Source organism: Lutra lutra, chromosome 11 (assembly GCF_902655055.1).
Source record: "Lutra lutra chromosome 11, mLutLut1.2, whole genome shotgun sequence".
Taxonomy (NCBI): Eukaryota; Metazoa; Chordata; class Mammalia; order Carnivora; family Mustelidae; genus Lutra; species Lutra lutra.
In genome coordinates, this window is record NC_062288.1 from 86,605,591 (window position 1) to 86,657,260 (window position 51,670).

Genomic DNA, 51,670 nt, shown 5'->3' on the forward strand with positions numbered 1-51,670 from the left:
ACCTACTGGATCAGAATCGACATTGGACGTGATTCCCAGGTCATTCGTGTACCCAGCAAAGTCTGGGAAGCGCTGAGCTAAACATGAATGCGGCTAATTACACCTCCCCTCATCATCTTTTGGACAGGTGGACTCTACCTGCCCATAGAGAAGAATCACCTGGGAGCTTTTGTGATTATGGATTCTTGGATTCCATCTCAGATCAGTTAAAACAATGTCTGGACTTTGGTTCAGTAACAATCTGCCCAGATACTGCTCACGGACAGCCAAGGCTGAGGACTACTGTTTTAAACCCAATTTCCAGTGCCATGTCCCCAGTGTTTGACACATGAGTTGGGAGACGATTCTCCATGGATCTTTCACGTTTCTGCATGTCCAGGTCATACCAGATGAGAAGAATAGAAATCATTAGAGGTTTCAGGTTCTCTTCACTCAATGTTTCTCTTCTGGAATCCCACTTACTGCCCGTACAGTTGTCATCAGGCCCCCTTTGTGGAAAATGGGGCCCAAGGTACTGGCACAAATATGGATATGGCCATGAATCACAAAGTCCTTTGTCTCTGGGCTGGGATTTTTGTTTCTTCTGCCAGCATCCATGAAATTGTGGCAAGTTCACATATTAGCTTCCAGGTAGGGATGAATCTTTGAGTGGTCACGGTTCTTGACAACATCTTTTATAGTTTTGCTCTTCTCCTGCCCAGATCAATACCTTGTTACCTGGGTGGACCCAGTGAATGTCCAAGTGAGGCTATTTCCTTCCAGAATGTCTACCTCCATCTTTAGCTCAGCCACATCAGGCTTATTTCAATTGTTTGATCACAGGCACTAATAATTTTAGCTTATATTTTGTACTGATTTTTACGAAATATGGGCAAAATGCAAAAAAACTGCTGTTTAGATGAAACCAAATAAGGTGAGAAGCTACATTGGCAAGCAGTTCTCCCACGCCCGCCCACAGTCCTATTGTTGTACAAAAGTCTGCTGTGGTGGAAGAGACTGGATTCGGTATACACAGGGAATGGCGCCGCATAATGGATGTCAGTCAGAGAGAGCATGAAGTTCGGACCCAAGCACTCGTTTTAAAATTCTTGATCCCAACAGCCTGCCAGAGGTAGGCGTTCTGACTCTTGGTGACAAAAAGGAATAGCGAATATTAAAATCCCCACCACTCATCAGGTTCCCAAAAGACAACCTTGATCATTGCAGTGCTTAAAAAATAGCTTCTCCCCCAAATACATTGATTTCAAAGATAGTGAAATTCTTCAATATGTCAACATTGATTTAAATTTTAATTAAAAACTTATGCCATCTGACACAATGTGGGAGGAGAAGCACTTTTTGAAACAAAAGCATGAGATTGTGAGGCTTTTTTCAAAATAAATCAGTCCTTGTGCATTAGGCCAACATTTTTTTTAAAAGATTTTATTTATTTATTTGACAGGCGGAGATCACAAGTAGGCAGAGAGGCAGGCAGAGAGGAGGAAGCAGGTGCCCTACTGAGCAGAGAGCCTGATGCGGGGCTCGATCCCAGGACCCTGGGATCATGACCTGAGCTGAAGGCAGAGGCTTTAACCCACTAAGCCACCCAGGTGCCCCAGGCCAACATCTTTTAGATGTTTTTTCATCCTGCACCCCCATAATGAAAAAATTGTTAATGTGTCACATCCAACATACGTCGTTACTTATTTATAAATTCTGGGCAAATACCTTTGTACTCATTATATATTTTATAAAAAACAAACAAAAATTGAAATAAAAAAAGATGAGATGAAAGTACATGGAAGTCTTAATCATTTCTTCCTTCATCCCCAATGGGAATGAATGCCTCACTTTGGAGACCCTGGATTTAGTTGGAATGCTTCTAACACCTGTGTCTGATTTACCTTGAGCTGTATTTTTATTTTTTAAAAGATTTATTTTAGAAAGAGAGAGAGAGAGTGTGATAGTGTGGGGAGGGACAGAGGGAGAGGGAGAGAGAGAATCCTTACACAGATTTCTTGCTGATCACAGAGCCCTGCATGGGACTTGAACCCATGACCCCGAGATCACCACCTCAGCTGAAATCAAGAGTTGGACACACAACTGACTGAGCCACCCAGGTGCCCCAATGAACTATATTTTTAAATGTAAAAAAAGACAATTCCATGAGAACTCTTGCTCTATCATACCTTGTGGTCCCCCAAACCTATTATGATTTATTTTTGGCCCTTTCCAGAAAGATTTTGCTGTCCCTTGACAGGGAAAGCATGTGGGTCACATTCTCTCTCTTCCACGTGGTTGGGACTTCCTAAGCTCCCCACAGGGCCGAACAGGTGGCTCTCCAGCCCAAGGGGCTGGTCCTGGTTGTAGATGCATCCCTTGACCTGCAGACGCCCTTCCTCCAAAGAGTGAGAAATGGCTTCTTGGGCGGTGGTTGCCAACCCTCCATGTTGCTGGGGACAGGCTCTTGGGCTGTGGTCTTGGGCACCCTATAGTGGTCATTAGCTGGGTTCTAGTGGCCAGCCCCTCAGCCACAGTGTGGTGAGAACTGTGGGCTGAGACCAGAGCATGTCACTGGTCAAACCTTCGGCCTCGTAGAGGCTAGGTGGAAGCAGGTGGGAGCTCGGGGTTCCCTTGGTGGGTGGCTGGCCCAGTGGGGAAGAGAGTGGGTTTAGTGCATCTGGGAGGAGGCCAGCTGGGTGCCCTGTTGAAGGCAGCCATGTAGCAGAGGGTGGCTGACGAAGCTGTCACCAACAGCTTGGCCTAGGTTTGGTGATGGACACCAGTCTGGGGGGAGGGGAAGGCAAGACCCTGGTATTGGAAAGCTCCCCTTGAGGAGGACACCAAGTGAGGTCTTTGGCTGTGGGTGGTGGGAATGGGGTCTAGTAACTAAAAATGGGGAGCAGAACGGAGCAAAGGTTTTGGAGCTCTGAGCGGTGGATACAGAGCTGGTGGTACAGGGAGGGGTGAAGGCCTAGGTGAAGGCCAAGATTCCCGAGCTCCCCACACTCCCCAAGCTTTGGGCAGTCATTAGAATGAGGGAATCAACAATAGGCAATAGGTAGGTAGGTCGTGGGCAGTGACCTGGGGCTCCTGGGTCACATGGGTGAGGATGACACAGCTCTAGCCCACAGGGGGATTGTTTCGTGGTTAGACTGACACTGGCAAACAGGCAGAGTCTACACAGTGGGTGAGAGGGCAGGGAGGCACAAGGCGTGAGCAGCTAAATTGAAAATGTGGTTGGCCGGCTATGGCTTCCCCTGGGGGGTGGCCCCGGTGTCAGATTTGGAATGTTGAAGTGGATTTGGAAACTCCAGAGAAGCCTTAACCACCTTTTGGTGGGTTATTGCTTTCTTGGATTCTCATTACTCCATTTCCTCAGAAAGCACCTGTCTGGCTTATTTCTGGAAGGTGGGATAAGCCTGTTTTGTGTTAATTAAATCACATTTTGAGTGTACCGGGGGAGCTGGCTATGTTAAGAAACTGTGGTAAATCCTCTTGTTAATCAAAGAATCCTTTTGTAATGTGAATGATGACACTCCTGTTTCTCTGTGTTTTCAAATTACATTTGATATATTTATTTCCATTAAACACCCAAAGGGGACTTTTGGAAATCAAACATAATTTAGTTTGGGAATTTTATTTGTAAATATTGGAGTACCTCATGCCATCTCGGGAGACCCTCAGGGAGGTTCCCAACCAAAGTGGGAATTAATACCTTTAATGAAGAGGGATTCAGGGCAAGAATCAGATTCCCTGCAGCCTCCCCACCTTGCTTTGGCTGGTTAACTCCTTCGTGTCGTTACCTAACTCAGCTCAAACAGTACCTTTTTTTGAGCTTCAGTATTTTTGTGTGGTAACATAGGCATCACGTGAAACTGAAATGTACAGTTTAGTAGCGTTAAGTACATTCACATCATTGTGCGACCCGCAGTTCCATCTGCTTCTGGAATTTCTTCATCTTCCTCAATGAAACTGTCCCAGTGAGACGTTAATTCCTCGGTTGCCCCCACTGGCCCCTGGAAGCCACCCTTCTGTTTTTTTGCTCCGTGCATTCGACTACTCTAGGTATCAAATGCTGCTGTTTATTTATTTAGAGAACACGATGCGGGGAGGGGCTGAGAGAAAGGAAGAAAGAGAATTTCAAGTAGGTTCCACTCCCAGCGCGGGGCTCAATCTCATGACCCTGAGAACATGACTCAAGCCGAAATCAGAAGTCGGACGCTTACCTGACTGAGCCACCCCGGATCCCTAAACTTCACTTTTATTTTAATCGGTCATACGGTACAGTGTTTAAGAATCAAATAATTTCAGAAGACTTGTTATAAAAAGCAGCCAAACCTTCATTCTTCCTCCCCACGTCTTGCTCTCCAGCGACAACCATACTGAATTCTTTTAGTCTTGACGTTCACATCCATAGACCGAGGGAAGGTGCTTATGTTGCTCCTTCTTGATTGTTCTGTTTTAGGCATTTTCTATTGATTTCTCACTACAAAAAATAAGAATTTAGGTTCCCCGTAATTCCTTTGAAATATATTTTATTATGAAGCATAGCATACGTACGAGAGTCTTCCATAGCCTGTTAAAAATAAAATAATATTACTTGTTCAGCTTAAGAACAAGATGGGGGAGGGAGGTGGCGCCTGGGTGGCTCAGTGGGGTAAGTCTCTGCCTTCTGCTCAGATCACGATCTCAGGGTCCTGGGATTGAGCCCCACATTGGGCTCTCTCTGCTCAGTGGGGAGCCTGCTTCCCTCCCCTCTCTCTGCCTGCCTCTCTACCTACTTGTGATCTGTCAAATAAATAAATAAAATCTTAAAAAAAAGAAAAGAAAAAGAACAAGACCAGGCACTGTTAAAAGACTGCCTGTGCCCCTCCTTGTGATCCCTTCTCTTTTCCAGATGAAACCACTAATCTGTGCTAATAATTTCCTTTTCCTCATAATTATCCTGTGTGTATATATTCCCAAACAATCTATTGTTGAGTGTTACCTGTTTGTGAATGTAAACATGTAAATGGAAACATATGGTATATTCTGATTTTGCTCCTTTCACTCAGTTTTACGGTTCTGAGGTTTGTCCCCTGGATGGATGTGACTACAGCTCATTCCTTCCCTCTACTCTCTTGTGTTTGGTATGAATATGACTACACCTTCGTTTGTCCGGCTTGTCCTTGTAGCTGGTGCTCATGAGCAAGAGATTCTCCAGGCCCCGTAGGCGGGAGTGGAATTGTTAGGACATAGGGTGTACGGTACCTTTTCAAGTTCACTAGGTAACAACAGCCGGTGGTAATCTTACCAATTTAAACTTCCACCAAGAGTGGTTGAGAGAGATCACTTGTGAGTGCTTTGCTGTGAAATGGCCTTGCATATGTTTGACCCATGAAAAGAAATGAATGCACAGATGTTCTTTCTATAGCATGGATAGCAAGGGCTTACTGGTTTTGTGTATCATAAATATGTCTTCTCAGTTTGAAGTCGGCTTTCTTTTTTTAAAGATTTATTTATTTGACACACAGAGAGAGAGAGAACAAGCAAGGGGAGCAGCAGGCAGAGGGAAAAGCAGACTCCCCACAGAGCAGGGAGCCTGACATGGGGCTTGATCCCAGGACTCTGGGATCATGACCTGAGCTGAAGGCAGACACTTACCGACTGAGTCACCCAGGTGTCCCTGAAGTTGGTTTTCTATTCTCTGTTAAGGATTTTTTAAAAAATATTTTATTTATTTATTTGACAGAGGGAGAGAGATCACAGAAAGGCAGGCATTGAGAGAGGGGAAAGGAGGCTCCCCGCGGAGCAGAGAGCCCGATGCGGGGCTCGATCCCAGGACCCTGAGATCATGACCTGAGCCCAAGGCAGAGGCTTAACCCACTGAGCCACCCAGGCGCCCTCTGTCAAGGATTTTAAGAACAGAAGTTCTTAAAATTTAGTTTAGTTTTGTTGGTTGTATCCATTTTGCCCTTTATGGGAAGGGCCTGTTCTTTTTATGTTCTTTTTTATTTTATGTCTTATTTACAAAAATTATTCCCTATCCCAACGTCAGGAAATATTCTCTATGTTGTCTTCCAAGTGTGTTACAGTTTTGCCTTTTACATGTGAGCATTTTAATCTACCTGAAATTGATTTTTATATCAAAAGCAAAAGGGATTTCATTCCATTTTTTTCTCATCTCCATCTACAGTCGTTCCAGAAACATATACTGAATAGCAGGTCTACTTCACAGTGATCTGCTGGGCCAAAGTCTGCAAAAAATGAAGAGCCCAATATGCTTGGGTTCGTTTCTGCACTCGATTTGTCTATCTGTGCCAATACTATAGTGTCTTTGTTACTATAGCTTTATAATATGTTTTAATGGATTCAGTAGGAAGTCTTTCCAATCTGATCTCAGGATTATTTTGACTCTTAGGATGTATGGTTGTTTGTGTTCTTTTTTTTTTTTTTTTTTTGTATACATGTTTATCAGCTTGTGAAATTTTGTGGAACTGTTAGGCTTTTGAAGGCAGTCACCTTGCATCTCTGCATCTATTTGGGGTAGCCGAAGAGTCAGTACAGGAAGCTAAACCAGGAGAACATCCAAGACAAGAAGATCTTCAAAGCAACCGGGGTTAAGAAAAGATCACCTGCTAAAGAACAGTGAATAGACTAGTTGATTACCTTTGAACAGGACAAATGGAAACTGGAAGACTGTGGGAGAATGTTTCCAATGTGTTGACAGTAAAACAATAACCAACCTGGAATGGATATTCAGTTAAACTCTTTTAAGAATGAAAACAAATTAGGGGTGCCTGGGTGGTGTGGTTGGTTAAGCCTTGGGCTCTCGGTTTTGGCTCAAGTCATGATCTCGGGATCATGAAATCAAGCCCCACTTTGGGCTCCATACTCAGCACGGAATCTGCTTCAGATTCTGTCTCCTTCTTCCTACCCCTACCGCTTGTGCTCTTTCTCTGCTTCCCGCCAAACAAATAAATAAATCTTAAAAAAAAAAAAAATGGCATGAGGGGCACCTGGGTGGCTCCGTCGGTTCAGTGTCTGCCTTTGGCTTAGGTCGAGATCCCAGGGTCGTGATCCCCGGGTCCTGGGATTGAGTCCCGCCTCAAGCTCCCTGCTCATAGGGGAGCCTGCTTCTCCCTCCACCTGCTGCTGCCCCTGCTGTGCTTTCTCTTGTTCTTTCTCTGACAAACAAACAAACAAACAGAATGAAAACAAAAGAAAAACTTGCAAACAAATAAGAACAGAGAACATCACTAAAGGAAAGTTTCAAAAGATCTACTTCAAGCAGAAGGAAAATGACCCTAGATTCTAGGCATATTCTCCTAGTGGGGGGCAGATCAGGAATTGGGCTGGAGAGAACCCCTCAGGGGGTAAAATTTGCTTACCGTTGAGGTGTCTGGCTTTTACTCCTTTTTGGGTTCTGTAGATTTTTACTCTCATGCCAACTCAGTGGTACCTTTTAAAAGTCATTATAGATACGTTCCCAACATTTTCGTTGTTTCACGTGGGCAGGATTGTTTGGGCTTGTAAACCCCTCACCTGCAGGAGATAAAATTCCTCCAACAGATCTTCTTCTAGAAGATTCTCCCTGTCTCCTCAGTCTGTATGGAGGCAGTGGTACCTGTCCTCATGGCACACTGGAACACACACACCTGTGATATTTTTACAATTATTTGCAAAATAATTGTACTTATTTAACTGTACTTATTTAACTTACCCCATTAGAAACCTCAGGGCCAGGTCTGTATTGTTCTGTATTTTATTCCCACACCTTAGCAAGTGCCTGGCACATAGCAGAAATTCGGTAGACATTTACTGAGTAAATGATAGATGAATAATTAATTTTGAGTGAGAAGCCAATATTAGGTATTAAGGCAAGCACAGCTATGTGTCTCTGAGAGGCACTGCTCTAGGCTGGTGAATTCCCACAGAACTGTGCTGTGTAATGTGATAGCCATTAGCCACATGCGGCTATTTAAATTATTGAAATTAATTAAAATTAAATAAAAGAAGACATTCCACCCCTCAGTCACACTGGCCACATTTCAAGTGGCTAGTGGCTATCCCATCGGGCAGTGCAGACATAGAACTTTTCCATTATCATAAAAAGTTCTATTGGAAGGGCTGTCGTAGAGTTCACAAAAGTTCTGAAGAACTCTTCTCTCTTCCTCTCTCTTTCTCTTTTGCTCTTGCTCTCGATCTTTCTCTCTCTCTCTCCCCACCCCTACACAAAAAAGACAGGGATAGTTGTCTTATTATTAGTGCTTAAGTGATGCTTTTGAACAAGAAGATGCTGGGTACTTTTGGTGACTAGTACCATCCCACTTTTTTTCTTCTAAATTCCCAAGCTATTGTTTACTAGACACTCTTTTATACTTGTTTCTACTAAAACTGAATGTTACTTGGGTGGAAAGCCTAATTGCTTTCTTTTCTAGGTCCTGAAACCCTTTGCTAATGTTTCTGTCTGAGAGTTCCTAAAGTCAGGGTTCTAGGAGAGTTTGGCATGTCTGAACAGTTGAACCCCGAAATAATGGAGTAGGTCAGGTGGGGTGTGGGAGCAGGGCATCCTGTCAATGGAAGAGCTCCCTTTTCCACACACATGGCTGGTTAATTAGTCATTCTGGAAAAGGATGGATGGGGAGGGGGGCTTCTGAGAATCGCCAGTGACAGTTAAGTGGCCTTTTGTTGATGTCCTCTGCTGAACAACTTTGTCGGATTTTAGTCTCTGTTTTTCCTCGGCCTCCTGTGGATTTTCTGTTAGATTCATTTACCATTCAGGCATCATCTTTCACTCTCCCCTTCCAATATGACTGCTTTGTGTGCTGGCCTCGGCTTTATTCCCGCTCTTCCCGGACCATAAAGGGGGCTGTGTGGGGCTTCGGCAGGACTGAGAAATTGACTCTGCCGTCTGTCGAGAACCATAATGATTGCAGTGACCTTGGTGTCTAGCAGAAAATGCACTACCTGTGCCGGCCTAGCGGCGACCGGCTGAAGACAGAGGAAAGGGAGTCTTTCCTGAATTCCTTCTCATGCTATGTACCTATTTGCTTGGTTCCCCTCTCCGTTCCCTTCTGTCCCCCTCCTCCCCACTGCCATTGGAGCCCTGACCTAAGGTGCAGCTGTGACTAAGCGTTAATGCTTGGAAATAATGATACATTCTATTTTGCAGGCCTGGCCAAGCCAGTTCACCCAAGCTGTCTCATCTAATACCCCTCCAGACCCCTGTGAGGTAGGGAGGGGAGGTATTATTAACCCCATTTTCCTGATGAGCAAACTGAGATTTAGAGAGATTAGGGCAGTTGCCCTCGGTCTTTTAGACAGGAAATGAGCACGTGGTCTCTGTCTCTAAACCCAGCCTTCTTTCCATGGCATCCACACCCTTATGTGTGAGGAGGACGTGGCCCGGGGGAAGTGTGAGTGGATGGGGAGGGCGAAGGAGAGCCAAAAAGAAAAGAGTTCAACGAGGATGGAGGAAAGGAGTGATTTCCTTGGGCCTCTAGCTGTTCTCATCTTTCCGTGGAGATGGAGGATTTGATGTTCCCCAGAGGCTGGCCCAGCAAACCTCCAGGGAGGAAAGAAAGCCAAGAGCCTTGTCTTCCTCTTCCCCTCTTTCCTCTTCCCAGGAGGGGGTTTGCCTAGCAGTGGGGAGGGGTGGCCCCAGCTCTCCCCAGGCCCTGCGTGTGGGAGTCACATACTGGGTCTCCCCAGAGAGAACCTAATGCCTGTTCTCAGGCCGGGCCTGCCGGCCTTTAGGTGCTGCATTGCCTTGAGGCCTGGGCCATGCCTGCACACGAGGAAGGCCCCTGAAGCTCTCCTGAGGGAAGAAGCATGCAGGGCGCCCCTGGAGGAGGCCCGGGCCCTGGCCCATCCCCTGTGGACAGGTGGACGCTCGTGGTCTTCAGCTTTATTATGGCAACGGTTTTGGGCCAAATGAATTTCACAGGGTGAGTGGTTGCTCCACTGGGTGTGTGTGTGTGTGTGTGTGTGTGTGTGTGGCAGCTGTTGAGAGCTTGGGGACCAGGTGTGTGTGTGTGGGGAGGGAGGTGACTGCCCCACTGGCCAAGGCGGAGGGAGTCGGGACCTCTGTTCCCATTCAGGTCGGTCATCTCCCATGCCTGTGCTCAAGGGTGGGACAAGCGGCTGTATTATTGTCCCTCCCCACACGAGTTCTTCATCTGCGGCCCATGGGGAAGCCTGAACCCCCTGATTCTTGGTTATAGGTGAAGTTGTTGGCATATCTACTTTTTTTTTTTTCTGGGGTGGGGGGGAAGTTTTATAACTTTTCTCTGGTTCTTAAGGAAGTTAGTAACCGCCAGAAGACTATGTCTCCTTACCCTAGGGACGCAGTATTGTCCTCCTGTGAATAAGGAGAAGCGTTAGTGTCTTACACCAGGCCCTCTAGGGACCTGTTTCTCAGCCTCCCAAAGCTCATGCCGGGTGACTACCCCATGGCGTCCCCAGAATGGTGATCAGAGAGGGGGTCAGAGAGGGGCTTCATCCTCCCCACTATCAGAGCCAGCCAGGGAGGGAGAAGGTGCCCTCCCAGATGGCAGACCCCGGGGGCCACAGGCAGGCTGCTGTCATACTGCCTCACAGCCCGTCCAGCGGGATGGGAAGGGGCTCAGCTTCCTCCCATAAGGTAGTGTCAGGCTGACCCCCCCTTCTGTGTCCTCAAGCTCTTGAGAGAAGGCCAGAGAGGGCCCAGGGTTTGGGCAGACCACGGCCCTGGGCCCTTGTGTGAAGAGCCCTTGGGGCCACAGTTGGTCTCCTCTGCCCCCCTGGATCTATTTCTTCCTCCCCTTCGTTCCTTTTGTTCTCCATCCTCCTCCATTCCCCTGTAGTGCCTTTCCCGCTCTTCCTCCCCCTGTCTTGGTGCTCGGTTCATCAGTCGCTCTTCCAGGCTTTATGTAGTCCCTTAGGTGGCCTGTCCTCGGGCTGGAGTGGCCTCTATCCCAGGATGAAGGACTCATGTGCTTCCCAGAGCTATGTATCCTTCTTCTCTGGGTCCTCTAGCCTCCAGCCTTTCCGCCAGGGGCCCTCGGCCTGGTGTCTTCTCACGCAGCCTCCTCTAAGCAGCCCAGCCTTCCAGGAGGCCCTCTCCGCAGCTCCCTCTGTCTTCCCTCTGTCTTTCCAGAGACCAGGTTCTTCGAGTCCTGGCTAAAAATGAGAAGCAGCTTTCAGTTCTCAGGGATCTGGATGGCCTGAAGCCCCAGAAGGTGAGGACTCCTCAGGGCTGAGGAACACGTTCTGCACTCTCTCAGAGTGGCTTTGCCCCTTCAGCCCCCTCTCCTGCTCCCCGCACCCCAAGCCTGCCCGCCAGACAGCTCCGCCAAAGAGCACAACACTGTGGAAAATCAAATTCTCTTCAGGAAAGGTTGGGAACACTCGCCCAGAAGGTTGGGTGGTCCTCCTTGGCTTTCTCCTCTGTCCTAGATGGGGGGCTGTAGGGCAGACCCGTCGGGGGCCACTTTGCAAGGGACTGGAACGTCCTGAAGCCACAGAGGAAGCACATAGGTCCCTGGGTGGGCTGCCATGCCGAGTGTAGCCTGGACACATCTGTTTCCCAACTGAAATGGCTTTAGCTTGGCAAACCTGTGTTTTATTTGGGTTCATCCCTGTCAGGCTGAGCATTTGTTTCCGAGAATATTGTCCTTTGCAAGTACTCCACCATGGAAAACATTTTCTTCAACCATTAGGTTAGAAGGGTTATGTTGGAGGCTTCTTGAAACGACCAGATATTTCTGGGGGTGGCCCGGAGCCCTTGTCCCTATTTGTTTGCGTACCTCTCTCTCCCCCAGGACTTTATAACAGCTCTCTCTGTTTTACAAATTGGGAAAGAGACGTCACATTCAAATGACGTGGGAATCCAGATCGGGTGCTCCCCACCTCTCCGGGACTTAGGGGCAGTGAGGCCTTCCTCTTCTGACCAGGGTTCTTGTCCACGTTCATGTCCCACACAACAAGCTGTCTTACTCTTGGCAACTGTGTTGGGCTCTTGGGGTTCAGGTGAAGTTGCAGTGTGTGGGTGAGGCTGAGAGAGGAGGGGGTGCTGGGAATTACAGAGGGAAGCTCAGTTCGGGAGTTTTGTTTGTTTGCTCCCCTCTTTCCGCTAGGCCTTAGGGTTTTCATTTTGGAACTGGGGCCCTTTTAACCGTGCAAGAGAAGGTGAACTCCTGGCTACTTTAGGTGCCTACCGAATCGTGAATAAGGATGTGTGAGAAACATGTCTGTTCTCCTTTCCTCTCTTTTCCTTTGTGACCAAGGTGGACTTCTGGCGTAGCCCAGCCAAGCCCAGCCTCCCTGTGGATATGAGAGTTCCTTTCTCAGAACTGAAAGACATCAAAGCTTACCTGGAGTCTCACGGCCTTGCCTACAGCATCATGATAAAGGACATCCAGGTGAGGTCCTGCCCCAGGGCTGTGGCTAGGGGCCCACCTTCTACATGGCTTTCTGGTTTGGGCCCGACGAGGAGGAAAACAAGCCGGGGCTAACAGTGGACATCTTGTTTCTAGAGTTCCATCTGCATTCTTGTGAACTGGCTGTGGAAGGAATGAAATCTCACACTTGTCAGAGTATATTTAAATCTAGGACAGAGTCCACGGGACGGGGCGGGGTGGGGGTTTCTCCTGGTGTGGGAATGGCGGTCACTTGCCGGTTAGTCCTCTTGGGGAGGAATTAGCCGCTCGCAGCTGAGGAGGAGAGTGGAAGGGGTCGGGCAGGAAGGAGGAAGTAGCTGAGGTCTTTCCTAGACATGAGGAGAAGGCAGCACTGGATGGCTCCCTTGGCTTTTCTGACCGCCCCTCTTGTTCTGGTGGTGTCTCAGCCATCCAATACCAGAGAGTCCCTTCACTCCAGACAAGAGGGAAGAGGTGAATGAGACTAACTGTGGGCCTGCTGTGGCTTCCCTCTCAACACCCGTACCGCAAGGCTCTCAGTCCTGGACACCTCTCCCAGGCAGGGCGCTCCCAGGGGAGCCGCAGACCTGGCCTCAGGGAAGGCAGAGGGAGCCTTCCTCGGGGCCATGCCAACTCCCCACCCGCACCCCTTTGCACACCTGACAGTGTCTTCTGGACATCATGACATTTTGTTTCCACTGTTCTGTCTTCAAGGCTCTCCCAGGGAGCCTCCTTCCTCAAGCTGATCTTGTGGGTATCACGTGCTGGTTAAGCCTCCCCGGCTGCCCCTCCTGCCGTTGGGTACCTATAGGATCGTTGCCACCTAGATTCTCCCCCCGCCTTGCTGTGCCGCAGCTACTCTCTGAGGGCTCTGAGTGTGGGAACACAGTCTCCCCGGCACACACACTTGACACCAGTGCCGAGGGATAAGCGCATTGGGGGCATTCCTTTCCCATGCGAGCCTGGGGCTGGGTCCCTTAGGTCCGTTCAGAGACCTTGATCCCCCCACATGCTCGCTGCTCAGCGTGCAGGACTGGGCTCTTTCTCTGACTAATTTCCCACGAACCAAAATGGGGACACTCCCACAGACAAGACAGGGTACCACATCGAAAGAAACAGCACTCAATTCTCATTTTTAGCCCAAGCCTGAATTTTGAAGTTTGCATTTCCCTGCTTCTGCTGGGCCCTGGAAACCGCCGCAGCAAGCAGATATGAAGAGGTCTCTCCAAATTTTCTGTTGATTTCTGCACATCAGGAATGGCCCCAGAGGCACTCTGAGCCTGTTCACAGGCTCCTTTGGAGCTGTCGTCCTTGTTCTCCTCAGCCTGTCCTCTCTTGTGCTCCCCTGGTCTGGAATCCCTGGGGGGTGGGGGGTCTGGTCTTAGTGAGATGCCCCGGACTCCCAGCCTTCACCCAGCCAGGCGGGATTTTCACCAACGACTCACTCTGTCTGTGCTGCATCAAGCTCTGATTGTCACACTTAAGATCCCATTTTGGCTTCGAGGGAGCTGGGGGTGGGGGAGGCGGGAGGGCGGGTAGCTTTGGGATGGGGGAGGCTGCTGTGTTGAGTTTGATTTGTGGTGATGAGGGAGAGGGCGTCCAGGAGGAGAAAAGCTCAGAGGCGCTAACGGGAGGGGAAGGCTTTGCACCACTCAGGTTGCTGGCTTCCAGCCTCGTGTTTCAGTGATTGGCTCACAGGCCGAATTTCTTCCAAATCTTCCAGATCTTCTCAGCCGCAGTGTCTGGCCTAGTGTCCCTTGCACGGTGGGCCTTCAACTGTCGCAACAGTTACTCTGTTGGTAGGTTCAGAAAGAGCTATGCCAGACAGAGACCTTGCTATTATGTTGGTCTTTGTCTCCAGAGCCCCCCAACCCCTGAGCCCCTCAAGGTCCAGGATCATGCCCCTTGTCTATCTTTATACCCTAGCGCCTGCTGTTGTACCTGCCGCTTGGCTGGGGCTTAATAAATGTTAGATGAACTAACAGATTCGAGAAAAGGAAAGAAGTACAGTTGTGTTTGCTGGATAGCACCAGGCTGAGAGGGACAGGGAAAAACCTAGGTATGGGCTTTTGCTTTGGCCAACAGCGCTGGAGATTTTTGAAGAAGGGAAGAGGCCCTCCATCCCCCCAACCCACCCCCTGCCTCTGAGCTGTGATCAGGGGGCTGCTTGAGGTAGGAGAGTTGGGTGCATTCATTGCACCCACGGATACAGAGACACCTACCGTGTGCAAGGTGCAGGAAATACAAAGATAAGAGCTCTGGTCCTGTATCGATGGGCGCTGGTGTCATGGGGGTGGGTAGCCGAGGGGAGTAAATCAGTGATTACAATGGAGTGGATGAGTGTGCTGATGGAGTGCAGCAGGTTGCTATGGGAGCAAGGACAAGAGTCTGGGCTCTCAGAAGGCAGTAATTACGGTGGTGCGGGTGCTGTGCAGCTGAAGAGCAGGCAAGGGGGGACCGGCAGGGGAGGGGGACCCCCGATTGGCGATGAGGCCCAACCAGATCACAAAGGGCATCCTCTGCTAGGTGAAGAGGTTGAGATTTTATCCTGAAAATCGAAAATCATGGGGGAGCCATTGGAGGGCTCTGACATGATCAGATTTGCATTTAAGAAAAATCCCTCTGACAGTGACAATGTTGAGTTGGGGACAGGAGCTGGGAGAGACTGACAGGAAGGAGGGCGCTGAGGAAATTGCAGTGGGCCAGGCAAGAAATTATCTGATTCCGAGTGAGCTCTATTTGCATTTAATTTTTCTTCACCTCCCCCTTTTTTTCAGCCCTTTGGTTTGGTGTAGTTTTTTTTTTTTTTTTTCCTCTAGGATGAGTCACCATGGAAAAGCTTCACTTGAGCAATCAGCTCTGTGGATTTTAATGGCTTTTTTCTGATTACAAAATTAATAAATATTCATGTTAGATAATTTGGAAAATAGGGGAAAGCACAAAGGAGAAAACAAAAACCGCCAGTTCTCTGAGCATCTAGAGCAAAACACAATTTAGCGTAAATATTGCTTTGCCAATCGCCCCCCCCCAAACCGGATCATTCTCATTAGCATACAAATATAGAGTTATTTCTTTTGTCCTAAAAAAATCCACTCTTGATCCTTCCTTTCCACCCACCTCCAGCTATCACCCCATTTCTTTGCTTCCCCATACAGCAAAACTCCTGGAAATATGGACTATACTTGCCATCTCCATCCTTCTCTTTGGGTGGACTGTCCACCCCTTACGTTACCAAAACTGTATTGTCACCAAAACGGTGTCCTCACCCACAGCATCTAGGTTCAACTCAGGGGTCAACTTTGAGTGCCCATTGTTCTTTCAACTTTCAACACAACTGGTCACTCTCTCCTCTTTTGAAAATGTCCTGTCTGGGCTTCCAGGGTACTGCACGCTCCTGGATTATCCCGTCTTACTGGCAGCTCCCCTGCACACTGTTTTCCTAGTTTCCAGCTCTGTCCTTTGACCTCTCCTCTATCCCTTCATCCAGGGTCATGGTGTTGAATACCTTCAGCTTCCTGAATATTCCCATACTTACAGCTCCAGCCAGACTCCTACATCCAACCTGAACTCCAGACTCCTATATGCTACCACCTCCTGCCTAATGGCCATCTCGAACTTCACTGTTCCAAAGTGAATACCATCTCCCACCCAACCCACTCCTCCACAGCCTTCTCCATCTCAGGAAATGGCAATACCTTCTGCTCACTCAGACAAGAAGCCTGGAGTCATCCTTGACTCCTTTCTTCTATCCCACTCTCATTTCGTCAGCAAATCCCATCAGCTCTCCCTCTAAAATGTATCTTACCATTCTAGGTTGCCACCCAGGGCCAGCACACCGTTGGCCCCACCCCTGGATTATTCCAAGAGTTTTCTACTTCTCTTCCCAACTCCACCCTTGTCTCCTTGTTGCCTGTCTCAAAACAGGTCCTTTAACTTCATTAGTATTATATATTATATTCAGTTATGTCACTTCTCTGCCTAAAACCCCTAATGACTTCCCAATTCAGAGTAAAAGCCACAGTTATGGTTATAATGTGCCACATGATCTATGCCCCACCCCCACATCACTGACTACTCTCCCCTTGCTCACTCTGCTCCAGATACCTGGACCTCCTTAATGTTCCTTGAACTTGCCTGATCCATTCCTGCCTCAGGGTCCTTGACTAGATTCATACCTCAGGGCCTTTGCACTTCCTAGTTCTTACGACTGACTAGAATGCTGTTTCTGCAGATATCTGCATGACCTCTTCCCTCATTGCTTTAAAAACCTTATTCATAGGTCCCCTTTTCAACTTATTTTAAGTTGTACCCTTCTCCTACATTCTCCAGTTCCCTCCCTTATTCCACTGCACCACTTTTCTCCTCTGCACTCACCACTTTCTAACATCCTATCTAATTTATGTAATTATCCTGTCTCCCCTGCCAGACTGTAAGCTCCATGAAGGCAGGCAGTTTTGTTTCATTGGCTGCCATACCTAGTACCTAGTGTGTGCTCAACAAACACTCGTTCACTGAAAAGAAGAGATTAAAAAGTGGCCATGACTGTGGCTGGGGTGGGGTTGGGAGGCAGCTCTTCAAAGGAGAGGAGGCTGGACAGGAAGGAGCAGGAGAAGGCAAGGGAGGAAAGGAGCAGCCTTGGGCAAGGGACTGATGGAGAGGCAGAGTCCAGCTGCTCCAAGGGGGCAGGGAGAGAAGGCCTGACCCTTCTGTTGGTCCTGGGAGGAAGGTTGTTGCTGACTGACCGTTAACGGCCATCTGTCATCCAAGTCCTCCAGGTACCACTTCTCTTTGGAGGAATCCAGATTTCCCGGTCATGTCTGGTAAATGACTGTTCCATCACAGAGTCCTGGAGTCACCCCAAGAGTGACTATTGCCCTGCCATCCTCCTCTGGCTCTCCTCAGAGCTGCATGCTAGGCAACGTTTCAAGTACTTTACACATATTAACCCTTCTGATCCTCATGAGAACAGCTTAAAGACTGTGCTCAAGTGTGTGATAACATGACCCCCATTTTATGAAGGCACAGAGAGATTAATGCTTTGGTAACCTCAGGCACAGAGCGATGAGCGACCTGCTCATCAGTGATGGCGTCAGGATTCAACCTGAGACAGCCTGGCCGTCCTCTCTCTGCCCTTGTGCCATTTGCTTCCTCAGCAGTTGCCATTGTTGTTGGTGTGGGTGGATTTAACTTTGTCTTTTGGGCAGTGGGGCCACCGTTCAGCCTTGACCTCGGAGGGGGTCCATTCCGAGAACCCCCGATCTGTAGTCACCACCATGGAGATGCGGACTACAGTTGCCCCCACCATGAAGCTGCCTGGAAGAGGCCAGGGGCATATGAGGAGAGGTGACTGCTGTTGTCACAGAACGGGGGTGCCTGGGGGGGTGGGGGGTGAGATGCTCCTCACCCGCTGTTACCCGGAGCCTCGTCCATTTTGTGTCTGTGGTTGGAGTTCGGCTGCCGAGTGCCGGTTCCCTTCAGGCATCAACTTCACCTTTCCGGGGCCTCCCTCAGCCTCTTGCCCTCCTCCATCCTGGAGGTGCTGTTCTCTGCTTGATGTTCCCATCCTTCCTTAACCCTGTCATAAATTAATTCACACCAAGGTATTGCTTTCCTTGTCAGGTTATGGCTTCCAGGGAGGCAAATGGCTTACTTCTGAGCTGTTTCTTTTTTTCTGTGAGAAGCCTGACAGGGCTGTAATTAGGCTTCCCTGAGCCTGTGGCAAGACTGCGTTCTTGGTTCTCCCATATCCTTCCCGCGGCACCGGGAAGGGAGCAAACATCTGTGTAGTTTTCGGGCCAGGGGAGATTAGTGTTCTTGGAATTGGGGCCCAGCTGCGAGGGCTGAGCATTCCCAATTTGTAAGCGGGTGTCGTCTCCATTCACAAGCCTGTGAGGGTATTTGGAAAGTTATTTGCAGTTCGAGGCGATTTCCCATTTGCCCCCAAGCTGTTCTGTGGAACAAAGAACGGCCTCAAGGGAGCTGTGTTCCGGTGGCATCCCTGAGGTCTGTAGGAAGAGCCGGGTCCTCTGCTCCTGTCTTCCCAGTTTCTCCTCCCCGTCCTCCATCTTCACCCACTGCCTCAGGCCCTCCACCAATTCCCTAGGCTGTCGGATGTATGGACCCTTCACTCCACTGGGGCCAGAGGGGGGCGTCCGGGTACACCAAGCCAGCCCGCCTGCCCCCCTGCAGCTGCTCTCCACAGCTGGTCATGCCCGGCCCGGAACGACGGGCACACATCGGTCATGGTGGGCTGCTGAGATTTCCGTTGCTTTCCTGGGAGAAGACAAGTCCCTTTTGTTAGAGCTTCCCAGGGGGGTGCCTGTGCCAGCGAGGACCAAGGCTCGTCCCTCCTTCCTTCACCCCACTAGCAATCCCAGGTTTGCCCCAGTGGGACTGTCCCCAGCCCACCCCATTGCGCCAGAAAATGTTGCAATCGCCATTGCCTAACATGCAGTCGGTGCTCAAAAAGGAAAGAAAACGAGGCCCAGGCCTTGATCCCCAGTCCCACTTTTAAATCTGTGAACTTGAGGGTTGTGAGCAAGCTGGCCAGGGGCAGCGGAGGTGAGGGGGGGCAGGTGGTGGTCACAGGGCGGTGGCCTCTGTCTGCAGCAGGGGTGGTGGTCCTACCTCTCTTCCAACTGCCCCACTGAAGAGTTCATGGCTGTTCCTTTATTTTAGTCACAGGGGGTTTTATTTTTTAGTATTATTTATTCATTTAGAAGATTATACGCATTTTAGTATAAGCACGTTGCCAAAATGTAAAAATGGAGAAAATTTAAAAATGGCTTAAAATAATAATCTTTCTATTCTAACAGGAATTGTTAACATTTTGGTAATTTTTTGACATTTTAGTATCATGTTTTCCTATACTCGGGGTATTGCTTTCTTCATTATTTTAAAACACCTTTTAATTGCAAGAATAGTATGATGGACTTTTTGCCCGTTGTTAACATTTTACACATTTGCTCTCTCTGTATGTACACACACATACCCACACACAGATAAGTATAAAGTTGACCCTTGAACAACATGGACTTGAACTGTGTGGCTATACATGGATTTTTAAAAATAAATACAGTATGATACTGTAAATGTATTTTCTCTTCCTTATGATTTTCTAATTTTTAAAAGATTTTTATTTCTTTATTTTGAGAGAGAGAGAGAGAACGAGAGAGCGAGCTCAAGTGGAGGCAGACACAGTGGGAGAGGGAGAATCTTAAGCAGACTCCATTCTGAGCATGGAGCCCAACAAGGGGCTCAGTCTCACGACCCTGAGATCATGACCTTGAGCTGAAATCAAGAGTTGGATGCTTAATGGACTGAGCTACCCAGGCGCCCCTCCTTATGATTTTCTTAAAACATTTTCTTTTCTCTAACTTGTTTTACTATAAGTGTATAATACATATAACATACAAAATACGTATTAATTGTCTGTTTATATTACTGTTAAGGTTTCTGGCCAACAGTAGGCTATTAGTAGTTAAGATTCTGGGGAGTCAAAGTTACGTGTAGATTTTCAGCTGTGTGGGGATTGATCAACTGTATATTCCTGTAGATATGCATATCTATGTGTGTGCATATATATATGTCTATCACATATGTTATAAATAATATATGTGTTTATGATTCTTATTAGACTTTAGTTTTAGCTAGACAGCCTTAGGGAACCCAAGGCTAGGAATAAGATATCTGGGTTCTTACCTCACCTCTGTCCTTTGTTGGCTTTGCCATTGAGTCCCTTCACTCCCCCAATCTGCTTTATCTCCTTAACACGAATAGTTACTTCTTACCCTGTCATTTGTCATGTACTGGGTCAGCTGAGATAATGAGGATAAGGATGTCTGGTAAACTGAAAGGATGCTCTGGCCTGAAGCAAAGCATCATCGAGACTTATTGGGTCCCAGGGCTCAAACCAGGGTGACTTTGGGGTGAGGTCTTCACCCATCATAGCAGAGGGGCCCAGGCACTTCCCATGCTGCAAATCAGTGCAGAATCCTGGGATGTCTCTCTCCTTGGTTGCCAATGTAAGCGTAGAGCTTGGAGTGAAGGGCAGCTGCCCTCCTCACTGAGTCCCATGCTGGGAAAAGTGTCCCAGAACGATGTGGGAGGGCAACCCAATCCAGCTATGTGCCCTCCCTGTGGTCAGTGGGAAGTACTACATGAGGACTGAGTGCCAACTCCCAGTGATACCCAAGGACATTGCTTTTGGCTCACCCATGCTTGTATTTAAGAGGCAGTTAAGATGGTGAGTAAAAGACTATTGACACATTAAATCTCTAATTATTTGGACCAGCTTAGTCCATAGCTGGATTTCCAAATGGGTTGGACATCAATTAGTTAGGCTACTCCCTGTGGGTAGAGGGGCTGTTGTGGGTCAGGGGAGACGGGGGTCCAGCATACATGGTTCAGCTTAGACCTTGACTCAACAATGCCCCTAGAGGACAAAAACGACGTTGGCAATGGACAAGGAGCACTTTTCTAAAACACTTTCATATCCATGATTACATTTTATCTATGTGATGATGGGCAAGGCAGGTGTTACTGTCCCAAAGTTCATGCTGATGAAACTAAGGCCAAGGCCCCACAGCAAGTTGGTGGCAGACTGCTCACCCTGTGCTCCCTTGGGAAATGGCAGCATGAACACTGGCTGGCCCAGCAGAGTCACCTCATAACTGGCATCTCCTCCCGTTGTGCAGTTCACACTCACAGTGGCTCATTCTCCTGTGTCAGTGCTGTCTTTGCACCCAGCCAGCTGAGGTAGGGCTCTGGGAAGGCAGGCCTGGCCCAGCCCTCCCCTTCCAGCATGTGTGCGTGTCTCCTAGGTGCTGCTGGATAAGGAGAGAGAAGCCATGGCCAAGTCCCGCCGGTTGGAGCGTAGCACGAGCAGCTTCAGCTACTCCTCCTACCACACCCTGGAGGAGGTGGGTCTGCCCAGCCGACTCCGGGCTCCGTTGCCCTTTGGGCTCTCCGGGTCTCCAGACTCGGGCAGGGACTAATGAAGGACTCTGATGTCTGTGGGAGCGTGTGAGCCGACACTTGGGGAGGGCAGCGCAGACACTGGGGGAAGGCCTGTCAGGCAGACAGCTTCAAAGAGGTCCAGAAGCCAGGATTCAGAGAGAACTGGGGCTCAGCGGTACCACCCAGGGCAGCTATGGGGCAGAGTAATGGGTGGAGGAGGCAGGATGCTGAGGTAGAGATGCATCACTGGCCGGTGCAGAGCTGGGGGAAGGGGGGGCCGTCTCAGTAGCCAACACTGTGGCTGGGGATTCAGGGGGGTCTCGACCTCCCCACAAGCATTTCTGATGTCAAGGGGCCCCAGCTGTGGGTACTAGGGTGTAAAGGGGCAGGAGGCCAGGCACGTTGGAGAGCCATTTTGTAGAGTAGAACAGAGAGTTGCCTCAGTTGAAGAAAATTCCTGATCCCAGTGACAGCCAGCTAGGGCAGCATGACCGACTGTGGCTTGTTTATAAAGGAGAACGTAGAGACGCCCAGTCCAGAAAGAAACTCAAGGCACAGGCCCCATTTTCAGTTAAAGGCTGGGATGACAGGGTATTGTCCACCTTGTGATTATCATTTCTTTCCCCGTTTCACGCGGCCTGGAATAGAAGATCCATTTTTCCCACCTATTTGGTAATTCAATTATATACATTGAAAGAGGAAGGGAAGGGATTGATATGGCCTGTCAGTATTTATTGGTATCAGAGATAAATAACCCTGCCTTCGGAGGGCTTAGAATCTAAAAGGGCCGAGAAGGCCCCAACAGCACAGTGGGGTCTGCGGGGTCTGTCAGATGGACTCGGTGGGCCAAGAGAATGGAAGCCAGAGAGAGACTTAGGGGCCGAGCCTGGGGGCTGAGTGGGGAGCACGCGCAAACACTTAGCTCTGTGTGTGGTGTGTGGCCTTCGGGTCCAGGCTGACCGCAGCTCGTTGCCTTAGGCCTAGTGGGTGTCTTTGATTTGTGGAGTTCTCCATCTGCGTTCTCCTAGATCCTCAAGGGAGGTGGGAAAGCGTTCAGGAGGGTGGGATGGGGGTTTGCCCCTCCCTGCCTAAGAGCCCTTCTGATATCTGTCATTCCTTTCAGATATATAACTGGATGGACAACTTTGTAACTGAGTATTCAGATATTGTCTCAAAAATTCAGATTGGCCACAGTTTTGAAAATCGGTCCATTCTTGTCCTGAAGGTAAAAGCTGGCGGTGTTGACCACTAGACTCTACAGTGAGTGCCTCTGGCATAAGATTGAACTCGTGTGGGGTCATGGCGGGGTGGCAACTGTAGGGACAGAGAAGATGTGTGTGCTCTTGCCCGGAGGTGACCCGCAGCGCAGAGGTTGTGGTGTTCAGGGACCCACCCTTATAGGTATGGGCAGGTGACAGTGCAATGACCTGACATGTCCTCAGGAATTAGGTGGGAGGGTTGCTAAAGAGAGGGAACTGCAAGATGGCAGTCGTCATGCTGGTCTTGGGATATGAGTGTGGAGAAGCCGGCTTTCCCCCTATTCCCTTGGTTGCCTCATCTGTTAAATGGGAAAAGAGGTAAATAGAGGCCTCATTTCCAAATGATCGAGGCCATCTGGCTCAGGCAACCCCTCAGATAGGACTGAGTCTGTGGGGAGACCTCCCGACCCTTCCCAGGGGCCACCAGAAACAGAGTTTGAGCAAAGTTGGCAGCATCAATGCCCTTGGTCATGAATGAGGCAGGATAGGTAGGAACACGGAGCCCACCCGAAAACAATTCTTAGTATGTGCCCTAAAGGGCACTCAGGAGTGCGGATCACACAGGGCCCCTGACATCCAGCTCTCGGAGAAGACGAGTGCTGTTGCTCTCAACCTTGCCCTGGGGGACTCTTCCAAAGGACCAGGTGTCCTCCTTTCCCTTAGGACGTGACCTCCTCTGTCCCTGCCTTGATTTCCCTGGGGGCTGTGCGGGTTCTCTCTTTAATGTTGTCTAAGACCTTGCTCCTCAAAGTGTGGTCCTGGTACCTGCCTGCAGCAGCGTCCTCAGGAGCTTGTCAGAAATGCCCACCCCCGGACCCTTCCCCACACCTACCAACCAAGCGTCTGCATGTTAGGGAGATCCTGGGGGATTCAGTGCCCTTGAAAGGACGAGAAACACCAGTCTAAGGTACTTTCAGGCCCGGGAAGCTCTGTGCTTCTGGCTGGATCACCCCGTTCTCCATGTGCATGTGCCCCACGGCGTCATCAGGGCCCACACATGCGTGCCCTTTGTGGACTCAGGCACAAGTACCTGCGCATGGAGTCCCCCTCTTGGGCCCAGAGGGGCCGTCCCAGGTGGTGCGGAGACATCTGGGGCCTCCTTCTGGGAGCCTAGGGACAGCCCTGCAGCTGTCTCAGTTCACGCTTGTTTGGGGCCTGGTGCTTTTTACCCAGTTCAGCACTGGAGGTTCTCAGCGCCGGGCCATCTGGATCGACACTGGAATTCACTCCCGGGAGTGGATCACGCATGCCACTGGCATCTGGACGGCCAAGAAGGTCAGCGTGGAATGGCGGTGGGCAGGGCTGGGTGTCACCCACCCCTGACGGTTTCAGGGTGTCACCAGCTAAAAATTTATACTGGGTTTGTTTAAACTCAGGGGCTCTCTCCCCTCCTGTCCTTTGGAACAGCTGCCGTGTGCTCTGCCCGTCGGCAGCCCAGCACCCACATCCTCCTTTGCCTTCTAGTTGTTTAAAATCCAAGCCTTTACTTCTGCACCAAGAATGCATCTGATGGCTTGAGGCCACCCCTGCCCGCAGCCACTGGCTGGGCCACCTTAGAGGAGAGCCGGCAGCGCCTCCCATCCCTCCCCCGTCCCCACTCTGCCCTTGCTTGCAGATTGTCAGTGAATATGGCAAAGACCGCACCCTGACAAACATACTGAACGCCATGGACATCTTCATGGAGATTGTCACCAACCCTGATGGGTTTGCCTTTACCCACAGCATGGTGAGGGCATTTGGGAAGGAGAGGGACCGGGGTCAGGGTCAGCTCTGGGGCGGATGCAGGAAAGGTTGCTGAGGCTTTGGGAAGGTTCCCCGGGGGCCGGCCCCTTAGGGGCTCATGGCAGAGAGTCTCACAAAGGCAGGCAGGTGACTCAGGAGCTGCAGCTTCAGACCTTGCCATTCCATCCCTGCCCTACTGCCCAGGAAGGCCACTGCTGCCAGCCTGTGCCTCTCCTCTGGCCTCCCCCCGCCACCACAAGGGGATCTGCAGTCCTGCCCCATCCTCGTGCCATCCTGCCCTAGAGATTCCTTCCTTTTGCCCCTCTCTGTCCCCCCAGACCTGCCTTCCTAGGACAGGATGTCAGAGGCTCCCACCCCTGGAAAAGGGGTGAATGTCACCTGCCATGGGCTTTTTCAGAACCGCCTGTGGCGGAAGAACAAGTCCACCAGACCTGGAATATTCTGCATCGGTGTGGATCTTAACAGGAACTGGAAGTCAGGCTTTGGAGGTATGGCAGTCCGCTGGACCTGGGGCTGGGCTGGAGGAGTACTGGGGCCTTGGCATGTCTCCCACACAGTCAGGTTACGTGGATGCATACCATGGAGGCGGTGTAGTTAGCTAATGCAAGTGAGTCATGGCCGGAGACGTGCCTAGGATTGGCAGAGCGGTATGGGGAGACGTTGCACGTCTGTGGACGTACGTGTATGCGCAGGCTCCTTGGGAGACACGGGAAACAGCTCCTTGCATGCAGGACTAACTCTAGGAATTGTACCTTAAGTACAGTGGGGGAAGGTAAGAGAGTCTCCAGGTTGTACCTTCAAGAGGTACAAGATGGTCTTGCTGCTTGCTCAAAACTCAGTTTATATGCCCACCCCCCAATCTCTCTAGCCCGCCCTTGTAGGGAGCCCACCAAAAGAAAAGGTCTTCAAATGCATTTCCTGAGAGCCATGATCTGAAATTTACCCTTTGGGGAGGCCAGAACAATAGTTTTAATGATAGAATAAGTCAATTTCTTATCATCAACTCTGATTTGAGCCTGGTTTTTATTTTTTATTCAGTTGCTTTGTAATCCTGGCCGCGTGGGTTGGTGTACGTCTGCAGGGTCATACTGTTCTAGGCAGAGCTGGGCAGCTTCCTCCCAAGTTCCTTGTTGTTCTTCGCAATGATCTCCCTTACCGTACCAGGAGTGTAGGGACTAGATGGGGAAACTGAGGCCTCCAGAAAACCTAGACACCCTTATGTGGACCTTGGGAATGCAGGAATTTGATGGGTGGGATGCTGGGCCTGGCCAAGACAAGTTGCACAGGCACAGTCTTCAGGCTCCAGATGCGGCACCCACTATACTGGGGTGGGGTGGGGGGGTTGGAGTTTGGCTCCAAGGAGACAGTGCCTTTGCTGTTGAAAAGGAGATTCCACAGATGGGTGGCCAAACCAATGAGATCGAACATTCTAGATCTGCCCATCGCTTTGGAAATCTGGCTTCCTTCCGTTTGTTCTCGTTGAAAAATTAGCATCTGAAGCATCCCGAGTGAGGTGTGGGGGCTGTCTGAGAATCTGGCACTGTGTGTGTAGCTGCTTGTGTAAGGGAACACAACCGTGTAAAAATGGGTGTTTTCACCTCCAAATGACCAGATACTTGCTCCGAGTGGGCATCCAGGTGGGCCCCTCAGAACCGGCTGAAGCGAGCGCCCGTGTGCCCCAGGATAAAACCGGCTAGCAGCAAGACAAATGATCTCTTTTTTTTTTTTTTAAGATTTATTTATTTATTTATTTGTCAGAGAGACAGAGGAAGAGAGCGAGCACAGGCAGACAGAATGGCAGGCAGAGGGAGAAGCAGGTTCCCCGACGAGCAAGGAGCCCGATGTGGGACTCGATCCCAGGACGCTGGGATCATGACCTGAGCCGAAGGCAGCTGCTCAACCAACTGAGCCACCCAGGCGTCCCAAGACAAATGATCTCTTAAAGAAAATAACATTTGTGTGTTTCTTCACTGGGAGCAAGGAGGGAGGGGGCCAGTCCGTATATACACAATATAAAAAAATGTATGGGGGAAAAAAGAAAGCCCAGAGGGGACAGAAAGCTCCCATAATCCCACTACCCAAAGATTACTGCTTTTAATAATTTACCATGTCCTTCCAGAGATGTCCCCTTGCTACAGATTACATTTTCAGAGAAGGAAAAATAAATAGCTAATGACTCCATTAGCAGGTACTTGTGACACCAGCGGGCTCAGAGGACTTGGACTGTGAACGTCAGAAAGAGGCAGGCAGCTAATTCCCATTTGGTCCAGGGAAGATTAGTTTATGCTGCTTAGCTCAAACCAGAACTAATGGCCTGAAGTGTTTCTCCATATTTGGGCAAAGCCACCTGGTTGTTGGCAGGGGAACCGCTTTCTGTGCGTGGGCTGTGAACGCAGACAAAGCTCTCAGCCCTCAGCCCCCACCCTCCCCACCCCGCTCTGCTCATCTGTTGCTGTTTGTCATTCATCAAGGGGAGCAGGTGCAGAAGCTCCCGGCAGACACAACAAACAGGGCCACTGTCCAGCCTGTGGGGCTGCTCCTCACCCTTGCTTCCTGCAGACACATCCCCTTCTCACCCGGGGCCCCACCGCAGGCGGGAGCCCGCAGACCAAGGGGGGGGACGCTCTCCCCGGTGACGGAACCGCCTCTGGGCCTGCCTGTGGACAGAAATAGTGTGTGCTGGGGTTGGTGACTCAGGCGGGAAGATTTTGTTTATGGTTTTATCATTTGCTTAATTTAATTGCTGCATAATGAGTAATCTGTAGACCATCCCTCCCACTCATGCTGCCCTCACCTGCACTCCTGGGGAGGACTGATGTGCTGCAAGCCTAGTGCAGCATCTCAACAGGTCCCTGGGCCAGTCCTCCCAGCCCTCCAGCCAGTGCACTGCCCTGAGGGTCTAGGGGACTGCTCTGGCATCCCCAGGTGGCTTCAGAAGTTGGGGTGACCCCTGACCTCGGCCTCAGGTTTGTGTGCAATCATTTCAGGGAGGAGTGAGAGGAGGAACTGGGACGGCTCTTTCCAAACATGTTCCTAACCCACAAATCTTGACCAGCCCACAATCCAGCTCTCTATGACATGGCCCTTGGGGAGGGGAAGGAGACACAAGAAGAGGGTAAGAGGAAGAAAAGAGACGGAGAGCAGAGAATCTAGGAGATGGGAACCAATTAAATTTATGAACAAAATAGAAACTCAGGGCGCCTGGGTGGCTCAGTGGGTTAAGCTGCTGCCTTCAGCTCGGGTCATGATCTCAGGGTCCTGGGATTGAGTCCCGCATCGGGCTCTCTGCTTAGCAGGGAGCCTGCTTCCTCCTTTCTCTCTCTCTGCCTGCCTCTCTGCCTGCTTGTGATCTCTCTCTATCAAATAAATAAATAAAATCTTTAAAAAAAGAAATAGAAACTCAGCTCCTCTCCCCCAGCTGAGGTCCCCAAGAAGAATTGTCAAAGGCTCTTTGCATCGGTGGCTCCCAGACCGGCCTCAGGCAGGGATCTAGCCTCTGTTTTTCTGGCCCCAAGTCCATGTTGCTCCCGAGGCTGTGGCAAAGCTTGAACAGATACTAAGTCTGAGCACTCAACTGACCCAAGACTTCGGCACGGCAGGGGAGAGTCGGCAGAGAAGGGTCAGCTCAAAGGGGTCAATGCTCATTGGGGAAGCCAGGGTTGCAGACCTCGAGTTTCCGCTGAAGGCTGTCCCACTTTTCTAATGGAACCAGTCAGGGCTGAAGCACAGGACAGGCTGAGAGAGCTCTCTACAAGGCCAGCAGCACGGCTTTGTCCTCATGTGAATTCATCCCTCTGATGTGTTAGACTAGGGTGTGCCCCAGTGATAAAAACCCACCCGAATCTCAGGGACTCAACACAGTAGAAGTTAATTTTTCAGGCACATGAAGTCTGACGTGGGTAGGTGACTCTGCTTGGCAGCTTTCTCCCGACTATGACAAAGGGACCCAGGATGCTTCCTCCATCTAGAGTCCTTTGCTTGCAACCACATAGACAGAAGAGACTGTGGAGGAGCCATGCCTGCCCTTAACAGCCTCAAACTATAAGTGACCCATCATTACTGCTCACATTCTCATTGGTCCGAAGTTGTCATGGGGCCTCAACCAAACTGCAAAGACGATGGGAGACGTAGAGGAATACCTGGATATTTTGGGAGCATTAAGTGTCTTTCCCAAACCTGGGAATTCAAACTCTTTGGACGGTTTTATTTTAATTCCAGGAAATGGTTCTAATAACAACCCCTGCTCCGAGACTTACCGTGGGCCCTCCCCTCAGTCAGAGCCGGAGGTGGCAGCCATAGTGGACTTCATCACCACCCATGGGAACGTCAAGGCTCTGATCTCCATTCACAGCTACTCTCAGATGCTCATGTACCCTTATGGCCACTCTTTGGAACCCGTTCCAAACCAGGAGGAGTTGGTGAGATTGGCGGCTCGGGGCTTTGGGGGAAGTGTCAGGAAGACCTCCCCAGAGGTACAGGCCCTCACTCCAAAACCGGGGTCTGGACCCATCGACCCCATGGTAGGGAGGAGGGGGAGAGCTTATTCTCACATGTGGTTGAGTTCAAAGCCAAAGGGGCTTTGCTCCCTTCTCATGAGAGCCACCTGCTCATTCAGCTTCTGGGACCCCAAAATTCTTGTCTCTCAGCAGCTGGTGAGGGTGTGGGGGCATGGGGAGCCCCAGCCTCTCATCCTCTGGCTACAATCCCACAGTACCAGCTCGCCAAGGACGCAGTGAAGGCCCTGTATGAGGTCCATGGGATCGAGTACATTTATGGCAGCATCAGCGCCACTCTCTGTGAGTGGGCCATGGCTGGAGGCCCCTCGTTCCCCTGGGGTGGGGCAGGTGCGGGCTGGTAGCTGACTGGCAGGGCTGGTTGGGCCCAGGGCAGCGCCGTCGACCTAATCAGGTTGGGTCAGAGCTGATGTCCTCGTCCGAATGGAGGGGTGAGTGCTGGTCTTTCTTTGCAGCACTAGTTAATGTCCAGCTTACTGTGATGTTCCTTGAAGGAGCAGATCTTAAGCTCGGTGGCCTCCAGGAGCTCTCTTCTTACTGGCACAGAGAATGGGGAGGGTGGGCAGGGCATGGGCCAGGTTGAGGCTGGGGTCAGGAAGCACAGTGTTGTCTGGGGTGAGTTGGGGTTTGGCCGCCAGGGCCCACTTGTGGCTCAGACAACCCCTGCACCTTTGGGCCACACCCTGTTCTTCCTGCTGGGGGCATCTCTTTGCCCTTCTGTGTCCAGATGTGGCCAGTGGGATCACTGTGGACTGGGCCTACGACAGTGGCATCAAGTACGCCTTCACCTTCGAGCTCCGGGACACGGGGCGCTACGGCTTCCTGCTGCCGGCCTCCCAGATCGTCCCCACGGCCCAGGAGACGTGGCTGGCGCTCCGGACCATCATGGAGCACACCCTGCAGCACCCCTACTAGCAACAGCGCTGAGGGCGGAGCAGGAGCACGCACTCCCTTCCCCTAGGCCGGGGCTCCTCCTGAACCCCGAGAGATCCATGGTCCTCTCCACACCCTTGCCCTGACCCCTTAGGCAATAAATAACAGGTTTGAACAGGCTGGGTGGCCTCTGGTGCTGGCCACCACCCATTTTGGGCTCAGCACTGAGAAGGGGCCAGGGGCAGCTTGAAATGCCTCTTTGCTCTTTAGGAATCCAGGAGGATCAGGGACTAGCAGACCTCCTATTCCTTCCCCTGAGTGCTCTCCAGGCCCAGAACACATAACCCACTCTCTGGGAGATACGGATATACACATTGTCCCCTTGGTGTCTACACTCTGAGATGAGGGCACAATGTTTCACCCGAAGGAGTGGGTCTGCGGTGGTGGCATCTCAGGCACCCCGAGGGAAAGATGGGTGCAGACAAGCAGCTTCCTCCTCCTCCTCACCTGTAGTCACCAAGCTCTAGTCAGGCCCTGAGCAGGCCGGGCATTTACCAAGCAAGCACTTTATTTAAGGATGAGAAAGGGACGATGTTCTGAGATACAACTGAGGTGCCTCCTATCCCCATCCTGAGGCTTCCTTATAGTTTTTGCCTTCCTCCACCACTGGGGAGCGGGGAGAGTGGGTCCCTTTGTCCTGCCCTCAGGGGAAGGCAGGTCCACTGAAGAAGCAAGAGGTTCACCAAAGAGCTGAAAGGGTCTCTGTGAGTCTGAGGCAGAAAACAAGACTTTCATTGGCAAGAGCCAGACTTTTGTTGTTGTTCTTGCAAAAGAAAAGGATTGTGGGACCCGTGATTTGGTCCCCGCAGGACACAGAGCACAGGGTTTTACTATAAATCACAGATATGGAAGGAAGCAGGGGAAAACGAGAACAAGTCCGCCTTTCTACCCACCCTGTAAAAGAAGACAGAGGTTGAATCAGTGGGAGGCGGGGATCATCGGGGATCAAAACTCTAGGTAAGACCCACGTCCAATATGGCGGCTGAGGCACAGATTAACAAGGACTGAGCCGGGGGTCTAGATGGGTGATTAAAGTACACTCATGGGTGTGCCCATATGGCAGGGTACACCTGAGCAGTGCAGCTCTTGGGAGCTCCGAGTAAAGAAATGGTGAGGAGGCCTGGGGTAGGCTGAGCCCAAGGACCATGCAGCCAGTGGCCACGGAGGCCCCACGGCCAGGGGAGGCCTCTGCCCAGAGAAGCTGCACCATGAGGAGACCTGAGGAAGTCAGGGTAAAGAACACCTGAAGAACCCAGATCCTCTCCAGGGCAAGAGCCAACAACAGAGGAGGAGAGCATCCCACTTCGGGCTGCATTTCCTTACGAGGGGAAGTGGAAGTGATTTGAGCAAGCTAGAACCTCCAGGTTGAAGTTTTTTGCTCTTAGCGGAAATATGATGGCATGGGCTGAGTTAGCATAAGCTATAGACAAATAAAGCAAGTTACACCTTTGCACACTGGAGTCTGTGATTATAACTTTTGTACCCTCTGCTCAAATATTTTCATTTCTTCCTCTTGGGGAGAATATTACTGGTATTTGTAAGCTTGTATTTCAGATGAGGAATGCATGGTCACGATTTGGAGAGGTTTTAAAGACCACACGAGGCCACATGCTTGGGAAGTGGTTGAGGGAGATTTGAACTTGGGTGTGTCTAACTCCAAAACCACTCTGTCATCATTTGTCCAAGTGCGACATGTAACCGCACCTGCAGCAGAGTCCATGGGGAGTCGTTGAATGTGACGGTAGTTGGGTTCCATTCCCAGATTGAATGGGAATCTTTGGGGTGTACCCCCCGAATCTGTATGTTTACTATCTGCCCCAGAAGTTGTGAGGTTCCTTAAAGGCTGAGATCCACCTGCTCTCCTGCCTCCCAGAAGAACACATTTGAGTCTTCCTGGGGACGTTGGGGCTCAGCGTCTCTACCCTCTGCCATTATCCATTAAGTCTGAAGGTGGTTACAGCAGCGGGAGGCTGGTCATTCTTCCCAAGGGGCTGCCTTGGCCTTCACCTAAAGTAATGTGGTCGGAGGCCACAGGCATCAATACAAATTCTGGAAATACAAATTCTCAGGCCACCCCAGACCTCCTGAACCCACATCTCTGGGGATGGGGCCCAGGTGATGCTGCAAAAGCACTGCCCTAGAAGCAGGAGTAGCTGGACCCTGATGGGTTTCTCAGTAACAACAGTGAAAATAATTAGCTTTCCTAGCACTTGCTGTGTGCCAGGCATGGCTGCAAGTTCATTACAGGATTCAACACATTTCCTCCTCGCAGCTCTAAGAATTAGGACTCTTACTGCCTTGATTTCCAGATAAAGAAGCTCAGGCTCAGGATAATAGCTAAGGGGCACCCAGCTAACTGAGTGGCAGTCCTGGGACGTGTGTCATGCCCAGAGCCCCTTAGGACCAAGGGCCGGGAACTTGTTCTCACAGCCATGTTGACAAGACTTGTGTGCAGCCAATAGACTCAGGAAATTTGGAGCTGAAACTGCTTTACAGAAGGGGGTCATCTTGAAAGGCAGCTTTTTCTTTAAAATCCTTCAGTGACTCAACTCCCCCTGCCCCATCCCTACCCCGCCACTGCCCAAGATGCCACATGGCTGGCCCTGGGGACCTCTCCTAATTTGCCTGAACACCTTGCTCATCGGCCCCAACCTCACCAGCCTCCTCTCAGTTCTTTCCCAGCTGGAAGCATTTACACACGATGCTCCTCTTTCTGGAACATTCCTCTCCTCTCTTCCTCCATATGGCCCACTCCTTAAATTTCTCCCTTCAATATAATTTCCTCACCAGTCCTTCAAGAACCACCCATTAGAAGTGAATCTATTATCCTCTTTGCAAGGCCTTGGTGTATTTCCGGGATTACAATGATAATTGACTTCTGTGTGGTTTTGTCTCTGCCACTAGTTTGGCTGCTCCATGAGGGTAGGGACCATGTTTGGGTTATTCAGCCTCACTCAGCTCCTGTTGGGTGCACAGCAGGAGCTCAATATTTGTGGAAAGAGTGTTTCTCCTCCTGGGCCTCTTATAGATTCTTACTTCGGTTTAGCATCAGGTGACGGAAGCCCACCTTTCTGTGGCTTAATCAGATGGGGGTTTTATTTTTTTCACATACTAAGTTGCGTGCAGTGGACAGACCCGCCCACCTGACTGAATGTGACTTGATGCACGGGAGACCCAGGCCCCTCTGGCCTGCTCCGTTTGGCTACCCTGCCGTCACTTTGATGCCATCATGGGACCGTATTCCAGGCAGGAAGGGCAGGGGCCAGAAATGGGGAGTCCCTGGCCAAGCTGGTCGATCCATGGACTTCCATGACACTCTGTGGGCTGGGACTGTGTCAGGTGCTCACGCTCAGCTGCAAGGGAAGCTGGAAAAGCACCTTACAGCCAAGCATGGTGCTGCCCCAAATAAAATTAGAGTCCTGTTGGTAGGAGAAGAGGGAGAACGGGTATGGAAGGACGGCCAGCAGTCTCCTGAAGCTGCTCTGAAGGGAGAGAAGGTCTGAAGGGGTCTCTGAGTCAGTTTCTTTGCTCTAGTTAAACAAGTGACTGACTTAACATCAAGCCAGAGAACTTTCCAGGGCCTTTTAAACTTCCAGCCAAACCCCTCATCTGGGGTCTCTGGATCATTGTACTTCTGTGAGGCCCTCCATGAACCTAACAGCTGAGAGGAGACTAAAGCCAGGGGTCTTCCTCCTCTGATTGAGGGGCTCTCCTCAGCAAGCCCAGGAAAGTGGTGGCTGGAGGGGTTTAAGTGTGTCCAATAAAAGCTCAAGCCTTAAACATGCAAGTTTTAGAGATACTACAGAATCATCTCTTTCTTGTAAAATCTGAACTTTTTTTTGTTTTGTTTTTCATTTCTTAGGTATATAATGCTAAACAGGAGTTCAGTTTTTCTACATTCTGCTTGTTTTTTTTTTTTTTTTCCTTTCCCCTTCCAACAAACTGCTCTTTTTAGGTATGTTTTTTCATCCTTTTCACCAGTAAAATTTATGAGCATTTATTTAAAAGAAAAAAACATTGGAAAAACTGAAGAGAGAAAGAGTGATTATACATATGGAAAGCTATAAAGAGCCACAGTGAATGTGTTGCGGTTATTGCTTTCTTAAAAAAACAAGCCAGGCAGGCGGTTTGGAACCTGAAAAGAGTCCTGTGTGAGGGCAGGCGGGCGGCCGAGGCTGAGAGTGATGGGCATGTGGCCGGGGGCCAGGGAGTCCAGCGAGGAGCCGTTAGCTGCCTCCACCCCCGCTCCCCTCCCTCCTCCGTCTCCCCTCTGACCGCCCCAGACAGGCCCGGAGAGAAAATGACTTTACCGAAAACATAAAATTAAATTTAAAAAAGCTTCTTCAGAAAAATAAGATGGCCCAGACAGCCGCTGACTACGGGTGGAGGGAATCTAGGGATGGTTGGCCTGTCAGGGCCTCACCCTCTGGTGAAGTCACTCCACATCTTGAGTTTGGGTTGCGGGGGGACATGTCATGTTCTTCTGGGTTCGAGGGTGTCCTGAAGGACAACTTTAACCTGTTTGGCCTTCGAATGTTCTCCTGTCCCAAGCATCTGGGATCATCCTTGGGAATGATATCATGTCTGCAAATCCATTCTTTTGGCTTGTCCCTCGGTCGCCTCTGGCCCTCGCCCCCCCCACCCCCACAGGGTCTGCCCTTGGCCTCCTAACCAGCTTTGCCACGCTCTGTGGCTCCCCATCCACCCTCCCTTCCTTCCATCCACCTCCCTCAACCCCCCCAATGCCTAGCTAAGATCTCAAGGTAACATTTCACTAATTTTTACTTGGGGATACAGGAGGGAAATACAATGTAGAAAGTAAATCACTTCCGCCGGAAGCTGGCTTTGGAGTCAGTTTGGGTCCCTTTGTGAGACAACCCCTTCCTACAGCCTTCACTCTCCTTGGCCTTCTGCCTGTTCCCACGTTGCTTCTCCCCTCCCCCATTTCCTCTTTTACATTATGGGACATTCCTGCTTAGATCTTCTCTCTTCCGACTCTGTTCTGAGACTTGGGCTCTGACTTGACATTTCCTAAAGGCCCACTGGAGTGTTTCTCTCTTCAGGTTACAAATTCTACCTCCTTTCCAGACACAAGCCCCAGCAGCCCCTTTAAAGGGATAGTTCTGCAGCTTCCAAGCAAACAAACAATAGCCTCTACTGGGCACTCAGTTAATGAAAGAAAAGCTCAAGGAGGCTGCTGTCAGGGCCTCCCCGCCACCCCCACCCAGCCTTCCAGGAGGCCCCCAGAACCTGCAACCTCCCACCACAGCCTCAGCAGCCAGAGGCCCCTCTCAACCTACAGGCTCCTGGGAACACTCACCCATCACAAGTCCCAGGGCCCCCGTGGCTCTACTCTGATCTGCCCACAAACCTGGGGAAGGCTCTTTGTACTCTGCCCAGACCTGTCACCAAGGCTGTGATTTGTTTGGGGGTAAAATATACAAATGTCCTAGAATCATAACGTGTCACTGCTGGAAGAGATCATTCTGTCCACATTATGTAGGACAGAATTGTGAAGGAAACTGAGGCTCCGGGATGTGCAGTGACCTCCCCGAATGATATAATGGGTTTTGTGGCCATCTACTCCTGGACAGCATTCCCTCCCCCGTTTTGCTCTCTCCTGAAGTTTGAGAATGTCTCTGTGTGAGCTGTGTCCTTTCTTCAGGCACACGTGACAGAAAACCAACTTGATAAAGCCAGAGGGGTAAGAAATGGAATTAGTTGGCTCATCTCTAGAGCTGTGGTGGGGGTGGGGGTGGCTAGACCCACCCAAGTCACCTGTCCTCAGAGTTGGGAAGGGTGGGGCCCAGGGGAAGACAGAGGTGCTATTTATCAAAAGGAGGAGGGTGCTGGGCAGGGAAAATGAAGAGATGGCCATTATAGTCCACCACCTCGCTGCCTCAGGTTCTCACAGACTTCTCTTCCTATACGCACAACTGTACCCCAGACAGCATTAAACACACTTGCCAAAGTGAGACAGCTGAAATCTCATCCAGCTGTCATCCAGTCAAAATTGGACCATTTTGACTGTGCCCATGTGTGCTATCTGCAAGGATATCCCTTCTCCATTGTCCTCCTTTGATTCCTAATATGGACATAGACTGACTCTCCTGCCTTTTTAACAAACCATTTTCTAGGTTTTAGTTTGGGGATCTTTAAGCATTGTCTTAGAATCTCTGTTTACCATGCTTGGGCACTCTCTGGCAACAGGGCTGCCATGAATAGTTGTCCAAGTTGTGCACTGTACAAAATCATTCTGCTGAGAGGATGAGGGACTGTCTGCTTAGAGGGAGAAGGATGCCCTTTTCTCATAAAGTCTCCCCTAGGCTAAAATTGTATTGTCCTCTCACAACACAGGCACTTTAAAAGCTTAGTAAGGGGGTGCCTGGGAGGCTCGCTCAGTTGGTTGGGAGTCTGACTGTTGATTTTGGGTCAAGTCATGATCTCATGATTGTGGAATGAAGCCTCACATTGGGTTCTGTGCTTGGTGTGGAGTTTGCTTGTCCCTCTCCCTTTGCTCTGCCCCCAACCCCATGGCTCCCAGTTTCTTTTTCTCTTAAATAAATAAATAAAATCTTAAAAAGCATAATAAAAGCTTAGCAGGGCATCGCTTAGAATGCTTTGTTCAGACTTAGTGCTTTTTACAGTTAATAAAAAAGAAACATATATTCTTTCATATTATATAGTCCAAAGGTGAGGCAACAGACTTCACAACCAGGGAGAGGTGTCTTTTTCTCAAGTGTGGAAAAAACATTTTCTAGAAACTTCCTTTCTGGCTTCCCTTCATGTCTCATTGGCCAAACTGGGTCAAATGCTTACCCCTAAATCAATTACTTGCAAAAGACAATGGGATTCCGCAATTGTCTTAAGCCAATCTTGGAATTTATCTCTGAGCTGGGAAGGGGGTGACTTTCCTGAGGGGTGATACCTGCACCGAATCTAGGTTTGTTCCTCGAGGAAGGAGGGAGGGACACTGGACTCTACCCCATGTGGCTATAGCAGACCTTCCTCTGTTTGCATTCAGGCCTCTGACCTGTGCCCTTTCCTTGACTCTGGATGCCAGGCTGGTGGCTTATTTCTCATGCTGCTAGGTCCTGATGTTCTTCATATACCCCGTTTTCCACATAACGGCCTCCATCTTTGCTCCTGCTTTGGACTAATGTGAAAGAAGCTCCTGTGGAAAGGCAGAGCTGTGGCCTTCTGCTCCTGGTTCCAGTCTAGCAGCTGGTCTTCACCAAGAGACGATTTTCGGCTTCCTGAGGGGCTTTGGAGTGCCCAGGGAATTAGGCCTAGCCTCCACCTGAGACCCAGAGTCCTCTCCTATTGTGTTTCCAGCTTCCTGCCAGTACTGCCCCTAATTTTAGCTTGCAGCATTGAGTTAATCTTTTCCAACCTTGCAAGAGAATAGATTATGTAACTCTTGGCCACCTTAGGTTGCTGGCTAGAGGCTTCAAGAGGCCTGCTTAGTGGGGCTGACCCTCTCCCCACATGCCCCATCATCCCCCTTCCACCAGTGGACTTGTCTTTTCTGGAAGGAATTCACAGAAGGCTCAAGAAATACCCAACACCCCCAACATGTGTAGTGTGCATGAAACTTACGGGATACCTTTAGATTTAGAAACACAGAAAGAAATATTGTTTTCATAATGCAAACTGAAGAAAGGGTCTACAGAACCTTTCTTCTTGCGAGGAGACATACTGGAAAATACGAGAATACTGTAGGGCGCTAAGAGTTGAGGGAGAATATGAGGGATGGGCTAAAACACAGTTCCTGGTCCGAAGAAACTTACAGTCTCACTGGGGAGACACACATTAAGGAGGAGTAAATGAGAGTGTGTTCAAGCACTGCCTAGAGTCATGAAACACCCATTCCATTCTGTGTCTGGTAAAATCCTGTCATTAAGACTCAGGTCAAATGTCACCTTCTTGGTAAAGTCTTCCCTGGATGCTGAGTATGGGCCCATAGCCTGGAGTCCGCAGTCCTCCAGGGACTTCTCACACACAGCAGAGAAAATGCCCCACTCAGGTCTCCCGCAGGGAGGAAGGCATCCCCAGTGGGTCTTTTGTTCATGTAATACTGTCTCGGTGATGGCTTCTTGTAAGACCTGTTGGAGAACCAACACGTTGGTTGGTTACTTCTGTCTTCCGCATGAGACCGTGGGCTCTCTGAGATCAGGGACAAGTCAGTGGGAGCCGAATTGACCGAGGGCCTCACCCCTGTCTTGTGATGTGGCCACATATCCCACAGGCTGACCCTAGCTATTGACTGGTGTTCCTGTGGGACGCAGGACTCCCCTGACTCAAAGATTTTGTGTCAGCCTGGCCGAAACATTCTCAGAATGGCTCCTGTCAGAGCTTCTCCTGCCCAATCTCCTCTCCTCCCCCCTTTGCTTCCTCCCTCCTTCCCCTCTTCTCCCCTTCTCCTTCCCCATCTCTTCCCTCCTCTCTCCCCAACCCCCCTCCCCTTCCTTCCCCCCTTCTTCTCTCAGGGGTCAGCCCCACAGCTTGGTATGAAGGCTCTCCTGCTTTCTCCTGTTCTCTCTCCTTTATCCTTCATGGGCAGTTCTCCCCACGACTCTCCTGCATGGCTAATTTTGTCTTGGAGACAGCTTCTTGGAGGACCCCAAGAGAACACAAGTTAGTTGGTTACCTCTGTTGCCTCCACTACACTGTGAGTTCGCTGAGATCAGGGACGATGTGCCTTGGGCATCATCGCAGGGGAGAGCACAGAGCTTGGCCTGAAGAATGACTACGCAAGGGGGTTAGCATTCAGAGAAGGGGCAAATACTCGAGAAAGAAGCTAGAGGAAGCTTCAGGGAGGAAGTAGGTCTTGTCTGGGGCCTGGAGGTCAGGCAAGGTTGCTGGAGAGGAAAGAAACAGTCTTCATGGAGTCTCCGCATCTGCTGGGGTGGGGAGTGGGGGGTGTCCAGTGTGCTATTGTCTGCTTGGACCTGGGCTCAGGACAGAGTGGGGAGGGGGTGGGCAATAGAAGGGGATCCCTCTGTCCTGGCATGGGAGGGCCGGCCAGGTAGGGGGTGGGATAGGGAGGTGGAGGGAACTGATGGAAACCAGAAGGGCCACCTTGGCTGTTGTCAGTGTCCAAGCCTGAGGCCCTGACATAGAGCAGGGCCCCCAGATGGTGCTGGGTAGCCCCTGGGGGCCCCTGTGGATTAGGGCGGATTTGTGTGAGATGTTTCCACGGTGAGATCAGCGTCCAGAGCCAGAATCAATGCCCCCCTGTGAGTTCCACTTTCTCCTGGACACTGTGCAGTCCCAACACGGGTCTGGCCCTGCTTCCCACCACCACGCTTTCTACTCAGATGACATCTGGTTGTCGTTCCCATCAAGGGGAGCCCTGATCCTGAGCCCTAGAGCAGTGGGGGTGGGGGCCAACACAGGCGAGTGTCAGGTTCCTGCCTCAACTGCTGCTGCTGTGGCCGCCCACAAGACCATCGAGGCCAGGAGGAGTGGGGCTGGGAAGTGCCCTTCAGGGGGCCGTACCCCAGAAGGCAATGTGCCTAGCCCCAGGGAGGGGCAGCCCTGGACCAAGCCAGCAGATGCGGGAGCGGGGTGGGGGCAGAGAGCCCCAGCTTATTCTGCCACAGGAACAGAGGGGCTGGCACTTAGGAACGTGGGGGAAGGGGACAGCTCCTTTGAGGCTCCAGCTGGTGTGGCCGCTGTGGAATCCTGGTTCCTTCTCCACTGCCCAGTCGGCAAACAGGACTGAGGCCCAGGTGCGGGGCCTGAGGTGCAGACCTGAGGCAATGGGCAAGCCAGGGCCCAGCTGGGAAGCCGCAGGCCTCAGCTGACCCTCAGGCCCAGGTGGGCACTTCACAGCCAAGGGCTTGAGGCTTAGCTTATCTCCCCAGCTGCCCAGTTCCCTGCCACTTTATCAGGGAGGGTGATAAGGTGTCAGAGCTCAGGACTCCCGTCCTCCCCCCACCGTGGGACCCAGCCCAGGTGCAAGCCGGAGGACTAGCCTTGGGCATGGCCAGAAGACATCTGACCTGGGAGAGTTTAAAAGGCCCCAGGTCCTTCTCTCAGCCTCAGTTGATGTTCCCAGTTGGCTGCAGCATGAGGGGGCTTCTGGTTTTGAGTGTGTTGCTAGGGGCTGTGCTTGGCAAAGAGGACTTTTCAGGGTAAGAGGATGGCGAGAAGGGGGTGCTCACGCAGGAGAAGGGAGGACTCGGCCCCGGGTCAGCATCTGGAGGCGACAGATGGGCTGCCTTGTGGGAAGACTCCAGAGAGGCACAGACTTGTACACCCCGGGAGGCAGGCTGACCAGGGGCCTGGGCTGAGAAGGGGCCCGGGCCCTCACGGAGAAATCCGAGCTTGAAGGAGTTTTCAGGAGAGGAGGTGGGAGGAAGCCTGGCTGGCTTTGGAGAGAAAAATAGAGTTTAAACTGGGATGAGGATAGCAGCTGTGTCCAGAAGGTTCCAAGGAGCCTAGGCCTTGCATTGCTAAGACCCCTCATGCTTTCTCCTGCTCAGCCAGAGGATGGGGGCCCAGCCTGGGGATTCCAGGCTGCTCCACGCCCCCTGCCTCCCATCTGGGGAGGGTGAATGGCCCATCCCAGTGGCTCAGGCCCTTCATCTCCCCTCCCGCTCTGCCCAGGCACCAGGTGCTCCGACTCTCCACTGATGATGCAGCCCAGGTAGAGAAGGTGAAGGAGCTGGAGGACCTGGAGCACCTGCAGGTCAGAAGGAGGGGAGGTCCCCCCGAGGCCCCCTGATTCCTCTCGGGCCAGCCTATCCACCCCAGGATGCCACCTTCCCCTGGGGCCCCCCGGGTCCTGGGCCCTCTCTCCTCACCACCCAGAAAAGACCCATGGGATGGATCCCTGTTAGGAAATAACTCAGCCCCCACCTCCCCCCGTTCCAGAGTCTCGCTGCATTCGAGGATTTGAACAAAGTGGGGGCCTCCTTTCCGGCCCTTCTCTCTGTCTTGCGGTCTGGAAGCCCCTCCACCGTGCTTCCCGGGCCATCTCCCTGACCGCAGTGGACTCGGTCTGATGCCCGCCGTTTCCCCTTTTGTCCCCTGCCCTTAACAGCCATGCCACAGCCACAGTCATAGGGGACGTTCTGGCCCAACCTCCCCTCCCGGGCGGACCCCTCCCCAGCTCGCCGTGACCATGTCCGCTCTCGTCCCCCCCAGCTGGACTTCTGGCGGGGCCCTGCCCAGCCTGGCTCCCCCATCGATGTCCGAGTGCCCTTCCGCAGCATCCAGGCTGTCAAAATCTTCCTGGAGGCCCACGGCATCGGGTACACGACCATGATTGAAGACGTGCAGGCCCTGCTGGACGAGGAGCAGGAGCAGATGTTCGCCTTCCAGGCCCGGGCCCGCTCCTCGGACACCTTCAACTACGCCACCTACCACACCCTGGAGGAGGTGAGGGAGCCCTGGTCACTCAGCACAAGCACCGAGCTCTGCTCCAGGCTGGCAGAACATGGCCCACCTGGGTGGGTGTGGCACCTGCTGGGTCTCCTGGTAGGGGGCCGTGGGGGTGGTGGGTCGCCAGGATGGCCCGGCTTGCCGCTGGCGGGCTAATGGGGCTGCTCCATCTGGGAGGCAGCCAGGTGCCTGGCAGCCGCTCCAGCTGGCCTCCCCTTCTCTTCCCTCTCAGATCTACGGCTTCATGGATATGCTGGTGGCCGAGCACCCGCAGCTGGTCAGCAAGCTCCAGATTGGCAACAGCTACGAAGGGCGTCCCATCTACGTGCTGAAGGTAACAGGCACCTGCTTGAGAACGGGCAGCCACTCTTGTGGTGAGCCACACTCCCAGAGAATGCACTGTGACATGAACGCCCTGTGTGGACATTGGGGAAGGACGGAATTTCTATGCTGGTCTAGCTGTAGGCATACTTGTGCGCACTCAGTTTTTAAATTTTTAAGGGACCCACGTATTTTCAATCAAGTGTCACATTGCGGGAAGTAACCCAGAGTCAGGGGAGTCCAGAGAAAACATTTTGCTCGGGATACCCCACAGAGGACTGTGTCTGGGCAGCAGAAGAGGGCAGGGCCCAGAATGCTGGCTGAGGCCTATTCGCCCCAAGGCTGGTATGAAGGCTGGAGGCCATGTCCTGCCGGATTCCTGTCCTGACACCCCACCCCCAGCCCCACACCTCACCTGAGTGACGGCCCCACACACGGAGCCTCCACCTGACATACCCGGGGAGAAGAGGGCCTCCAGGCCGGGATTTGCTCCCCTTCAAGGAGCCAAGACAGAACCCTAGCTGCATCTCTCTGTTCTTCTTGTCCAGTTCAGCACTGGGGGAGAAAACCGTCCTGCCATCTGGATCGACACAGGCATCCATTCCCGGGAGTGGGTCACCCAGGCCAGCGGGGTCTGGTTTGCAAAGAAGGTGAGCCTCGGGCACTGAGTGGGGCCCTGGCCTGGTGGGGCTGTGGTCAAGAGGCCCGCAGGAGCCCTGGCCTCCCCGGCTCACCCAGCAGCAGTGAGGCAGATGGAGCAGGTGTTCACTGCCTCCGCATGGTGCACAGTTGGCCTGACCCACCCCGCCTGTCTGTTCCCAAACTCCCCACCAGATCACACAGGACTATGGCCAGGACTCCACTCTCACCGCCATTCTTGACTCCATGGATATCCTCCTGGAGATTGTCACCAACCCTGATGGTTTTGCCTTCACCCACAGCAAGGTACAGGCCTTGTCCCATTCTTGGGGGGCAACAGGGTGGGCCTCTGGCCTCTGAGCCCCATGAACTACTCACCCCTAATCTCAACCCCCAGCAGTCGAGGGAGGGGCAGATAGACTTGTCCTCCCAGACCAGGGCTCTCATCCTTGGCATTCTGGACATTTGGGGCAGAAAATTCTTTGTGTGGGGGGCTGTCCTGAGCATGCAAGTGTTTAGCAACAATCCGACCTAATACTCAGGAAACACTAGGAGCAACCCCTCCATTGAGAGAGCCATAAATGTCTTCAGACTTTGCCAAATGTCCTGGTATTGTCCCCCGGGGGAGACCCACTGCCCTGGACCTTATTTCCTAGCTTCATGTTATTTTATGGCGGGTATATCACGCCACCAATCCAGTGGGGGTGGGGTGGGGGGTGCGCCTGGTGCCTTCCTTCCCACAGGTAGAACCCTCTGGCCAAATGCCGTCTACTGTAGCCACTGCCCTCTTTCCACCAAGAGCATCCTTTGCAGACTTTCCTGACAAGCCATTGAAAGGGGTTTCTGACACATGTTGTGTCCACACCTGTGCTATAGACGATGACAGACAAGTGTCTGATTCCTTCCCCAGAATCGCATGTGGCGCAAGACTCGGTCCCGCACGGCGGGCTCCTCCTGTGTTGGAGTGGACCCCAACCGGAACTGGGATGCTGGCTTTGGGAGTAAGGCCCCATGGGATTTGGAAGCAGGGATGAGAAACCCAGAGCGGCTCCTTACCCTCCTGTGTCCTGTTTCCCCCACCTCTTTCCTGCCCCAGAAGCGAGGGCGGAGTTGAGGCGGGGAATATCAGGGTCTCCTCTGAGGCTCAATGAGATTTTCTTGTGCCTTGTTTCTAGAAACAAATCTGCCCTCAATGGAATTAAGGCCTGAAACCCATGTAGGGGTTTTCTAGGGTAACTTTAACTCCTTCTCTCTGTGGTCCCTTCACTACAAGAATGGGTCTTGGGGCGCCTGGGTGGCTCAGTTAGTTAGGCATCTGCCTTTGGCTCAAGTCATGATCCTGGGGTCCTAGGATTGAGCCCCGTGCCAGTCATGTCGGGCTCCATGCTCAGCGGAGAGCCTGCTTCTCCCTCTCCCTCTGCGGCTCCCCCTGCTTATACTTGCTCTCTCTCTGTCAAATAAATAAGATCTTAAGGAAAAAAAAAAAGAAGAAAAAGAATGGGTCTTGCTTGAGACCCTCCTGGGGAAGGAGGTTCTGCCCGTGTTACCTATGCCTGGCTGGGGAGGGAGGGAGGGCCCCCAGGTTATAAAAGGCCTTTGGTCTGTCCTTAATCCCAGAGTGTGGGTGAGCCCTCCTGCTTTCTGCCTCATTCCTACTTCCATGCAAAGAACTTGAGGTTGTGGACGCCACACTGCTTGGCCGTAAGGAATGCTAGCTAACCCCCTTCCTCTCCCACAGTGGCTGGAGCCAGCAGCAACCCATGCTCAGAGACTTACCATGGCAAGTTTGCCAATTCCGAAGTGGAGGTCAAGTCCATCGTGGACTTTGTGAAGAACCATGGCAACATCAAGGCCTTCATCTCCATCCACAGTTACTCCCAGCTCCTCCTGTATCCCTATGGCTACAAAGCAGAGGCAGCCCCCGACCAGGATGAGCTGGTGTGTGCCCATCCCCCGCTTGCCCTCTGGTGCCTAAGCACCCCTTTCTCCCATGGAGCCCTGATGGCTTAGGAAGACCTGCAAGGCAGACTAGCCTCATTTTCTGCCAGGGAAACTGAGGCACAGAGGGGTTGAGTCACTCTAGTCAAATGACCGAGCAGGCGGTAGGGCTAGACTTAGAGCTGGTACCACAAGTTCAGTCTGGAGCTGCAGTGTGACCAAAGGGCAGAGACTGAAGTGCCAGCCAGACATCCCCTGGGGTTAGAGGGCCATGGGGCTGCTGAAATCCTGCGCTCTGCTGGGCTACTTCCCAGCTGAAAGTTGGGCTACCTAGGCCTGCTGTTCTAGCCTGTTGTTGCTGGCCATAACAGCTGGTATTGCTCGGCATTTTCTCCAGGATCAGCTGGCCAAGTCTGCTGTGACAGCCCTCGCCTCTCTATATGGGACCAAGTTCAAGTATGGCAGCATCATCAAAGCAATTTGTAAGTGGGTGCATGGTCTCTGGGGTGACACCAGGTGCCAGCTTAGCTGGTGTTTCCTGCCTGAGTTCCTGTCCCTCCTGGAGGAAGTGCCCAGGAGTGCCTAGATCTGGGAGCATGGGCCAGGAGAACAGTTCTTGGCCTGCCTCGGTGGGCGGCAGGGCGCTTTTCTGACAGGAACTCTGCCTTCTTTGATACCTTCAGACAAGCATATCAGCTCCTTTGAGCACCTTTGTCCCCTTGTTTTAGGTTAAGTCCAGCTTTATGGAGGAGGTGGAGGGTTCTGCTGGCATTTCTGTATCACCAAGAAATTCAGCTTAAAAACATACCCCTCCTCCGATGCCTTTCAATTTAAAGAAGATATCTTATATCTTATCTATCCCCAGCTTACTTGTACCTGCAATGCCCCTGGGAGGAGCACTGCTACATCAAAATGGAATAATGTCAGCAAATTTTATTGAGCACCTACTATACCTTGTTTTCTGTGCGTGGGAAACAGTTGGGAAAAAGCGAAGTTCAGGAACTATACAGTCTAGTGGAGGAGAGTGACGATAAACATGAAGAAGTAAATGATACAGTATGTTAGGTGGTGAAAGTTAGGGACAAAAAGATAAACTAGAACAGGGTAAGGGGAATCAGGGATACCGGGCATGGAAGTTGGGGAGGTGGGTGGAAGAATAGGTCTCATTTAGTAATCACTGGGCAAGTGTTGAAGGAAAATGAGGAAGGGAGCCAAGAGGCTATCTGGGGAAGAGATTTCTGGGCAGAGGAATCTTCTAGAACAAAGGCCCTGTGATCTGGACTGGCATGTTGGGGAAATAGTGGGAACAACATGGAGCCCCATGTGATGGCAGTGGGGTGAGAGGGCTCAGAGTCATAGAGGACGGGGGTGGTGGGGCCAGATCCCTTAGGGCCCTGAGGAATGCAATAGGTTTGCTGGCTGACAAGAGGCAGGGGACAGGACAGAGATGAGAGGGCTGCACACACCCCTCACATACCTTCTGCTCAGGGTGCCAGGTGTTAGCCCGTGAGTGGGCTCCAGTCTTCACTCAGGCTGGCCTTACTTTTGGATTCCAGGCCCTGTTTGGAAGCGGTTGCAAACTAAGTTTTTTTGGCTTCCTTCAGTGTTGTCAACTTACATTCTGATATGCAGCTGCCTCCCACACCCCGGCCCGATTCGAAACAGCTTCATTACCCACTGTTCACTGCAAATCTGGGCCAAGTTTCTTGCAAAAAGCCCGTCAGGGGGCTTTCACTTTGCCTCTGGCCCTTTGCACTTTCTCCTGCAGACCAGAGCCCCAGGGGACAAATCCTGGTTGCCCAAGGGGGTAACTCTGGTATATTTGGAGGTTTGACCAAAGCAGCTGTTGGAGGGGGTGGTATACAGTGGGGCTTTTGCAATTTCGAGAACTTTCTTGCAACCCCCTGTGATAGGAGAACCTCTGCTGGTCCCTCTCTCTGGGCCTCTTGAGCTGAGAGCCGTCGGGGAAGCTTCTGGGAGGAAGCCAGGCGGCTTGGTCAATTGCAGGCCCCAGCAGACGTTAACTCCGATGAACCCTGTGGGAGGTTCTGGGCTTTGGACCAGTGGGCCCGGCCCATATTAATGTGTCAAAAGTGATCGAACTTTGCTCTCTGGCATTTGCTCCCGCCCCAGACCAAGCCAGTGGAAGCACCATTGACTGGACCTACAGCCAGGGCATCAAGTACTCCTTCACCTTCGAGCTCCGGGACACGGGGCGCTACGGCTTCCTGCTGCCGGCCTCCCAGATCGTCCCCACGGCCCAGGAGACGTGGCTGGCGCTCCGGACCATCATGGAACACACCCTGCAGCACCCCTACTGAACTGACCCTTCCGCACCTTCCTCTTCCTCCTCCCTGCCTGCCCCCTGCCCCCAGCAACAAATAAAGTTTGTCCACGGAACAGAATCTGGGGGCTGGCGCGGAGGAGTGTCCTCGGCGTGTCTGCTTTTGCAAGCTAGGGCAGAAGGGGCTTAGTTCCCGCAGGCCTGGAGGGGAATGTGTGGGTGGCTGGGCTAGATGACCCCCAAACTCCCCTACATTCCAAGGTCCTCTGAAGTTGGATCCAAGTGGCATCTGTTTTAATTAGACCACCCTGCGCTCCGCTCATCAGGGCGGCGACTGGTTCCTACCTCAGGAGCCAGCGCAGCCACAGCTGCTAACCAAATGCTGGGCACCCTGCAGGGGTGAGGAATTCCGTCTACACAATAGTAAAGCTAGTTGGGTCCATTTATCTACAGAAGCAATAACTCGGGAGACGGACTAGAATAATCGTGGGGGCCACTGCTCTTTCAAAGACACATCGCCGCCAGGCAGAGCAAACTTAATTAAGTCAGAAGAAAACAACTGGGTTCGATGAAAAATTTACTGAAGATAAAGAACAAACAGCAATCCCAGAACATTTTATTAGTTGTAGTACGTCACGAAGACTTTGCTTTTAGGGACAGAAGTAGCCTTATTTTTCATATGCCACATCCTTTCTGGCACGCTTCCATTTCCCTTCCTGTTTTACCCATTACCACTTCCTTATCATCTGCACAATTCCTCAAATATAAGACTCTCCCTTTGATACTCTCCTTAGCTCCTAAAACTTGCTGACTTCCCTCCTTTGGCTTGTTGGTTCTGATGGCTGTGGTACGGCGCTGAGCGCTAGCACCACAAGACACTGGGCATCTCAACTTACTTCAAAGCAAGAATCTACCTGGTGTTTCTTCCCAATTTCTTCAGATGCCAATGTGGAGCAGGGGGTTACTCTCACAGTAGTCACTGGGAAGGGGGTGAGGATGGGTTGGTAGCTCCCCAAGAGTGAAGCTGACAGGTCAAGATGGCAGCCTTCCCCTGTGTGAGCCCGGTGGGGTGTCACATGGCATCCAGCTCTAAGGACTTAAGAGGCTTATCTTTTCCACAGCTCAAATGCCCTACTTTTGTTTTGCTACCAAACATTCCAGAAAACAAAAGTGTGAGGAAGACTATACATGTAGTATATACAAACTTATATATATGTAGGTTTATGAGGCAAGGTAAAATGGTGTTTCAGTCTTTTTTTTTTTTTTCTCTTTTTTAAGATTTCATTTATTTGAGAGAGAGTGCATGAGGACGAGCTGGGGGTAAGGGCAGAGGAAGAGGGAGAAGCAGACTGAGCACAGAGCCCAATGCGGGGCTCAATTCCAGGACTCTAGAAATCATGACCTGAGCCGAAGGTAGCCGTTTAACCTACTGAGCCACCCAGGTAGCCCAGTATTTCAGTCTTTACAGAAAAATGACCTAAAGATTTTATAACACTTCCTTCAAGTTATCTTTTGGGAAATACTTCCATTTAATCTATGTAGATAGGCTGAAATCTATTTTAAGGGCTCAGTTTGGGCAAGTCAAATAAGCTGATCTTATTTTTTGCTTAAGATGGTGAAAGATAAGAAGAGATAAGCAAACAAATATTAATTTTAGCAAGGACACTTTATCTGACAAAATTGGATTACTTAGGCTTCAAGGATAGAATTGCTTAATTTAAAATAATCATGCTTCCTGATAGTGGGCACCACTTTGTTCAGCATTCAATGTCCAAAACCACAAACAGTAGTTGACATCTAGATGCCCAATAAATGTTTGTTGAGCCAATGTTCTCTCCTTTTGCTTACAAATGAACTCACGAATTTTATAATCTGTATAGTGGAGGCTGGGGAGGTATTTTGAATTCCCCGAATGGTAGTTTAGAAAGTGAGGCTCTGAGCAAGTTAGTCTTAAGACACCTGACAAGATAAGAAACAGACCCCAGAAGGAAAATTCCATGAGGACAGAGACTGCGTTGTGTTTTTTTTAACATGTAATCCTCACCGGTAGGCCAAATACATGGCACACAGTAGGCACTTAATAAATACTTGTTAAATGGAGACATGGAACTTGTTAGTACTATTTTTTTTTTATTTCCAAGGGTAGGAAGAGGCTTATATTTTTATTTGCAGATACATATTTTTACAAATCTGGGGGCAAAAATTTTATTTTAGAACTAAAAACATAAAGCGTAAAGGGAAATGATAATTTTAGAAAACAGTGCAGCATATATGAAAAAGTATTAAAAACCTTGAGGAGAAAAGAGTTCTTATAAGCAAAAGGGGTTAAATAAAAAGGACTACCATTTTGAAAGATAAATAATCAATTCCCAAAAGAAGAAACAGAAAAAGCCAATAAACGTATGAGAGATAGCATTCCTGAGTGATTTTTTTGTACATTAAAGGAAAGCAAAGGAATCATTTTTCTCCCATCAGATTGACAAAGAAAAAAAAGACTGACAACTCAGTGTTATCAAGTATGAAGAAATGGTATGAAGAAATAAGACCGGTCATGTACTACTGGTGTGAGGATAGATTGATGCCACCTTCCCGGGGCGGGGGGACACAAAATAAATCAAAATTTCAAATGTATTGTTGCTTTGACCCAGAAAGTCCACTTGCAGAAATTTATTTTATAAAAATATTCAGACAATTTCAAAGATATGTATGTAAAGGCTACAATAATACAAAATTAAATTAAAAGGAAAAGAAGCCATTTGGGCACCAGTGTAGAGGCCCATTTTGACGTATTTGAACAATAGAGTAGTGTGAGGCCACTGCAAACCGTGTTGACATGAGGAAATGGGTCACAAAATACTGAGTGAAATGAAGCCAGCCACACACTGAAAATGTTCTGAAATAGGATTGTGGTAATGGTGCACAGCTCTGTAAATTTGCTGAGTGTCATCGAACTGTACCTTTAAAAATGCATGGCTTTTAGAGTATGGGATTTGTACTTCCATACAGTTGTTTAAAAAAATAAGAAGTTGGTTACAAAATAGTATGTTGAGTATGAATCTCATTTTTGTCTGAAACACACATACACATGCACACGAAGACACACACTATGCCGGGAAGGATATATTCTCCAGTGATAATCGAGGTCACCCTGGGTAGTGGTGGTGGTGGTGGTGGTTTTCCTCTTTTCTGAATTTCTTGCAATAACCTTTAGAATCAGGAAAAAAAAAACACAACTATTTCAAACACACCAAATACCCTGTGGGTAAAATTATCCAGAACCAACTTAATATTAACATCCAACATTTCATGGCCAAATCTTAATTTGTGCCCAGGTTCTTTTTTATAATTTGCCTCAACTCATCTCTTCTGCTCTGGTGTCCTATTTCTCTATCTTGCCTAGAACAATGAATCTTACCTTCAGAAAAATGTATACTCCAGATAGATCTGGAAGCAGCAGTGTTTCTACCCAGGGAAGGGGTTTCCCCTGCTCCCAGCTGGGAGCTGTTCCCTGAGCAGTCTGCCGTAGCTCTGATGAAATCCCCCAAGAGCCCTTTCTGCTTGCATTTGGTTCCTGCAGCAATCTGGGGAACTGATTACGCTAATGCCTATTTTCCAGGGCCTTCCAAAAAGTCTTTATTTTTAAATGAACACATTTGGCTTTTTTCTAACACCATTCTAGATGGTTCTCCATGTGGCCTGTGGGCCCTTGGTGGTCCACGAGAATCCTTCAGGTGGCCTCTTGAAGGGACACTCAGATATGCACGTGTAGCTTTCCGGTTTTGGCTTGAAGTTCAAATTGAAATGTCATTGACTACAATCCAGATATGACCTCACCGGTCCCTCATCCAGTGCAGTGCTGCTCATCATCTCAGTGAGGGTTCTGCAAGGGCAAGTGGGGCCAGGTGGGTTTGAGGGTGCAGAAGGGCTCTTGTCCTAAGGATTCCAAGGACAGAAACATCATTCTGCAAACATCGTCAGCCCCAGGTGCTACTCCCAGGAAACTGATCTGACCAACCATCACATTCAAATCAGCCACATGAAGGAAGGACTCCGAGAGAGAGGCACAGAGGACCCTTCAAATCTGAAAAACTGTCACAGGGTAATGAATCTTCCCCCAAACTTTCAGGATCTGCATTAATTTGGCAACTCGAATTGTGAGTTGAATTAATTGCCTAACAACCGCAGAGACAGAGACTGCCAAACGTTTATGGCCAAACGCAAAGAAGAAAATGAGAAGTCTCCTGCTCTACCACAGGGGGGGCATTCTGCTACATTTTGGGGAGACTGCAGTGGAGCAAATGCTCTGTGGACATGGATGGAGGCAGAGGTTTGCCGCCGCTTTCCTCCAGCGAGACCCAGGCCCGTGGCCAGGAGCCAATTCTCGCAATTTACGTCTCAGTCTAAATCAGAGACCTCACCCCAAAGGAAAGGAACGATTAGACACAAATCATATCAAATGTGGTTTATTAAATGAATAGTTCAATTTACGAAAACAGCCTCCTTCTTTTCTGACAGGTTAGAAGTTTGTAACTCCCGTTTTTTAAGTGAGACCTCATTCGTGTTCATTCGGACACAGAATGGATTCCAGAAAGCCTGGCGCCCCTGCTCTCAGGACAGGCGGTGGGAGCCAGACAGACAGTGGATCTGTGGAAATACATACTCCCGGGAGCAGATGTGCGGTCTCTGAATTCCTGTTGCCTTTTGTGCAGGCCGAAGAGGACGAGCTTTTGGTGGGATTGCCGGGGATGAGGAGGGAATGGAGGCTGATACCTGAGGGCAAGTTGCATTCACGTTGTTGAATCAGGTTGTTACCGAGGGAGAGTGCAGTGCCTAGCTGATGTGGGTAGACAGAGCGGAGCGGTCAGGATGAACTTGCTCAGAAACCACGGTTCTCAGGTCGCCTCCAGGCTTCTCCATCTTTAGCTCAGGGGCTAGGGGCTCGAGACGAGTTGGTTAATTTCCACTGGCTCCTGGTTAATTTCCACTGGCTCCTCAGTCCCCTCACCTGAAAAATGGGGTGCCCCTCTCATAGGAACGTTGTGAGAATTGAGCCAAAACACACCTGGAAGAGTCTAGAAACACGGCCTAACAAATAGTTAAGCGTTGCTAGGATCATTATCTGGAGAGTTTTGAGATTTGAAACAAGGGAGAAAAAGAACCCACTCTCGGATGGGGACGGTGTGCCACCTGTGTTTGATGAATTCCAAAGGCTACTGAGAGCCTGAGGGGACCATGAAAACGGGCCCGGCGGACTGCACATAGCCGGGGTAATAGTAACAGCCCTAACAGCTCCCAGAGTGCCCCCTGCAGTGGGTAATCTAAAAATCT

General features: G+C 50.7%; 2 protein-coding genes across 5 annotated transcripts; both read left to right on the plus strand.

The window, feature by feature from the left end:
- The first annotated feature begins 8,128 nt into the window (after positions 1-8,128).
- On the plus strand, positions 8,129-31,200 carry CPA5 (carboxypeptidase A5). 4 transcript variants are annotated; one of them, XM_047695863.1, is made up of 13 exons: positions 8,129-9,003; positions 9,137-9,196; positions 9,700-9,911; positions 11,102-11,183; positions 12,231-12,365; positions 21,185-21,283; positions 22,444-22,545; positions 23,753-23,854; positions 24,195-24,305; positions 24,720-24,810; positions 28,541-28,740; positions 29,034-29,118; positions 29,564-31,200. In XM_047695863.1, exons 3-13 carry the CDS (start codon positions 9,796-9,798, stop codon positions 29,749-29,751), a joined length of 1,311 nt encoding a protein of 436 aa, XP_047551819.1. In that variant the 5' UTR covers positions 8,129-9,003; positions 9,137-9,196; positions 9,700-9,795; the 3' UTR covers positions 29,752-31,200. The 4 variants fall into 4 exon arrangements, with proteins under 4 accessions (XP_047551819.1, XP_047551820.1, XP_047551818.1 ...); XM_047695864.1 differs by having other exon boundaries at positions 8,129-8,636; XM_047695862.1 differs by having other exon boundaries at positions 8,129-9,196.
- Positions 31,201-39,824: 8,624 nt separating this feature from the next.
- On the plus strand, positions 39,825-46,457 carry CPA1 (carboxypeptidase A1). The gene is made up of 10 exons (XM_047695866.1): positions 39,825-39,908; positions 40,384-40,465; positions 40,924-41,157; positions 41,393-41,494; positions 42,030-42,131; positions 42,316-42,426; positions 43,031-43,121; positions 43,859-44,058; positions 44,456-44,540; positions 46,192-46,457. The coding sequence occupies exons 1-10, from the start codon at positions 39,844-39,846 to the stop codon at positions 46,377-46,379; spliced, it is 1,260 nt and encodes a 419-aa protein (XP_047551822.1). The 5' UTR covers positions 39,825-39,843; the 3' UTR covers positions 46,380-46,457.
- Positions 46,458-51,670: the final 5,213 nt, after the last annotated feature.

Bases quoted from the DNA above. Each gene is read 5' to 3' on its own strand.
- CPA5 (XM_047695862.1), top strand. From the start codon at position 9,796: ATGCAGGGCGCCCCTGGAGGAGGCCCGGGCCCTGGCCCATCCCCTGTG. The intron at 21,284-22,443 runs GTGGGTCTGCCC...CATTCCTTTCAG, and splicing joins CCTACCACACCCTGGAGGAG to ATATATAACTGGATGGACAA. The intron at 22,546-23,752 runs GTAAAAGCTGGC...CTTTTTACCCAG, and splicing joins GGTCCATTCTTGTCCTGAAG to TTCAGCACTGGAGGTTCTCA.
- CPA1 (XM_047695866.1), top strand. From the start codon at position 39,844: ATGAGGGGGCTTCTGGTTTTGAGTGTGTTGCTAGGGGCTGTGCTTGGC. The intron at 41,158-41,392 runs GTGAGGGAGCCC...CTTCCCTCTCAG, and splicing joins CCTACCACACCCTGGAGGAG to ATCTACGGCTTCATGGATAT. The intron at 42,132-42,315 runs GTGAGCCTCGGG...ACTCCCCACCAG, and splicing joins GGGTCTGGTTTGCAAAGAAG to ATCACACAGGACTATGGCCA.